General features: G+C 39.7%; 1 protein-coding gene across 1 annotated transcript; it reads right to left on the bottom strand.

The window, feature by feature from the left end:
• Positions 1 to 12191: 12191 nt before the first annotated feature.
• Positions 12192 to 48962, bottom strand: SAMSN1 (SAM domain, SH3 domain and nuclear localization signals 1). The gene is made up of 8 exons (XM_082333233.1): positions 48847 to 48962; positions 30721 to 30792; positions 29986 to 30141; positions 27808 to 27928; positions 26229 to 26380; positions 23748 to 23954; positions 22569 to 22719; positions 12192 to 13147 (listed from the first exon to the last, which is right to left on the bottom strand). The coding sequence occupies exons 1-8, from the start codon at positions 48901 to 48903 to the stop codon at positions 12942 to 12944; spliced, it is 1122 nt and encodes a 373-aa protein (XP_082189359.1). The 5' UTR covers positions 48904 to 48962; the 3' UTR covers positions 12192 to 12941.
• Positions 48963 to 72089: the final 23127 nt, after the last annotated feature.

Here is a 72089-nt window from a genome sequence, read left to right as displayed (position 1 = left end):
CATTTGCATCAGTGTCTCTGTTCACCTTATATTTCATGAGTAAGTAAATTGTGGAAGGTTAACCTTTTCTATAAAAAAATAGGACTTTATGTAGAAGTCAATATTGGCACAGTCTGTAGAAGAAATGCGTCTCAGCTGTCTGGGTGAATGTTTTTTCTGGCCTTCCTTGCAATTCTTTTGGTTACTCAGTCTTTCTTGCCTCCTTCCTTCCTTCCTCCCTTCCTTCCCTCCTTCCTTCCCTCCTTCCTTCCTTCCTTCCTTCCTTTATTTCTCTTTCTTTCTTTCTTTCTTTTCTTTCTCTTTCTTTCTTTCTTTCTTTCTTTCTTTCTTTCTTTCTTTCTTTCTTTCTTTCTTTCTTTCTTTCTTTCTTTCTTTCTTTCTTTCTTTCTTTCTTTCTTTCTTTCTTTCTTTCTCTTTTTCTTTCTTTCTTTCTTTCTTTCTCTTTTTCTTTCTTTCTTTCTTTCTTTCTTTCTTTCTTTCTTTCTTTCTTTCTTTCTTTCTTTCTTTCTTTCTTTCTTTCTTTCTTTCTTTCTTTCTTTCTTTCTTTCTTTTTCTTTCTGTTTTTCTTTCTTTCCGTCTTTCTTTCTGATTTTCTTTCTTTCTTTTTCCCTTCAGCTAAAAAAAGAAATTTGATAAACTAACAGTATCAAATTCTTTAAATTGTCAAGTCATACTCTGGCTAGCTTTTCCTCCTACATAGTGCTTCATGCCATGGGGAACGTTTATGCTTATGGCACATCCCTTCTTGAGTAATTTATAGCATTTAAAAGCTTAGATGATCTTGTGGGCTTCTTGGTTCCTTGGTGCTTAAGTGGACTCTTGGCTCTGTAGCAGTGATTCCAGATCTAGCAGGCAGCAGTGTGCCACCGCAGTGCTTGATTGCTACCATACTCATCCAAGGACATAACTAGCAGTATGAAAGATTTCTCCAAAGACTGATGCACACAATTAACTGAATTACTTCAACAGGGTACAGATAGGATAGATTTAAAGTGGAACCTGTTACTGTGCCAGTGGCTGGATGAGGATCCTGCTGTGCCAGTCGAGAGGGAAGAAAATCCTTCTCTGCCAGTTCTCAATGAAGAAGTTCTTGCTGTGACAGCAGATCTAGCTCACACGCTTGATTTAATGCCCTCAATTACCATATCTTTGTAATTATCGTCCATGTCTGATAAGTCTTGTGGAAACTATCAGGTCTTGAGTAGAGGATCTAGGAGTCTTGTAAGAATATAATGTCTTGAATTGATCTTTCTGTTTAATGTTTCATCACTCTGCTAGCAATTGATCATTCTTTGAATAAAACGATAGCATAGCTGTATGCCAACACTTGTGATTCATTTTCACTTAGCTAATCAAAATGTTGTTTCACAAGACCCTGATGATGTTCAGGATGCCTTTTAGGAGGTATTACCTTACTCCAAGCTGGCTGACTCAGATGGTCTATTTCTTATAATGATACCAGACCAAACCCCATGATTTATGAGGCACGTTTTCCTCTAGCAAATAGTTCTTACGGGGGTACAGAACGGTTTCATTGCAAAGTTTTTCAACTAGTGAGAAATCAGAGTAAATTTTTTTTCAGTTGAATGAACTGCAGCATCTTAGCATATCCTGAATCAATAACTGCACGTTTTCTCTTTTTATGTGAAACTTAGGGATTAGCAGAAGATTTCTAGCCTGGTCCATACAGATTAACCATTCATTGTTAGCTAGCCAAGCCAAGCATCTGTTTTTGCTCTATCTCATGCTGAAACTGTAATGCTAACATTCAGACACTGACTTGTTTTTAGGAGGGCTTTTTTTAGCAATGTGAACAAATTAAAAGAAAATTTTTCGCTTCTTCAGGAGTCATGAACTGTGTTCATGTTTGTAGCTGAATTTTGAACGCACATACCCATCAGCCAGGGATGTGACTCTTACTTCGTTATGAAGAATAGTTACTGTTTTTACTGATGTAATCCCAGGAAGTTAAACAGTGTAATGGAGTTTGATATTTGCTATAGCAATGAAGTGGTAAGTAAAGATCACCTTTAGGAAGGCTTAAGCACTGAAGTAGGAAGGATCAGTGGGTCAGGATACTCTAATGTAGTGAAGAGAATCTAGTTCTCAGGCTGCAATAGTAAGCAAGTGTTTCATAGGCCTTAGGGACACAGGTGAATTTACCCAGAAAACTAAACACTTTCCTACGGTTTTATGTCCGGTATAATTATGTTCTCAAGTTTTAGCATATTTTTTTATATTCCACAAGCCTCAGTAGCAGTAGCATTGGGAAAATTACACTCTAGCACTGAACACTGCCTGCCTGCAGCAAAGACGAAGTTCATAAAGGACAAAGAAAGCACAGAGCCCCTGTTAACCTTCTGTGAATGAAGTTTTGTTAGCACACTCCGAGAAAGCAATCTTTTTTCCCCCTAGGTCTTTGTACAGTCTCGTATGTTTTCTTTTTTAAAGTGAGAAGACACCACTGTAGTAATTTTATAACTATCATCAGCTTCAAAAAGACTGTAGAAGCATCTGGTAGGGCCAGAATTGTGGTTCATCATGTCAGCCACCGCCTTTCATGTTATTTTTTAAGAAGTCAGTTAAACTGCCTCTCAAACACTGACAGGTTAAGAAAAGTCTGAGAAAACCAGCCTTTCTCTAAGTCCAGTGATTCACCTGTATTCTCATGAGTGTGATTACAAATATTCTCATCTAAAGTGTCATGCATATTCCTCCTTCACAGACCAATATGTCAGACTTCTAACCACTTGCTTTTGCTTTCTGCAACATTGATGGTCCTTTGAGTTAGTGATGCTTGTGCAATTCCAGATGAGAGCTCCCAGTGCTCACATGGTACCATTTCTTCCTGATTAAGCAGAGCAAGTGAGCACCCGATTGACTTTTGCCATAAATGCTGACATTCTGCAGCCAAAGGGGAGAGGGGGGAAAAAAAAATCTTTGATGATAGTGCTTAAAGTGCACGGGCCATTTTCAGCAAGGATTCCATTTCAAGAGATTTGTTAGTGTAGTTTTGGATTAGTGTATGCATCAAAAGCTTTACTTAGGAAGATTTCTATCCTTTGAGGCACACACATACCAAAGCTCTTTGTTGTTCTGAATCTATATGATCATATGCTGAATAAGGAATATTTTTAAAAGCTTTATGCAGCCTCACTGTGACACCTCACCAATTTCAGCCAATCTCATTTTCTCTCTCTTTTTTTTTTTTTTTTTTGTCAGTTCCTAACATAAAACTTTTAGCAAAGACTTTTAGCAATTTAGAAGTTCTTCAGCGCCAGGCAACTGAATTGCTGAGATGCTGATTTAAAAAAAAAAAAAAAAAACCAGTATCTTATGCTGATTTTGTTTTAGAAATAGCTGACTAGCTACAATTGAGGTTAATTGACCTTTATAATGGATACACAGGACAGTACTAATGCTGTATACATAAACTGCAAGTTTATTTGAAAGCAAATTGTGTTAATTGACATTCATTGTGCATCTTTCTGTTGTTTATTGCTAGTTGCTCATGTGAATAGTTTGTTGATATTATAGATAGGACAAACATTTGTTTCAGATAAATAGGATTTTCAGTTGAATAGGTTTTAATTAAATGATCCCCTGTACTCAATTTTGAGACTGTGAAGTACTGTACAGTATGTAGCTAATCCTGTTATCTAGGATCTTAAATTGTTGAATTGCATCTCACACAAATTTGTTTATTTTTGGCAAATAATGTCTAAATTCTCTGCCAGTTGTGCAAGATTTAGGTCTTTCTCCAGAGTAAAACATGGAATTATGATGCTGCAGAGACTGAGTTTAAGCAAGAATTATAGGTGGTTGGTTTGCCTCACAGGACAAACCAGTGTTGTATTAAACACACATTCACTGCTATATTAAAAGCATAAGTCAGAGTATATACAGCTTCTCTCATACACGGGTCCTGTTCTCCCAGACACTCAGACATTGTCTTTCCTTTCATAAACCTCACTAAGCACCTGTAGGGCCTGGCCAATATAGCCATAGTCTTAATGCTTTTCACAACATATTGTATGGTATTTTGATCCCTTAACTGAGTTCTGCATGTCTACAAATTCAGTCCAAACCAGTCAATTTTCCCTTTTTTTTTCTCTAATGAAGGGAAGACATAGCTGACAAAGTCACTGGTCACACAACCACTTCTACTAATGATGGCTTTCCCTTCACTCTGAAAGCAAAATGAGAAAGCAACCCCTCCAAAGCCCCAGATGGAAGCCTTTTCTAGGTTACAAAGCACGTTTTGCTTAACAAAGTTAAAATGATCAAAGATTGCTAATACATTTTGTCTAAAAATAAAGCAGAACTAAGAAGACAAGTAGATGTCCTGTAGGCATGGCTATAGCATTAATTGAGTGGCGCAGAGCTATCAGTTACGCTGATAATCTTCCAGCTCCTTCTGATACTTCAGCTGTCTTTAAATAGCCATGTAGCTAGACATAGAGGCGAGGTGGTAAAATAAGTATTTACTCTATATTTTTACCACAAAGGTATTTAAAGAGAAATAACTGTTCTTCCAGTAAGTTACATTTTATTTTAATATGCCAGCACAAAGAATGATGCTAGTCATTCACCTCTTATGTTAGAGATGAGAGCAAACTTAGGAGGCAAAGTAGTTAGGTAATATACAGAGAGATTTCTTTGAAAGCATGCAAGTTCCTCAGTTTTGCTGTATTCATTTTTCTCTAAAGCATATTTTCCCCACATGAGTGGCTTTCTTTTTTCATTTCTTTTACATTTGCACTCTGTAAAGTGTAAGGTTATTGCCAATAGTATTTTAAGAAGTGCTTTTCCTGGAGGATGTTTTTTTGATAGCTAGCAAGGGACTGCTCTCCAATATGATGGTGAACATTTTAGAGAGATTTGTGATATAACGTGTGTCACAGACACAACTTAACATGTACCTTGTTTCTTTTCACTGAGAAGTGGCAAAAAGCTGGCTATGGTGATAGTGCCCCTGTACTCGGCACTGGTGAGGCCGCATGTTGAGTACTGTGTTCAGTTCTGGGCCCCTCACTACAAGAAGGACATCGAGGTGCTGGAGCGTGTCCAAAGAAGGGCAATGAAGTTACTGAAGGGTCTAGAGAACAAGTCGTACGAGGAGCGGCTGAAGGAGCTGGGGTTGTTTAGTCTGGAGAAGAGGAGGCTGAGGGGAGACCTTATTGCTCTCTACAACTACCTGAAAGGAGGTTGTAGTGAGGTGGGAGTCAGTCTCTTCTCCCTAGTAACAAGCAATAGGATGAGAGGAAACGGCCTCAAGCTGCGCCAGGGGAAGTTTAGATTGGACATTAGGAAAAACTTCTTCACTGAAAGGGTAGTCAGGCACTGGACCAGGCTGCCCAGGGAAGTGGTTGAGTCTCCATCCCTGGAGGTATTTAAAAGATGGGTAGACGTGGTGCTCGAGGACATGGTTTAGTGGTGACTTGGCAGTGCTAGGTTAACAGTTGGACTCGATGATCTTAAGGGTCTTTCCCAACCTTAATGATTCTATGATTCTATGATTTGCACTCAAGGTAGCTATGATTCACAGAGTTTGGCTCCTTCTGCAGGAAAGCTCAGGCTTGAGTATGATTCAGGTTAAAGTCCTCCCACTTCCTCCCTTGGCAATATGGACATGACTGGTAGCCAGACAGTGTCAACCAGCTTGCCCATAATCTGTCAAAACTGCCCCATGGCCCCACATGCTCTTGACCTGTCTCCATGTCCTAATGCTAGGTTGCACAACATGTCTACACCTTTGATGTTCCACCCTAAAAACCCATGTATGGCACACAACAAGAGAGCCCTTCCATATGTGGAGAACACCTCAAGAAACAATGACTGAGAAAGGGAGACAGGAATTCTGGAAAACCTGGGTTGCACAGCTTCTCTGATGGGAAAGTAATGGGATAGTAGTAAGAGTGCATCTAACCCTCACTCACTGCAGGTATGGAGGAGCCATGGAGGATCAAACTTCGAAATCTCAGATCTCTGAATGCAGATTGTTTGAGAAAGCCCAGGATTTGCCACAGCCCCACATCAGAGCACCAGTGAGTAGGAGGGCATTAATGTAGTTGGTTGGCATGGGGAATGGGTGTTAGGAGGTGAGGACATGTGGGCTCTGCCCAGGGAACACATGCATTGTGGGACACTGTCCATGGTTAAATTAAACAGCCAAGGTATGTGAACTGATAAGGAACACCACTTGCTCTCCAGCCCTCTTGTCCTTCATTTGTGCATGACTTCCTGGCACAGGCAGATTTTCTATGCTCTTGCTGTCAGCAGACAGATCTCATGCCTAGCAGAGATAACTAGGTGTGTCAGACCAAATTCTGCCTAGCCACAAAAAATGAAATTACCGTCTCAGATCCCCCTAGCCTGTCATGGACCCCCTCCCACCTATTTCCTCCTTCTAGAGAATTCGTATTACCCAAGAAATTCAGGTTCATTGCAATGACTGCTGTTTACTATGCATACATGATATGACTCTCTAGATTTAACAGCTGTGTTTCCCTGAATGTATTACTATCCCCCATCCCCTTTTGCCATGTGCTTGTAGTGGCATTTCTTGGCCTTTCTGAGACAGGAGTAAATAGGTTTGACATAAGTTTTGTTGGTCTTCCAGTGAACAGACAAGCCCTTCTTCTAGGACCAGGTAAAATAGAGAGCTTGACAGAATCACTGGCTGGTTGTCAGTCTGTGGCAAGGACACTCACTAGTGCCAGCCCTCTGGCCAGCCCTTAGGACTTCAGAGTCAGATAAGGAGCTACGGGCTGATGGGTTCATCAGGTAAGACAAATACTGGAGACATACAAACTGAATGCTCTATCCAGGCATTTTACCGCCTCTTCCACATTCTCCCCTGAGTTGTAGGGAAAAATCTGCTTGTTGCCTACCAGGAATCAAAGATCAGGGACGTAAGTGAACACCTCATGCAGGAACTGTTAGACCAAAAGAAGATGCTTATACCATCCTATGTAACATATTCCTGGAACTGACCGAAGAGTGCCATTGCACAAAGCAGTAGTACAGCATACACAACAAGCAGACATCCATGTGACGCAAATAGCCTCCTCAGTGGCTAACGTAACTGAAAACCTCAGCTTCGAGCTGTGAAAAAGAAGCACAGGGTTTGCCATGCTGTTACTAGACGTGATGGCACTACTTCCCTCTGACATGAAAGAAAGCTCAGCCATCTATGATGACATGTTACTCAGTTGCAAAACTGCCATCGAGGCTGTCTTAGGACAGACACCAAGCTGCTAATGTGACCCAAGGCACTGAAAGTCTGTGGCATATCTTCCTTTACACGTTGACTCCACGGATTTGTATGTACATGTATGTGTATATCTGTGGGCAGAAAGAACTGTATTGACCTTGGCTTGATGGAACAGCTAATTTCCAGGGAAAGCGGCAGGTTGTACTCATCCTGTGAACCGAGTGACGTCTAGAAACTGTCCTGTCTTGTTCACAGCACCCGAGGTATCCTTTTTTTCTTTCAGTATTGCCTTGTGCCCTCTGCACCAGCCGCCTTTTCTAATGGCTCCACCAGTGTGATGCAGATCTCCTGACAATGCTAGAAATTATTTTAATCGCCACTATCTGGGAGCAAGCGCTATGGTATAAAGGCCACTTTTGTATCATAGCTAGTGAGCTGTGGGCTTTCTCACATCACAGGAGAGACTGGCAACTCAGTGGTAGTATTGATGAAGTATGGGATGGATAACTCGGTGGTAAGGTGGGTGGAAAATTGGCTGGACAGCTGGGCTCAGAGGGTTGTGCAAGCACTGCAAAGTCCAGCTGGCAGCCAGTAATTAGTTGAGTCCCTTGGAGGTCAGTCTCCTCCAGAATTTCCACAGGTATGCCCATGTTCTGCCTTATGCTTCATGTGCTCATTCGCACCTCAATTAAATGAATGCAAAACCCTCCTTGTTGCTAGCCTCTACACTGATGCATTTACGCCCATTGACTGTCAGAAGTTTTGTTAGAAACCCTGGAGAGCAGGATGCTGACTCCCAGGATCTGCAGGCTAGTCTGTGTGGATCGCAGAGCTGTGGTCTGGCACTCTGCTACCTTCTTTTACAGTAGAGAAGCCCTCCTTTAATGTGATGCCAGCTGTGAACAGCAGTCAAATGAGGCTGAGCATGAGGCAATGCTGCTAAAAGCGACGTTAACTTTGACCAGAGGTGGTTCTTCCCTGGGGACGAGGGTGCACACCACCACCTGAATTTTTCTGTGGGTCACCTAAGTGTGAGTTACCAGCTTTCTGCCATGGGCAGGCGGCTGCACACGTGCCAGCAGCCAGCCCAGCACCGCAGCCCCGGGGGAAGTCTCTGCACCTGCACCATGGCCTTCTGCGGCAGGGGAAATCCCCACCAGCTAAGGGCTAGCAGGGCTAGCCCTGTTAGCTTTGCCTCTACTATTACTGACTGGTTTTGCATCTTTTTGTACACTTTGTAACTGCAGGGAACAGTGGGCTTTTGGTTATCTCCAAATAAGAGTCTTTTACAAACCTTATAGTCCTCCTTAATCATAGAGGAAAGTTAATAAAACTGAAAAGGGACATGACACCATGGAGTCACAGAAAGGAACAAAACCTCTGCTGCTTGCTTCTCTTCCCTGTCTTTGGACATTTTAAAGATTCCTCAAAAGTAGCTCAGATGTCCACCAGACTTTCTCCAACAGTTCCTAAAATTATCTTTTATTCAGATTACCCAGAACTAAAGCCAGTTGGAGAACTGTTTGTGTTATTACAAACAGTTTAATCCATGATTAGTGTGATTAACGAGACCACTGAGAGATGAAAGAAGGTTGGGTATGCTTCTTGTAGGAAACGCGCATGTTTTTTCTTTGTGGTACGAAATTTCCTCATTCTTTTTCTCAGAATAGCTCGAGACAACGGAAGTTTCTCAGTTTGAGATCTAATCTGCTCTGCCTTCACAGGAAGTTGCAAATGTCGTGAACAATCATAGAATCATAGAATGGTTTGCTTTGGAAGCGACCTTAAAGATCATCTAGTTCCAATCCCCCTGCTATGGGCAGAGACACCTTCCACTAGACCAGGTTGCTCAAAGCCCCATCCACCCTGGCCTCGAACACTTCCAGGGATGGGGCATCCACAACTTCTCTGGGCAACCTGTTCCAGTGCCTCACCACCCTCATATTAAATAATTTCTTCCTAATATCTAATCTAAATCTACCCTCTTTCAGTTTAAAGCCATTACCCTGTGTCCTATCACTACATGCCCTTGTAGAAAGTCCCTCTCCAGCTTTCTTTCTCTCTTGCTTTTAGGTACTGGAAGGCTGCAACAATGTCTCCCTGGAGCCATCTCTTCTCCAGGCTGAATAGCCCCAACTCCCTCAGCCTGTCTTCACAGGAGAGGTGCTCCAGCCCTCTGATCATCTTCGTGTCCCTCCTCTAGACTCACTCCAACAGGTCCATGTCATTCTTATGTTGGGGGCCCCAGAGCTGAACGCAGTACTCCAGGTGGAGTCTCACAAGGGCAGAGTAGAGAGGGAGAATCACCTCCTTTGACCTGCTGGTCTTGCTTCTTTTTTGATGCAGCCCAGGACACAGTTGGCTTTCTGGGCTGCGAGTGCACATTGCTGAGTCATGTTGAGTTTCTCATCAACCAATAGCCCCAAGTCCTTCTCCTCAGGGCTGTTCTCAATCCATTCTCCACCCAGCCTGTATTTGTGCTTGGAATTGCCCTGGCCCATGTGCAGGACCTTGCACTTGGTCTTGTTGAACTTCATGAGGTTTGCACGGGCCCACCTCTCCAGCCTGTCAAGGTCCCTCTGGATGGCATCCTTTCCCTCCAGCGTGTTGACCACACCACACAGCTTGGTGTCGTTGGCAAACTTGCTGAGGGTGCACTCAATCCCACTGTCCATGTCACTGACAAATATGTTAAACAGCGTCAGTTCCAATACCGACCCCTGAGGAATGCCACTCGTCACTGGTCTCCACTTGGACATTGAGCTGTTGACCGCAACTCATTGAGTGTGACCATCCAGCCAACTCCTTATCCACTGAGTGGTCCATCTGTCAAATCCATGTCTCTCCAATTTAGAGACAAGGATGTCATGCGGGGCAGTGTCAAATGCTTTGCACAGGTCCAAGTAGATGATGTCAGTTGCTCTTCTTAATCCACCAACACTGTAACCCCATCGTAGAAGGCCACCAGATTTGTCAGGCATGATTTGCCCTTAGTGAAGCCATGTTGACTGTCACCAATCACCTCCTTATTTTCAATGTGCCTTAGCATAGTTTCCAGGAGAATCTGCTCCATGATCTTGCTGGGCACAGAGGTGAGACTGATTGGCCTGTAGTTCCCCAGGTCTTCCTTTTCTCCCTTTTTAAAAATGGGGATTATGTTTCCCCTTTTCCAGTCACTGGGAACTTCACCAGACTGCCACAACTTTTCAAATATGATGGACGGTGGCTTAGCAACTTCATCCTCCAGTTCCCTCAGGACCCGTGGATGCATCTCATCAGGTCCCAGGGACTTGTGCACCTTCAGGTTTCTTAGATGATCTCGAACCTGATCTTCTATAGTGGCCAGTTCTTCATTCTCCCAGTCTCTGTCTTTGCCTTCTGCGACTTGGGCAGTGTGGCTTTCAGTTGACACAAACAAGCTTTCAGTTGACACATTTTTCTAAATGAGAAGCCCTTTGGACAAAGCCTTAGAGACAGGAGTGGTTAAATCACAGCTCATGCCCATAGTTACAAACTAGTTAACCTTACACCTTTATCCTCTTGCCATCAGTCCAAGTTACACAGGGTTTGATTCCTGTAAAATAATAGCAGCTGTTGGGTATTTTGCTCTGTTGAAAGCTTTGCCTGTCTCACTGTAACTAGTTAGGGAGCCCTATTTTCATTTACAAACCTATGCAAATAAACATTTCTCAGCGTATTTGTATCACGGTCCATCTCTGGTCTCTGTGGTTGTTAGTCCTTGACCCAGCTAACTTATCTGTTTCTTGACAGTCATAATGATATTTAAACTCACCTCAACATATTTTTACAGGTTCAGCAATTTTACAGATATCTAGACAGAAGCAACCTGACGACTAAGCACCTCCGCTGCAAAAGCCAACAGATAAGTCCCTTTTAGAGGAATTCAAGCTGACTGTAGTCCTTCTCTAGAATGAGGAGATGATAGAAGCCAACCCAAATATATTGCTTCAGAAGTTATTAAAGACATATTAAGTAAAGTTAGTACTGCGTGTCATGACACGCTACTGGTTAGAAAAGCATTAAGAAACAAATATAGCTGCTTGATATAAGCTCTCACATACTTCATCCGGGCAAGGGATTCTGCATCCCCACCATGCCTGGCAATACGGGGTCATTGCTGCTAAATGATGACGATTGTTGCCAGCATAAAAAGTAAGTTAAAACCAGAAGAAAATCTTAGCATCTCCCATTCCTGTTTATTTTTCTAAACAGTTTATTTACTCCAAATCTTTGAAATCTAGTTAATGCAATTTTCTAAAATTACCATTTTTATACTATAGCCTTCAAAGTAGATCTGTGTATTAGGAGTCTGACAGCAGTAGCCATTTGAGGGGTCATGAAAACTACAGAAAGCATTTCCATTGGGGAAAAAAAAAAAAAGGGAGAAAAGCTTTCCATTTCCTTTTAGCTTCTCCAGAGATATTCTTTTTGGGGTGGAGCTTTCCATGTTTCATCTCTTCTGAAGGTGATTTTCTTTTAAGCTGTCAGCAATATGTGGAAACTGTTTAACATAAAGGCAAAATGCCTTAAATTTCAAAAATTGTGTGATTAATTAGTGAGCAAAAAGTTTCTCTATTGATTCGATACACAGATTATTATGCATGATAAAAATACTCTGTGGAGTTGCCATTTACTGTGTGAGTCTTAGAACAAAGCAGTCTTTGAAATGTAATGACCACATTAAAAATCAAGTAGTTTTAAAAGGGCTCAAATGTGTGATTCTGTTTATTATTGAAGAAAGTACTCTAAAGGAAGACAGGCAGTTAAAATGTGTATGCCAGTGGAAAATGTACTGGGAAATGACAACAAAATCTCGTATGAAAGATAATAGTGCACAATAAGCATATTAGCTTCTGAGTTTTGTGTACAAACAAATACTTTATTAACAAACTTCACACCACACACAAAAGGAAAGAAGCTTCACAAAAAATGATCATAAAAGTATAGCATTGATGCTGGGTTTTTTTGCTCCAAACTTGCATTCTCTGTATAATGCTTGAGAAGAATGAGAACAGGTGTGAAAATAACAATAAAGAAATTTCCAGTGCATAAGCCATTCAGATAGCTATGTTTTCTAAAAGATAGTGGGCAGAGAGAGCTTGATTCAGATTCACACTACAGTTCTTTCATACCTCCAGGATAAAGTGTAGGAGGTGACAGTCTACTTTAGAGCCTGTTTTGGAGAAGAATGGTGTGAAACATCTTTAATATTAATGAGAATTACCTTGGTACTTTTCAAAGTAGGATATGAATGTATCCACCTTTTGATTATGATGATATGTCAATGAAAATACATTATATACAAATATCAGCAAAACACATCTGAAATAACTTTTTACAATATCTACAATATTCACATTTTGGACAGTTCCAGAAATGAACATGTGCAGATTATGTACCACTACTTACAACAATTCTCTATTATTACAGAAAATGCATTTGCTGTGCAAATATTTATAAATACAGATGTATAAACTTTTCCAGTGTAATGTCTGTGGATTCATTGAAAAGAAAAGTATGACATATTATCAGCTAACATTTAGCTATCAAGTGTCCACATATTAAACAGTCTAGAGCATCATACATCAGACAGAAGCAGATTTTCGGTGTTGAGAATATTTTGTGTTCTGCTTCTGTGCCATCATACCGGCAAATCTGATTGATTGTCTTTTCTGAAAATCTGCAGAAAAGCAGCAGGACTGAATCAGGTTGACTCAGTGATTGTTATTGACTGCACCATATCAGACAGGGTTTCTGGGTCTGCTTCTTCTTTACCGTTGTCTGAATTTTCTGATGAGATGTAACAGCCAGAATCTCTTGGGCAGTCATTTAACTGTGATTTGTCAAAGCCGTGGTGAGGGCTTAAGCTTGGCATCTCCTGACCACCCTCACTTTTCTGCTGTTGTTCAACTAGAAAGAACAGAAAAAGAAAGAAAAAAATTGTCAAAATAAGTATCCTGGGAAAGAGTTTGAGATAGCAACCTGACTGATCTCGAAGAACTGTAGAAACAAAGCTGGTAATATACACATGACTAGATCAATATCTTTTGTCTATCAGAAACAGAAACTTCAGCATCAAAGAACTAAAAATATGATCACATGAGTATAACGACATCTAAGTTGATGTTGAGGTTGGCTTTGATCCTGCAGTATGTTGCTCAGAGATGAATGCCAGAGACTTTGGCCTTATCCTTTAGACTAAGGTCCTTTAGGCTGTCCACAGGTACAATAGTCATTGTGCGTGGTCACCGTGCCCACAGTAGAGATGGCAGCTTTTCCTCTCCCGTATTCATGTATTCCAGAGCCTGCTCATGCAATTAATCATGTAGCCTACTGTGCCTTGTTTATAACCCATTGCATTATAGATGTTGTGTCTTTTGAATGTAACCCCCACCATTTTACCTACTCTGTGCACTGTGTAGTGAGATATAATGCACTGGTCTTCAGAAGTGCTCAGCATAAAGATGTGGTAATCAGGTTTTCTAAAGCACTGGACTTTTCAGTGGGAGTAAGTGGCTGATGGAAACTTCCTAAGCTTAGCTTGATATCCAAAAGGTTATTTTCCAAAACAGAAAGGCCTCAGAGAAAGCTAAGATGCCTAACTCCTGCTGTATGCTTTTTGAACACTGTTCCAAAACTAAGTAGAAGCAAATTATCTTGCAGATAATTTGTCCTTGTTTAGCTGCTGTATGACTAATCTGTTCAAACCCAAAAAACTGCAACTCAGCGAAAGTATCAACAGACTTCTCAAAAAAAGCTCAACAAGCTGGTGCCTTGCAGACAGGATATATCAGTATATCATGAATCTAATATATCTTGTGGTTAAAGTGTGTTCATATTCTCTGGCTGTGAAATACATATTTTTTCACAGTAAATTTCTTGAGAAAACAAGTTATGAAATATAAAATCTTTCCCTTTCTTATTTTTTTTTTTTTGTTATCGCCCTCCTGTAGCTGTATTTTTACCTCAAACTGTGGCTTGCTTTCCAAACAAAGTATAAGGAACAAATCTCACAGGAAACAGATGGGTTTACCCCAGATTTTAGCCCTTCAGCAAAATGGAACCTTTTTGCTTTTGCAAAGAAAGTTCTCTTATTTCACTTGACTTGTTACTCCATGGTTAAATAATTAGCTTTGAATCTTAGTCAGATTTAAGCTGTCTCAATTCAAGTCCAGGCAGAATGGAAGTCCTAATACATGAAGGATTTCATCCTTCGTCAAAATCTAAGTCGAGTTTAGCTCCCAGAATTATAAAATTTCTACAAGGAAAATTCATACTGACATTTGTTTCAATTGTTGGAAGTTATAAGATTTGGTAAGAAAGATGAGAAAGATTTTAAATTTGGATTTTTATTTTGTGTTGTATAACAAAGAATAAATTAGAAATGAAAACTTGAAATGTTTCACTCTGAAAATATTGGAAAGGAACAGCAGGAGAGTCAGTAACTTTCTTCATTGCGTGAGATTTCAATGAGCTTATTTCACAAAGCATTTTGATATACTGAGAAACATTTTTAGGTCTTGACGGAAGTAGATCTTGTAGATTTGTTTGGACTGATTAATTCTGTTTAATATTTTCTGACTTTCAACTGCCTAATTAAGTTAATACACTAAGCTGATTTTTGAAGAAAAGAATCCAAAGTCTCAACTTAGTAATTTTTTCATTAAGTCTGAGGTTATAGGCATAACCTGATGTATTTAAAAAAAAAAAAAAAGATTACTTTAAATACTTTCCAACAAATAGAAGTCTCACCTTGTTCCCAAATAAATTAATGGTTAATTGCACTTGTGTGAAAGAGTACACCTTTCTGTAACTGTTTGATCTGCTTCTCACTTTACAGAACACAGTTTGTCATGTCAAATGTTATCTCTCTTTGCAGGGAAAATATTTGATCACGTAGGGTCCAATTGATTTCTGATTTACGTCAGGAAGGAATTACAAAATGCATTACACCAGTGAAGGTATTACTGCTGCTATTAGTAGCAACAGAAGTAGTTTAGCACAAATAACAGCAGATGCCCCAGTAAAGCCTTGTCTAAAACTGTGTCATTAGCTCCTTGCACCCATCCTACCGGCGCCAAGAGGACCCAGGCCTTGGTCGCTGTGGGCTGACAGAGCTCAGCCGGTGGTGGGTGAAGTCCTCCTGCGCGGCTGCAGGCAGGGCTCCCCTGCCCTCCGCTGTAATCCCCTCATCAGCCTAATGCTGCTCGCTGGTACTTTTATTAGCTTCTCTAGCATCATCTGTTGCCCTGGCAAGCAGTGACCTAAAAAGTGTTAATCCTGTTTACATTTTCAAGGTCAAAGAGGAACCTCCATTCACTTTGTTTGTTTTACAATGGAAAGAAGACCAAGTAACTAGTGGATTAAAAAGAAAATGCAGTTTCGGTCAGTGTATTAGTACCCTGTAACTAGTGATATAATCTGAGTAGTTCCTATGTGAAAAACAGATTCTAAATTCTTTTGTAGTGATGTCTTTCCCTTGTGTGTTTCAGGGAAAAAGACACAGACAATCCTGGAACTGAGATTTTTTTAAAATCTGAATTTAGGTCAGTTAGGAGAATAAGAAATTTCTATTTAGAAAATATACAGAAATGTACAACTTCTGTCTCTTCCCATAACACTAGAAGAATTTTTTACATGAAAAACTGAAAACCAAAAATGTTCAGGTGTTTGAGACAGTAAAAATATTATATTTTCTATTTTTCATTCTGAGCAGAAAAAGTTGAAGAACACCCCACACCCCCATATTTAAGAAGACTGAAAGCAAACTTTGGTGCTTTTTTTTTTTTTCTCTCTTTAAAGCAGCCTTAAATATTATGCAGTAACTACTAAACCACTTGAACAGGATACTGAGTGTTATAAATATATGTAGCATACAACTTTAGATGTTGCTTTATGAGAAAAGAAACTATGCTTTTTTTCTTTTTTCTTTTTAGGTTTTGGCTCTTACATTCGGTTCTACTTAATTCCTTCCTCTAACATGTACATGTTCAAGTTCCACATTAGTAAAGGTAAGTAAGTTTGCTGTCTTAATCTTTTGGACATCAGAAGAAAGATACAATGCACAAGAAACAGGAATTGATAAAATTAAACTGCCGTTACACATTGCAGAATCATCAGAAGTAACTGTCTTATCAACAAATGGAGGTCCTATCATTTTTCTACAGTAAAGCAGTTTCATATAAGATAAATAGCTTTCAGTCACTGTTGTCTATGATATGGCCAGAAGAGTCCAAGATACGCATCATTTTGACACATATATTCTAATACTACTTTAGACGGTAGGATTATATTCAGACTTCTGAAAAAAATGTGAGGCCTTTAGCCTTGGTAATAGATGTGTAATGCATACTTATCTTCCTTGTTATTTAGATCTTTGAAATGAATATTTGTTATTCAAATACATAGATGTGCATGATATGTGCAGGGATAGATCTCTCTTTTCTTTCACCAGCTTTTTTTCCTTTTTTAATGAGTTTAAATTCCTCATTAGGAAAGCACTTTAAGCTTAGGTTTAAGGCAGTTCAGCTCAAGAATGTACAGAGGTCACACTGACTCCTGTGCGGTTATGTCAGTTCAAACCAGATGAGTAGCAGGAAGCTTGGATTTTCTCTTGGGAGAAAAGGGTCACCCAGCAGCAAGCTGTACTTCATGAATGTGTGCTCTGAGAGTTTGCCTTCGTGAGTTTTGCCCAGAAGGAGAACTGGCCTAGGAGCACGATGCTTTGGGCTGAGTCACTTATGTGCCTTCCTGGAAGGTGCAGCGGTGATGTACTGAGCAGCACCGTACAATAACTAAGTAGAACAAAGTGTGTCTTCAAGGCTGATGTTAGACCTCCTAGGGTACGTATGAAGGCCACGTGTCGACCTGTAGTGCCTGAACCAGTTAGACCACCTAAGTGTTAAAATGAAATGAAAACTCACAAAGCATCAAACTCAGAAAGGATCATTTTGAGGCAGTAAATGGAGATACTTCTTGAAAAAGAAGCAGAGAAACCTGAAGTGGTTCTGTACACACATGCAATACTTTGGGGACCCAAAGGAATAAACCTTTTGTGGATATTTACAGACACGCAACTTAAAAAATTGCACTCACTGAAGTCAGTGGCATAGCTTTTCTGGGAGGGATACTGAACTGATGTGAGAAGATAGTCTATGGTGAAAACAGAAACAAGAAGCTTTTTTTTTTTTTCTCTAAAACCTGGAAGCAAACAGATGTGCCTGAAAAAAGGTGAAAAATACTAATACTCATGCAAGGATGAGCTTCCTTGGGAAATCTGGAAATATTATGTCCAGGTCAATGAGTTGTACCACAGTACAGAAGGGGAAATTGTCTTTGAGTACTGTTTGACCTTGACATGATATTGTGTAATTCCACGTACTTAAAGGGACTGCTCAGTGTAAAATGGTACTATTGATGCTAGGTCCTCACATAAGAAATACAACTGAGAACTGAAAGTCATGTCCTCAGCTATCTACTATCTTGCTGTCCAAGTACAATAAATAAGGAACAAACCTTATCTGGTACTGGCAGTGGAATTTAGAGTATTATCTGGCACTTAAATATGAAAAGTAAGCTAAGGAAGTGGATTTGGGGAGATAAGTGTAAAATATTACCCCCAAATTGCACATATGCACCTTTTTTTTTTTCTATAAAATGAACTGTATGCACATATCCAATGAAGTCTAATTCTTCTTCAACTCAGAATAGCTTCGGACTAATGTAACCCACTGGACTTCAGGAATGAACCTCTTGACTTACATCATCTAAGTGAGAAGAGAATCAAGGCTATTTTGCACACACAAAAACGTGTGTCCTGGGAAGCGGTCAAGAAAAAAGTTCCAAACTTCTTTTATTACTTTATTCATTAACCATCCAACAACTGCTTCACTTTAAAAATAGCATCCTACAAGAGCACAGACATCCATCTCCTGTCTAGAAGCCATCTGGGAGCAGAATGGAAAGCTATTAAGAAATACTTTATGAAAAAGAGCTTTTTTTCCTCCCCAGCCATGAATTCATGGAAACCAATCATTTTGTCCCAAATATATAGGTCTGATCAACTTATACAAAATCTAAAAAGAGATCTGGGAAGTGGGGGGAAGGTTGTGAGGAGCTTACAAGACCTTGCCATTCTAGGATAGCCTTGCTACATGAAGTACTTGAAGATGGTGAATTTGTGCCTGGACTCCCAGGAAAGGTAGAAAGAAGATAGTGCAGTACCAGGAAGCAAAATCTGCTTGAAAAACACTATGCGGTAGCATTTGCTAAATAAAACTTACTTTTTAATTCCTGCTGTAAGATGGGTAAAGTTTTTCCTTTCAAATTCATTCAGGTCTAAATCAAATGTAAGATGAAAAAATTCTCACTGCCAGAAGTCCTACATTTTAGACAGCTTTAAGAAGCATATAATGTGGAAACTATTTCTGCAGGTCTTTTGGTTAGAAAACTCAATAACTGTTTATTCTGCAGCATGAATTATATAGTCACAGGTATGTAGCATTAAGAAATCACTCAGTATAACATACAGTAAATGTTAATAAAAAGCCAAGGAAAGAAAAAGAAAGTAAAAGTCCTGTAAAAAAATCTGGACATTTCACAATATCAGATATCACAATAATGAAATATTAAGTCTTGTTTTACTACATTTATAATAGAATCTAGTAAAATGAGGCTATGTTCCAGCACGCTTGGCTGTTCTGAATAATAGCAGAGTCACAAAAACTGAGAAACCCTTGCATTTCAACTCTGGACTGTACCTGAGACTCCATCCATTAATCAAACACGTGCTTCATGGAAGCATGAATGTAATGCAAAGACATGGAAGTCTTCCAAGCTCTGTGAGAAAGATGGGCTTATGTGGGGAAATAACAGAAGACTGGCAAGGAGGATTGTCAACATGCTCAAGTAACTTGCAGTTGGGGTGTCGAAAAACAAATATATCATACTAATTGTTGTTTGGCCTTGTGTGTTGGACAAGTAGAACATCTGTGTTTAGATAACGTAGGCCTGTGATAGACTTAGAGGCAGCCTGTCGAACATGCTTGAGATTCCTGCCCTGCCATGGGAATGAACACACTGGTAAATTGCTCCTGTGTGAACCCCTGAAATACAAGCGAAAACAGCAGGTTTGGTGATCCTCTAGCATGGACCGAGCTCCGTGATGTCTGTGTTGCTGCTTGCGTGCCTCTGCCTGGGTGCTGCTTCGGGGATGCCCTGATTGGCCAGGCAACAAAAATAAATTTACTCTTTGCATTTCATCTGTGGTTTTGTGGTTGTTCCTGTGTTCTGCCTGTGCCAGCTCACACAGCTTAGAACAGTAAATACGGTCTATGGCCTTAGTATATGTTTTCACAAAACTTATAAAAAGAGAGAGTTTTTACCTGGAAAAGTGCTGAACTTATATCTAGAATACTCTTGGCCAGTAAACAGATTACCTTGTAGCTGTGGGTAATTATGCTGATCACTTCTAAGCAATGCAGAAAATCAATTTTAATTAAAAAATCATTTATGCTGGACTGAGTCATGCCCATTTAGGGAAAAAAAAAAAAATATTGACCTAGGAAAGTTCAGTTTAGATGCAGAATTCAGTTTCGCAGTAGCACCCAGCCCTTTCAACCCAATTTTCCAATCAGATTGACAGAAGGACAAAGAGGTCAAATGATTCGGACGAAGTCAGACTCATGCTGAGCTTATCCCCAAGATCATCTTGACTCCCTGTCTTTCATTATAACGACTTAACAGATAGCTTCTATCAATTTTAGTCTTTAGTATTTTCCTTTTTAGAGCAGGTTGTTAAATTCTGTTCTGTCCCTACCAGTCACGTGACAAATGCTATGAACCTTTGGCAACCAGACGAAGCAAGGATTTGATTCAGTCCTGATACAAGACAGTATCCCAAACCAGGAAACTATTTATGCGTGGCTTACCTTAACATATACATGAGTCTTATGAAACTCAACTAGACTTAAATGAATGCTTATAGCTGGCATGGTATATAAACGTATGTCTTTGTGTATAAATGTATGGTATATAAATACATGTCTTGGTTCTGGTCCCTGTGAGTATTCATAAATTCTGGGAATATTATTTTATTGAATTTGAATACTAGAAAGACTGGCTATACCCATCTAAAGTGGATGTGAAGCAAGTATTAATTTCATCTGTTGATCTAAGACTACAGTATCATCACTGATTTTGAAGCATGTGCCACTTTATAAGATTTAATGTTATTATTTCCAGAACCATTACAAGAATTTAAACTATTAGATTACCATACAGATAACATCAGGGACACTGTTTTGCCTGGAGAAGTGACTTAATCCCATGTTGCCAATTAGGAAGAACCCTATTTGGATAATTAAGGTAAATTTATTAATTTTCAGTGTATGGGACATGTAAGGTCCTTGTTAGGTTTGATCCTTGCATAGGTGTATGTAGAATATTAAGTGTTAAGACACCTTCAGAAAAAGAAAAACTTGGTTTCATCTTCCAAAAAGGTTAGGTGTCTAAGGCTGCTATGCTTTTTGTTATATAAGGAATATAAATAGTAAACCATATCCTCACTATTCCAGAATAGTTTGACACTCGTATGGTCTGTTAAAAACCATTATGTTTTGGGTTTGTTTTTTGCACTGATGCAAAACTGCAAAATTACAATCTAGCATTTTTCATTATTTTTTTTTTGGGGTTAAATATTGATATAGAAAGACGTACTCAATAAGTGGTGCAGAAAGTGCAGCAAGGCTAGTTACCAAGAAGTATACACAAATATACACTGTTTAAGGGCAAACTAGGGAAACAAATGTTTTTTCAGATGATTTCCAACCAGATCCCTTCAATACAATTTTTGGAAAATGTAACCCTTTTTTTCCTGGATTCACGCTTTCAATCACTACTTCTACATAGACAGCCCTTCAAGAGTCCTTTTCTAGCCTGTCATCTCACAAACCTGTAGACCAGAAAAAACTACTGAACCTGGTGGGCAAAGAAAACCCTTTTAATGCCTTCCCAACGTGTTTGCAAGAACCTTACCTTTCCTGGAAGCTGACTAAGAACAGGAAAGACTGCATGTACAGATGGGATCCCAAAAAAGCCCAAACGTACAGTAAAAAATAACGTCAGCAAAGACACGAAGAGGGATATTAGAGAACATCTGCAGGGAAAGCTGAAGGATGAGGAAGCCAAAGAGATGCTTAGAAACCCAGAGAGATTTATGTACTGGAGCACATAGGGTATATATGTGCATGCGGGTATGTGCATACATATATACATGTGCTGGAGTAAGAATTGGAAAGCTACCTACTGAGGAGATAAAAAGTGGACACCTGACAAGAATTGATAATAAAATATCCCAGGGAGACATTGCTTTTCCAAGTCTCCTTTTCTTTCTTTCAGATGCTTCTCAATTGCGAGTGCACATTTGATGAAGTGACTGCTCGGCATAGGGGTGAGTATGCACGAATATTAATGAAGAGGAAAATATCTCCTGTTTTGTCTGAGTGTCTAATTAAGTAGATGCTTAGCTGTAGTTTCTAGGAATTTGACATAAATTATTTAAAATTAGAAATCAGGCTGGAAAAATCATTAAAATATCATGAGAACAGTATTTTCTGTTCTGTATCCTAGCTTTTCCACTCCTAGTGAAAGGAACAAGTGAAGAAAACGTAGTGGTGATCAATACACATACATATACACACACGGTATGATCAGCTTTCGGAAGCTCACCAGAAAATTGAGTCAGATTCATTCTGAGAAAAGAATGCAAACCAGCTATTAGCATATATATATATATATATATATATTTTATGAAACCTTCCTACAAAAGAAAGGATTTAAGTGTGGGATGAATTGAGGGAAAGAAATACTGTATTCTGCAGAATGCTGTTTAAAAAAAATTAAAGAAAATTCTTTACTGCAGCTATTTGAAATAAGCTCTATTTTGGTTAAGATACTAGCGCAGAGTCTGGGAGGTTTTATTTTCTGCTCTTGCACAGACCTTGTGACTTTTGGAAAGTCACTTAACCTCGCTGGGGGTTGGGTCCCCAACCATAAATAGGGTTGTTCTTAAGCAATAGTTGCTACCAATCTCTAGTGTAGGACCTATAAATAAGAAATTTTAAATCATTCATGTATTGCTAGTATAGTAATCATATACATATCTAGAATAGATGTACGGTTTGCTATCTGAACAAATCAGAAAACCATCTGAGTCCATGTTTCATATTTAAAAGAAAAATCGTTTAACAGATCAGTGTGAGAATCACTATTTCTTTAAATGTGTTTCTTCAGTTAAAACTTGCACGACTCTTAACAAAGCTTAAACACTTACTGTCATAATCCTGTAGATTTTCAATTGCTGATAAAAATCTTGCCCTGTCTTCTGGGTTTGAAATATTTAATTCGATCAGGTGGCTCTCCTGTAGATCCTTTAAGTCCTCTAGAGTTTCATAGCCATTTAGCAAGAGGGTTGAGGCATATTCCTGCATAAAGAAACAAGCAAATCCTCTCATGTAAACAAGCACTATGTTTAGTAGAGGAATAGGCACAATTTCTCTTTTACTTTTTTGTCAGGTTGAAATGGGCTCCATTCTCCAGTCTGATTGACTTGCCTTTGGCATAAAACCAGAGCTGGAGAGCAAGAGACGACAGAGGTGGAGATGCCTGGGGGTCCTCCTGGACATCCCAGCATCTGTGCCTGAGTTGTCTAACAGAGTCCAGCAGCAATTGGACCAGGACAGAGCTCTGCCAGAAATGATTTAATCTGCCGAGAGTCTGGACTTCTGTGGGTCACCCCTTGAGCGCCTCCCATGCTGGGTCCAGGAGGGCCTCTGAGGGAGGGCGTGCTCTGCCTTTGCACAGAAGGAGCCCTTCGATATCAGCGAGGGTGAGAAGCTGAGGGAGCCCTCAGCCATGCTGTGTCACACATGGTCCCCCTTGAGCTGTGTGTCGATGCAGTATGAAACTGCGCATACTCGAGGGAAAGGAGTGTTTGCATCAGCACCAAAGCGATAACCGTTATTAAAAATGTTACCTGTAAATCATGACCTAATTACGCTTCGACAGTCAGTTGAGAACTAGGGTTGCAGAGAGGGAGAGAGGCGCAACATGAGCATAGTGCAAAAAGACTATTGCTCCCTAAAGATCACAAGAAATTAGAAACCCAAATTCTAAATGTTGGCACTGGAGTAAGACTGCAGTCCTGTCCCTGAGGTGTCCACAGTCACACACCTCCTACGCTTAGGCACACAACTGCAGTCAGGTTACGGTGACTTGACAAGTAACCACTGTGCCTCTTTGCATGGAGTCTCTTAGCCTAACCAAATGATGTGGTAAAATGCAGTTCTACAAGCCACTCACATCAGATAAAAGACAGACATGAAGCAGCTTTGCTTTGCTGGTGTCAATACGGCTGAAACCTGCCTTTCTACTTCTGCCTGTAAATAACATCCAAACCTGAGCACAGAGAAATGAAATGTCTCAAATACAGATGGGAAATGTGTTGGCTGACCTGCAGGTGGACATAATCCAGGAGCTCTTGCAACGTTTTAGGCTTGGTCCTTTTGCTTCCTCTGTGCGGCTTTATCTTTTTGGGTGCAGCTTCCTCTTCCAAGATAATATCCACGTAAATGAACTTGAAGTTTCCTACTTTGTTGTTCAGCATGCCTGTCCATATGCCCATGGGGGTTTTACAGATGATATCTATAATGTCTCCTTTCTAGAACAATAAAAAAAAACATCTGGTTTGTTATATGTAGCTTTTCCTCTGCGGACCAAAACCCGCACAAACAGCACAGAATCTTAACTAGTCAGTTCAAAGGAACTTTTAAAAATTACTTAGATTTAGCTCCTTTGCTTTTATAAAATCCCAGCAAAATAATTACAGAAAATGGAGTTAGTCCTTATCTCCAAACCTCTGCAACGGAGAGGTGAGCATAAGCAGCCCCTCTCACCATTTTTGTGCTCCACTTGGTCCCTGAAAAGGGATAGGGTTGCATCAGCAATCAACTCTTGCCATGGATAGTGGGCATAGCTTTGGCAAAAAGCAAGGCAACACTGTGAGGTTATTTTCCAAATGTGTGCCAAACTATTTACACAATAATCTTATTATCCAGCAACTCAAGGGTCTTCAAAAACTGACAGCTGAGCTATGTGAAAGGTGGACTCTTACCCATTTTACAGTAAAAACCACTGGCTATATTTCTCAAAGGCAATAAAGAATGTTTAACTCCCTTAATATCTTCCTGTCTGTCCTTCCCAAAGTACTGACAAATTTTCCCACTATTATTAACACAATTGACTGAGAAAAGGCACCTTAGCAGACAGATCTACAGGCTTCACTCTCCACACTTGTGCATACACTCACAAATGTGAGTGCAAAAAAGTGACCACACAGCTACTTCAAGGTGGCTTTTTGGTAAAGGTGTTCACAGCCACGCTATGGGAACTAAGGTCTCAGCTCAGCAAAACAGTCACTGAGTCATTCTTATAGTAACAGGCTCCCTTGTAAGTCATACCCCCTACACAACTTGCTCCCATGGCCTCAGAATTGAGTCCTCTCTGCTGGGCAGGTACCACAGAACTTACAAAAATGTTGAAAGTCCTTTAAAGAGTTATCCAACAAATCCCCACGTACACACTTCATTTGGCATTCTGTTATGAAGTTAAAAATCAAACTCAGCTTGTTAAAATATCTGTTAACATCTCCAAGACTGTTGAATCTTTTCTGGTCTGGTCAAGAAACTGCAAGTAAAGCGGTCACTCTAGTTTTGGCACAAACCCAAGCGTGAAATTGACTGTGGTCCAGTGACCTTGTTTTGTTAGAATATGGAGCTCAGAGCTATGAGCATGTTTGAAATGGAAACTAAACAAACATTTGTTTAAAGCTCTATAAGCACACGTATTATTCTACACACTTATGGAGGCTCAGGAACTTCAGACATGGATGCAGATCACGATTAGACAGTGGCTCTAAGCCAAGCTGCAGAAGCACTTTGAATTTAGATTCCGGGTACTGAAATTTTGTGAGATAAATTTAGGGGATTTCAACCTTAAGTATTAGTATATAATTCTAAAATACACCGCCCCAGTGACTAAAAAAGGAACCTATGTGAGCCAGCAGACATCTGCCATTTTGTGACCAGTTAAACTGTTGTGAAAGAAATGCCCTAGATGTGGGTGGAAGTGGAGGGCAAGTGGTGAAGACTGCAAGCACTGGCAGAGCATTGGCTGTAATGTAGGCCAGAGAGGAGGAGAGGGAGGCTGCAGTGAGATACAGATGAGAATTTTGACAAAAAGAAGAGGCTGTGAAGAAGAAAAGATGCTGAAGTGTGAATATAATCTGGATATGAAGGTGTTTACAAAGAGGGAAAAGAAAGAAGTCCAGATTACAGACATGACTAGTCTGAGGGATGATGATATTGAATGTGTCTGTGCACGGAAAGAGAAGAAAAGGGCTGGGCTTTTTTAGTAACGTTCAGCTGGGCCCACGTCTGGACCCCTTGCCATGTTGTCAGGGCCAGAGAAAATTCATAGTTCAAAGACAGGCTTAAAGAAAAGCTTAATGGAAAGGCAAACTGTTTTAATTAAAGACAATGGGTGCCACTGAGCTTTTGATATATCCTAGTTGTGACTGAAAAAGCTGGGGAGGCAACTTCGCACCCCATGAGACTCGAGTTTTTCTTACTCCAGAACTAGTATGTGGGAAGCAACATGTATTTTACTCTGAGGAAAGCTGTGGCATCCAGGTAGATACCATGATGAGGTACCTACCTGGAGTCTATGCCTTAAAAAGCCTTTAGCAGCATTTGGCTTTGCAGCATTGTCTGAACTACGTCCTTATAGAAGCATTGCAAAACTAGATTGGTCTTGCTTTTGGAGTGTTACACATGCTTAACAGTTAAAAATTAATTAATAAACATATTCTTCACATGTAAGAAATGGCCCCCTGGCATTCTTACTGGAAAAGAAGAAATCCTGGTTGTTGCCTTACCTTGATTTTCAGAGAGTCGGTGTCGTAAGGACTTGGAGTGAAGTCAGTGTGAACTTTGGCTCGACCGCAGAAGGGCCCACTGTAAGGGACTTCGTCATCAAACCGGAGGCTGTCCCTGTTGCTCGTTCCATCTGAGCAGCTGGTCACCCCACCTTAAAGAGAGTCAAGTTGAGAGATCTCCTGTACCAAATGCCCAGACATGCAATTCTGCACAGCAGCCGAGAGGAAAGTGTTCAAAAGCACAGAATTAGAGAAGGAGTGTACTCTGTGTGTGTTTGACACATTCCAGGAAAAATACATTTAATAAAAAGCATACTACAGAGACTGAAGAAAATAGGTAGGAGATCTTTTATTAACATCTTCCATACAACAATGTTTTTCTGGTGATGATACTAATAGACTACACATTTTACTTACAGACTTTTTGAAATATTACCTCTGCAGATTAATAAAATGTACTCTAAAAGTGCAATTTAGGGAATTAATTCTGCTGAACTTCTCCTGTTTATTCAGAGAAATGAAAACAAGTACTGTAGAAGTTATTTTATTTCATTACAGAGCTAGCTGAAACATCAAAGGAACCTGCATTGCAGAGGGAAATTTTAATCTTATCAACATTTCTGCCTGTCATTTTATCCAAGTTGAGCAATAAAATATCGGCAGAGTAATTCAAACAATTTTGAGCAAGCTCTGCAATATCCCATCCAAATATGTTTTTAGATAAGAGCAGCAGTGTGTTGAAAGTGAACTCCCATATACAATTTTCACAAATCACATCATAGAAAATGATCATAAAAATGGTTTTGTTTGAGGTGATTGCTTAAGTGCACAGCTCCGTCTCAGGGCCAGATTAACTACTAAGTGCAAATGGTCTGGACTGCATCTCGAGTCCCCACTTAGGGCTCATGTGGTGCCTGCGGTGATGGCACAGCAACGTCATCATGGACAGCTGTGGCCTGCTGCCCAGCAAATGTCCACAGCAGAGCAACGGATAGAGAGGTGGAGGCAAACTCCACTTCTCATCAGAGATTCATCTGCCCTGAAACTGAGACTACCCCGTTGGGGGAGGGTTTTCAGTGGGTTTGCGGAGAAGCAGACTGTGTCTCTCTGCCTCATGACCTGAAGCTGACAGGTCAGGCCTCATTCACCCATCATCTCAGAGAGACCTCTCACTTTGTCTGCCTCACATCTGCAGGGCAAAGGATGGACTCACAGCCACTACACCCAGAGAGGATGCTTGTGTGGCTGCACCCAGTGATTGCAACCCTATGAGTGCCTGCACCATAGCAGTGGTAACGCCAAAAAACATTTATGACATATATACCAGCAACATCCCCTGTAATCCATGTTATTTTTTTGCTTCAGTTAATATTTCCACTCTTAGAAACACTCAGCTTATTTCTGAAGAGAGGTATATCTACCCTAGCTGTCACCCATTTAATGAAATGACACCTTTGTCTGACAGACTGAAGAGCTCTCCACTATCACATTTTTGATCACCAGCTCTGATACCTCAGACTTAAACAAGAACAATATTGATCCAGTGACTGAATAAGAAGTATGGATATCTTGGACTTACTAGATGAGCTCTGGCCACTGTTCAGACTATAGAGACTTTCCATAGAGTCACTGGCTTTTAGGGAGACCTTCTCAGTGTGTATTCCACTGCCAGGATCACTGTCATCTTTTCCCTCTTCATTCTTTAATACAAAAAGCAAATGTTAACGACCAAGAGTTGTATTTTAGACAAACATTTTTTTTTGTTCTTTTAAATCATCATTGGAGATTAACTCATCATTACACTTTATTAAGAACCACCCTGAGAGAAAGCATTTTAGAAGTTGATGCCTGGTACTAAGGATGCCCAGCACCACCCCTACCTAGCACCTTATGATCTTGGAAAAATCCCCTGCCTCCCCTCTGCCCCACTCGCTTCATTCCACTCGCGCTCAAGCAGCTAAACTGACTCTCCGTCTCAGAAGATTGCAATATACCACAGCAGTGACAAAGGCTTGTAATGGGAAATTCGCAGGTAGCCAGATAAGGTGTTTTTTCTGGTTGTCTCAGAGGAGGAAATATAAAGTTTAATTCTGGAAGCGCATGGTGGAGTGCTAGCTGATGCAGCTGTATTTTGCACTGAACTGAAAATCATGGGCACCTGGTGGCGGGCTGGCAGCCAAGCCAAGGCATTCTGGAGACAGCTTGCACACACGTATGGCATCAGTGTGTTCTAGCATCACGCTCACCACATTGCCCAACCTACACATTGGCCTCAAAATCCAGTGCATTTCAGAATTAACAGATGCATGTTTCTCTCAGAATCTAATGGTGTATGAAATTGGCCCCTTGAGTTTCTAAGAGTAAATCAAACCTCAGGAATCACAGCCTATTCAAAAAAGTAAGATCCATATTTCAATCACAGGTAAGTTAGGAATGATGTAACAACTAAATGAAATAATGCTGAGCTTTCAAAGGAAGGAATTTCTTCAGCAGATTTCATCACATCAATGTTCGTGATATTTTGATGCAACTGAAACATCCTGCAGTACTTAGGATGCTACGTTATATTTGGGGAAATATTAATTATTCATCAGTCAGCTGATGAAGTCAAGCAAAGATGACAGTGCATGTATGAAGGAGAGACCCATACAGGTATGTATAAGGTGTAACATTGAAATAAAAGATTATATTGGATTTCAACAAGGACAGTGCTTGTTACACCAGTCAGCAGCATAACCCATAGATTAATCAGTGGGCTGGTATTGATTGCCATCATCTCCTGCAGGAATGAAGATTATGCTACATGTGTGTCCAACCAGATAATTCATTGAGTTTCTGCCATGTGAATTGTTGCTGTAAATGTGCAGAAGGTAAATGCTGAAATTCTGATTTTTCTTTCTTATAACATAAAAATCATGGATTGTAACCTCTTGAATTTTAGCAAAAAATACAAACTAAACTAATGAAATACGAATCCTTGTCTTTGACCTCCAAAAGCTGTCTAAAGGTATCCTGTGAAACACTATTTTCTATTTGTGAAGCTTCTTATTTATTTTCCCTACTTATTTGATATTGACACATGTGTGAGATAGGATGCAGACTAGCTAGATTTTTTAGGATGATTAAGTATGACAAGTCCTTTTTCCTTACTTTTTTTTTTTTTTTTAAATTTGGAGCTCGCTGAAACAACATATTGAGAAAACAGGGTTTGCACTATGTGAAAAATTATATGGTTTTTATGTTTAATAAAGGTAGGTTCACTAAGATTAGATAAAGTAAAAGCAGATAAGGCATATGAGTTGTCATGCTCTAGGATGCTGGCTGACCTCTACAAAATGGACTTTGGAAATAATTCTTGTATTGAAAGATAAATTCTTCTAATGAAGCATTTTGTACAGGTCGAGTATCAGACTGCTGATGGGGTTCATCCAGTACTCCCTTGTGTCCACATCAGGAGATTTTTTTGTGATGCTTATACAAATGCTCCTTGATGAGAAAGCAAAATACAGTTATGTAAAACTCTTGTGGTTATCTTGGGCCCTTCCTGTGTGATGCTTTAATTGTATATGTGCATGTGTGCGTACATTAACATGCGCATGAAAGAAAGGATACATACTAAAAGCTGCTTTAATTCAGTATGTGTTACCATGTTTTTATGGATTGTCATGACTGATGACAGTTGAACAGGAAAAATGCATGTAACATTTTTACTTCACATATATTATCATCAAACATGAGATTCTTAAGCTGTATTTACCATCTCCTCAGAAAGTGCCTTGATGTACTTTTTACCCATCTTTTTCTTCATGGTAAGGGAAATGGCTCTCATCTTCTTACTCAAACTTCCTCCATTATTTGCTGCTTTAGTTTGTACTGCATCTCCAATGTCACTTATAGTCTCCAACTCAGATACCTGATTTGAAATAAAAAAGTAAGGAACAACTTACCATGAAAATGAAAATCAGTGTAGTGCAATAGGAATTACAGAAAAATATTAAGGACACCAATGCAATTAGGATGACAAAAGTCAGTCATAGCCATTTTCCTGGTGAATCATGTACTTAAAATGGTTTGCAGCACACCACTGTATGTGTGAATGACAGAAAGAAAATATATTTTATGCTAGAAAATGTTGTTTCCCATTGTTTATTGTCCTTAATCCAAACAAGAATTGAGGGGATTTATGCGGGTTCTTGAAAACAAAAATGACACATCTGTGGGTTGCATACATGTGCTGGTTACTTTGGGCATGCACCAACCTCAAGTGCACTTTTGTCTTTTTGAAAAATTGTTTCTAATCTTCCCATCAAAGTACCAAAGTTTAGGTGTGATTCTCTTGTTCATTTTGGCAAGGGCTCAATCACCCAAACAGATCTAGGTACACAGGCAAAGTTCTCATCGGTGTAAAATTTACACAATAGTTTCCCAATGTTTTTGCATAACTGTCATGGGAAAGTGAACTGAAGAAAGTAAAACTCTGTGTTATACAGACCTCAGCTGAATCATCTGTCTTTGATATTGAGTGATGCCTGAAACGGTCAAAGCTTCCAAAGCTGCTTGTGCGCTGTAAAAAAGAAGACAAACCTTGACTCACTGATGGTGTTTTGTTCTGTTATTAAGACTTAAATACAACTGTCAAGTCACCTGTTTGTGTTAAAAATTCCTCCCAGATCAGTGGACCATGAACTGCTACATCCAGCCAGAAACAAACTACTAGGTGACTATGGGGAAAAAAAATTGTGACTGTACCGCCAGAAGCAGAAAAACAAATAAGAAAACCAATACTGCTTCAAATACTAACTAGATCATGGATATGATTGAGTTCTTCTACATCAGTTTCACATTAATTATACACAGATATCTATGAATTACTTCTAGGCAAGATTGCTGTCCGTGAGCTTAGAAAAAAAGGTGTTTCCATAAATATTATACGAGTTATAGAATCGGTTATGGTGGTATCAAATGTGGCAATTTATACAGTTTACTTTTGCAGCTGGAGAGACTGTTTACAGTTCTTTACCAACAGGAATCAGCAAGGACCACTGAGGATTATGAATAATTTTTTTCCAAATGCATATGTTGTGGAGGGAGTAACAGAATAACCAGGCGGACCCTGTGTTTTTCTTTCCAATCCCCCAATTCGAAAATCTGATTTTTAAACGTACACGGGTACAATTTTTCCCTGTGCCGCAGCGCATAAGAAAGGCTGCATCACCTGAGCTGTGCATTGAGAGACCATGAATGGATTGCTTTTACTTCCTTCTAATTTTCACTCTTTCTGTGTGTGGGTAATTGGCATGGTAAGGAGGGAAGTGGCACAGCAGATTTTTGCAAGAGAGGTCACACAGAAATACCTGCCAGACATGCCCAGGCAGCGTTGTCTGACACTTCACTGCCCATGGCGGCAAACTGCATAAAATTGGCATTGATGACAAGTCAAAGGGCCTCTAAGTGTGGCCCTAATAATAGCCAGAGTTCGGACATTTATCAACTCTACAGTGTATTTAAGAGCTTGTTTTTATATCTTCACCAATACTCAAAGCTAAATCCAGAACAACCCTTTTTTTAAAGAAGTTCTTCACTCTTCCATACTAAGTGAAAGTCTTTTAATGCAGTATCAGATTTCTTGAAGCAGGGTTTACTGTTATATACTATGCAATATCAGCTCAGTATATTTCTGAGTATTCAAAATCCCCTCTGGAGGGAAAAAACACGTAAGCGATTTCAGACTACCTGGTTACAGGTTTTCCTGTATTTATTCATCCATTTACCTTGCCCACCTGATTTCAGCCTAACCAGTTCCTTGCTCCATTGCTTGCTTTCCCCCCAAGCCACACGAGCCATCTTTTTATCTCCCCATGGGTTTCGAAAGCACCCATCATGCCCCCTTCCACTGGCATCTCCAGCTACCTCCTTTTGCTCTCCATCCTGGAAATCTGTCGGTGATGGTAAGAGGAGCAGAACTGCCCAAACACTGAGCGCTGCAGGGAACGCTGCCCTTGCTGCACCCGTCCCCCAGTTCCCTACCCGGGCAGCAGAGTTAGTAACGTTGCGGGAGTGCCGTCCTCTGGAAAGCTGGAAAGCCAAAGACCTGTTTGAGCCAAGACCTAAGTAATTTCAGCCGCTGGCAAGTTTCTGAGTGCTGGTATGTCCCCGTACGTGTTCTTCCCACAGTTACCAAGCTGCCGTTTGCTGCTCTGTCTCCTTATGCTCTCCTTTCCTGGCAGCAGTTAGTCCTCTGTGGGACTCATCAGTAACAGCGTCAGGCTCCTGATGCAACGCAGGGTGGCAAGGTGGCATTCAGGCTTCCCAACTGTGATCTTAAGGAAGGAGTTCATCAAAATGATACCAGCTACGCGGAGCACACACATACCTCCCCTGGGTGTTTCCATCCAGGAAGAACCCCATCTTATTCTGTCCCTGCTCATAAATCACAGGGTTACTACCCATATTAGCTCCTCTCTCTCTTATACACAGTCACTTTTAAACTAAAAATAATTTGCAGAGGGAAAAAAAATATGACAAAGAAAAGCTACGGGAAACCACGTGCAAATACTTTGTCTTAAAGTCTCAATTTGAGAAGATGAAAATCAGCATCCCCTGGAACACAACTGAAAATAAAAGCTCCTTGCTGTGTCATTTCCCTGTTTTCCCACACTTATTTAATAACCAGCTCCCCCCTCCAAAAAAAAAAAAATAATAATGTGGACATAGCAGTGGGAGAGGCCTGAGCACAGCCAGATGGAAGAGGAAAGTGTGCTCACATTTTGGGTCCATGTTCTAACCACTGCAGCTTAAGAGAAAAAGAAGTAACGTCATTTTTTTTCACTACATTTCTGGGCACATCTAACCTGAAAAATATTTCCAGCCAAAGGTTATTTGAAAAAGCTGACCCAGATTTGTGAATATTTTTGGACAAGTAAAATGACATTTACTATTCACTGAGGGGAAAAAAAAAAAGAAAGAAAAAAATCACACAGCTCTCCTCTTAATTGATTGTAATCTCTCAGAAAATCTCTGTTGGCTAAACATTGTGGTTTATTTGTTTGTTTTTACCCTGTGAAATTGAAAAGGACAATTTGGATTGTACACTTTAATTTCATCTAAAATTCCCATAAAGAACTTTGCTATTAAGTAGATGAACAATATCCTGTGACAAGGGGTTAGCTCAATAGTATGATATAAAAACACAGCCCCAAGGATTATGGTTCTATTAGACAGGATTAACACCTTTCACTGGATTGTCAACCCAGCCAAATGTGCCCTGCAGCATGGAGCAGAAGGGATAGAAAGAGGGAGGCTGGAATCCACAGCAATATTGGGAAAGTATAAAATAGTCTCACACAGCGATCTCTAAACACACACTGACCTTTCTGTTGCATTCAATCACTTCAAGATGTCTAGTAGGAATAACTGTATATTAAAGTGCAGATGTGCTGTAAATACTTTAAAGGGAACAAGAGGAAAAAACATTGTTTATTGTTGGTCTTACCTATAAACAGCTTGAGCACAGGGAAATCAGTTATTCTTTTTTGACCCTTGAAACAACCTTATATCCTACATGTGCAGAAGCCTTGGGCTATTTTTTAGTGTACTTCAACGTTGCTTCTTCCCTATTAAATATTAATAAGGGTTACAGGATGAGTTCCACTATTCTAGATAATGGTCTTGTTGCACTGGAGAGCACTAAATAGGGCTGCTTCAGCAATTCTCTAAACTAACTTTTTCCATTAAGTAATCAATAGCTACCACCTTTTAAAAATGTATTCAACCCCATTATACTGATAACAAAAAGCAGATTTAGGAGCTCTGGGCTGCAAAGGGAACAGGACTATTACTTTCAGTAGTGTCAGTCACTGCATTAGTGTCAGGGAACACCTACTTTGGGAAGATATGCACAGGCCTTATTTCCAGGTGGAGGGAAGCTTTTAAAGTAAATGCAAAGCTACTAGGAGAAAATATGCTATTGACTTTTGCTACCAGGATTCAGCATCCTATAAAGTTAAGTGATTTTTCTGGCTGGATTCATGCAAGAGCTACCAATAGATATGTTAAGCAAATATGAATTTGTTCAGTAAAATCTAATGGAGGCATGGGCAGGGGAGAAACACTTTTATCTTCCCACACAAGGACCGATCAAATAATTTCTGCAAATCAATGCATTAACTTTCATCCCTTCCCCTTCAGTATACCAAATTAGCATAATAGAAAATATCAAAGATATTTTTCAGTATTTTATATCCTTCTTCCATCTTTTCCTATATCTTCAATTCCCTGAAATCCAGGAACTTTAAATAACCATTTTAGAGCGGTAAGTGCTATGTAATTGCTGTTTATTTTAATTTGGACAGTCTGCAGTTGGTGGTCTGGTTTGTCTGTAAATAGCCTAACATTTTCCCCAGAAAATGGTATGGTATACAAATAGAAAAACAACAACAAGAAGAGGTTCTGCAATCCGTGTCTTTCTGTTATAAAACATCCTTCCCTTGTACGGCATATCATAGAATTCAGTTAGTTCTTATGATAAACTAGTCAGAGCTTCTCTGTGTCTAAAGACAACCTTTGAGCCAAAACTGACAGCAGTTATGCCGCTAAATAATCATTATGGGTGATATTCATCTCATATTTTCCTTTGGACAATTCACACTACTCAGAGATCTGGTTCCCTGCTGTGAAAAATTCTGGCCCATTATGTTTTGCTTCAAGTCCTATTCAAAATAACTTTTAAGGCCAGCATGACACAATGGCTTTGTACAGACCCTATTGCACAAGTAAATCTCTTCAAATTCCTCCATGCATTTTCATTTTTAGCTTCCATTCATCCTTAGACTACCCAGACCGTGTAAGCTGTACAGGGGCAAATGCGGTCACTGAGAGTAACAAAAAGGGAGCTCAGCATGCTGCTCAATTTCCTTGCCTGCCACAGGTACTTGTATTCTTCCCTCTCTCCTTGGAAGAAGCCACAGCAGCTCCCAAGAGGACAGTCTGTGCTTGCTGCTTTGATAGATGGAGATAAGTGGAGCTCAGGATTTGATTCATTTCTTCTGTTCTCTGATGCTCCTAGTCCCTTCAGAAGGAGGAGACTACTCTGAGAATAAAATTAAGAGTTACCAAAGTAGTGATGAATATTGCCACTCTGCTAGCTTATCTTCTTGAATAGATAATCAAAGAAATTGTCTCCTACTTTCCAGAAGGCAAGATAGCAATTTTTAGCTCTTGGGATGTTCAGTAAAAAAACAACATCATCAACAAAAACCCCCTCATTTCTGTATAAAGAATGAGAATTTGCGTACAAGATTCAGTAACTCTCCGAAGAGTAATAGAGAAGCAAAAAAAGAGAAGACATCATGACCTCCCTACCTCAGGGATTTTTTCCTATTTACACATATAGAACTTCTGACCACTAACCAAGCTATTAATATAACATTATAGCCCACATGAAACATGGCCTAAACCTTGTACTTCACCAGTCAAAAGCAATTAAAAAGATACAGCTTGTTTTTCCTAACTCAGATAGGGCAATCTACTGAAATGGCATTTTTAACTGGCTTAAAAATGACTCTATAAAAGGCTGGTTGTTATTGTGGTCTGGTATTCAGTAACTGCATGGAGGTGGGAAGAGAGGGGAGCAAAGTGATCTTTGAACAAAACTGCTATCATGAAGCCTCAGAGCAAACACCCTAATTTTAATGACAGAAAATGGCTGAAGCTGTATAAAATAATGAGTTAATCGTACTTAACACTCCTCTGGGTCAACAAACTTTGCTCTCCAAAGTAAACACTGAGCGGCTGTTTTATCCGTACTGCAATCTGGTACCAGCCTCAGTCTCTCAAGCCTGAACCAATGCTGACACGAAACACATAGTTCCTGATAACCCAGCCTGCACGTCAGAGTTTCCACTAGAAACTCAGTTCTTGAGTGCTTTCAAAGGGCACCTCACGCAGGGCAGGTGCCAACACGGCTGAGAGCGAGGGGGAAACTGCCGTTCATGAAGTTAAACAAGGGCGAGATGGGTTGCAAGGTCTGTAAGTCTTCCTCAGGAAGAGGCAAGCCACGTAGGAAGTCTGAGCAAAAAGGCGATTTCATCTGACAAAAAATGTGCTGTGTTGATTAAACAAGTTTGTGAGGAACTAAATAAGGAAGCAATTTTAGAAATGTTGATCTTAACACTAAGAAAGTTTTTGCAACTGAGTGTTGCAAAATGTGCAAGGGGGAAGGGATCTGACTCCTCTCCTTTTAAATGCACATTGACCCTGAATTTTGAGCACCATGGTACCTGGCCAGTTACTGAAGAGCACTCTCAGTTCCCAGTGAGAAAAGTCACTCCAAGTGCTCTTCTGGCAGTCTGACCAATTCTGGGAGTGCGCACACAGGTATTTGCAATAATTATGTAATTAAGACTTTATTATTTATATGACATTTAATTAAAAGTGACTTTCAGTGGCACACAAAACCATGAAAAGAAAATGACTTTAAAAGAAGGTTAAGGATGTGTGACAAACTTAGAGGAGCTATGAAAATGACAGTTAAGGACTTGGCATGATGTTCCCTTCTGCCGCCCTGCTATCCTTTTTTACCCTTCATTTACACATGGGTAGAAACATCGAGGGACAAGCCTGGAAATCCACCCTCCACAGAATCCTGACTGCAGTCACGGGGCACGCTGTCTGAGCAGACTGGTTAAACACTACGTAAGCTTTGCAGGCTTTGATCTTTAATCACTTAAATACCAACATCTTTCCTCTCCTGAAACTTTCTCCTCTCTGAACCAGATGAATTCACAGACAAATTCTCATATTTTAAAAATGAATCACCTTGCTTCAATTAAAGTCCTTTCCCTGCTTACTTATACAGCACGATTTTATTAATGCTGTGTGTTATCTAGGTCCTGACTTTGCAGGGTTCAGCTGAATTTCTCGTGCAAGAGAAATTACTCACATGCATGTTTGCAGAATGTGCTTTAAGTGAAGATGAATATATATATGCCCAAAGACGAGCCAAGAAGCATGTAGCCCCCAAGGGCTCAGTTTTAAAGGGAGGCCCATGCCTGTCCAGCACACACGGAGTGGGGCAGCTGGCGCGCTCCCCCAGTGGAGGTGGGAATCTCCCGCATGTGACTACCACGAATGCTCCCACGCCAGAGCAGAAGTGGTGATAAGGAGCCTACCGCCTCATCGTGCTATACACAGACCGCATGCAGAATAGCGCGGGGAGACACAGCGTGTCCGAGGGCTTTGCTGTTCCTTTCGGCAAGCCTGAGAAGCGGCCACAGCTACCAACTCCAGTATGCTCGCCTGCCAACCCCGGAGCGGAGCAGCAGGGGATAGGCAGAAAATACTCCTGCCTGGTGTGACAGTGTTTTGGTCAGAGCCTTCGTGACTCAACCGTTGTACCACAGCCATACAAGATCCTTTACAGGGGTTATTTCAACGGCAGCGAGAGCCTCCTTGCCTATCTTATGCTTTGTTCATGCATGACGTGGGAGCTGGTCCTGCTCCCAGGGAGTCACTGAGAATGAAAGGCAGCTCCTGCATTCCTTGCTAGGGAGAGGCACGTTTTCAGTGGAAGGTGTTCCTTCAGATGACCTTCCAGAGGGAAACAAGATTAAAAAATAACCTCTGAGTCATGGTTAAATCTGACCATCCCAAAAGCTCGTTTGTTTTTTCTGAAGAGTAAGCAAACTTCAGAAAACCCTTATACAAGTTTTACTGCTGTCCTGCAGTCTTATCCTTGACAACAGGTAATGACCAACAATAAGCTAATTCTAAGAAACTTGGGGGAGGGGGGAGAAAGAGAGTTAGTTTTTATTACTTTTAAATGAGTGTTTGATACATCATGTTGGTTCCCCTGATTAATGTTCACAGCAAACTCAGCCATTGGAGTTGTAATGTTTCTGCAAGCTTCCCTACAGCAAAGCTTAGCCATTAATTCAGTGGCATATGTCAGCTCAGCAGAGCAAGGTCACTCTTCTCTTTCAAGGGGAACCTTTTTAGAAATAATAAAACTGACAGAAAGTTCTTTTTTGCATGCTTTATGTCACCTGAGGTTGAGTGCTGCAGTTAATATCACAGAGCTTATAAACATTCCCATCTTCAGCAGTCTCCAACGCCACTGGGCTCTTGGAACCTCAACTTTTTTGCGTGTGTGTATTAAAGTAATATAGTGACAGCTTTATGTGGGGCAGATATACAGTATGTAATCCTAAATGAGTAAAAAATGAGTAAAAAATGAACAAATATTTCTTAGGCTCTTTAGAGGCGAGATTTTGGAAGGCACTAAGAGACTGCTGATAATGCAGTATGCATTTAGGATGGTAGTGCTTAGAGAAAAAGATGTAGGATTAAGGACTTTGTCTCTGTGGATGCTTGCACTTTTAGCAAAAAAGGAAAAAATCTTAAAATCCTACTGGTCCACCTTGTTTCCATTTCACTGTTAACTGATACTGCAGGCTGGAAATCTGTATAGGCATGCGATGTAAAGAGAACACAAAGTTAATTGATCTATTTATGGAATAATTTTGAACTTGTAAGTAGATAAAGATGTGTTAGTCATCTGTTATGATAACTAATTGCGACTGGAACTTATTTATCGGGGTACAAATATTATGGAGCATGATAAACAAACTAATTAGCTGAAGAATAAGATCCAAACAATAGGCCAATTTTTCCCCCTCATTATCTCCCTTCAGACATCCTGACTACACTTGATTAATGAATCCATAGTGAGATTAGCTGAAATTGCCTTAATGGAGATGCACTACAGCAGAGAAGCAAAATTCAGTGCAGTATCTATCATCAGTCACTGTGAATTTTAGTGTTTCATCAAATCTATATGTCCATTTATTTACATTATTTTTATCTTAGAAAACAAACAAACAAACAAGACTATACTCATTACGGTGGGTTAACTTTTGACTCCTTTAAAATGATGACCAGGGGCACCATTTTTTTCTCCTTCATGTATCCTCCCTTGTCAGAAGGCTGAGTTCCAGTGTTGGCTTATTGCCATCAACGGGCCAAAGTTATCCCTATTGTCCCAATTGAAGAAAGCACACATGGCATTTCATTGCAGCATCGCAGGCCTCGAAAACTGGACATGCTTGCACAACATATGCCTGGGAATCTAAAATATGCTCCTTGGAAATACTGAACTCATAAAATACATTCAATAAGCTTTTGGGTTTGGACCAGTATGGAAGCTGAAAGAAGGTTTCCAGCTCAGTGTTTCCTAGTGATTTAGCACTGCGTAAGAATACTTCTTAGTGCAGAAGTTATGATACGTTAAATTCTGGGGGGGTTTTGTAGCATAAGTTCTATAACTGTAATCCCAGAAAAAAAATCTAGTCATCTGAAGACAACATAGCATCCTGATTCTGTTCAGGTCACTTTTATACCAGAAATAAACGAGTGCAATCAACAGCTCACTGCGAGTACCAGGTACAGCAAATTATACTAGTCTACTACGGTGTTGTGGTTCAATCGCAGTCGGCAACCAAGCACCACACAGCCACCTGCTCACCCTTCCCCCCCCAGTGGGATGCAGAAGAGAATCGGGGAAAAAAAAAAGTAAAACCAATGGGTTGAGATAAAGACAGTTTAACAGGACAGCAGAGGAACAGGAAATTATTATTATTAATAATAATAATAATAATAATAATAATAATGGAATATACAAAACAAGTGATGCACAATGCAATTGCTCACCACCCGCTGACCGATGCCCATCCCATCCCCAAGCAGTGATCGCTGCCCCCCAGCCAGCTCCCCCCAGTTTATATACCGGGCATACGTCATACAGTATGGAATAGCCCTTGGGCCAGTCTGGGTCAGCTGTCTTGGCTGTGCTCTCTCCCAGCTTCTTGTGCACCTGGCAGAGCATGGGACGCTGAAAAGTCCTTGGCTAGTGTAAACACTACTCAGCAACAGCTAAAACATCAGTGTGTTATCAACATTATTCTCATACTACATCCAAAACACAGCACTATACCAGCGACTAGGAAGAAAATTAACTCTGTTCCAGCCGACACCAGGACATATGGGCACATCAATTCCCCTCTCTCCATTCGATTATCTCTGTGGCATGGGGTTATTGAGAGCACAGCTCAGTGGAAAACTACAGTTTCATCTCATGAAAAACAAACGTGCTAGATGTTTGAAATGTGTTTTCATTCTGACACACAACAAAATTGAGACTAAGCTTTTCACCCCAACCCTGCTCCACGAAAACCACACGTAGTTGAGAGACACTCGCCAATGAGATGATGCTACCAAGGCACAGAGAGCAGTGAGGGCTTTGAGGTGTTATGTGAAGCCCAAATTGTGCCAGCTACAAGGTGTTTAAGCTTTCATGAATGGGTAGGAACATGTCTGCTCTTCCCATTCCCTCAGATATTAACCAAAATCCCAAACACATAGTTTTCAAATATTTTACCCATGTAGACACAATTACCAAAGAGACATTAATCAAGCAAATATAAGCTCCATTAAAGACAGAAAGAAAATAATGGAAACACCCCAACAGACAATATCAGAAGAGGCTTGCCAAGTACTTGTGACTAGACCTGACTGCCTACTCTACCATCATCAGTCATTTCACACACCCTCTACACAGGCTCTGAGCTGCTCATCCATCAATGAACCATGTCCCCTTTCTAGCTCTGTGAAGCGGTTTTTGGACTTAACATCTGACCTTAAAAAGGAGGCAGACAGACAGAAGTATAGGAGAAAAACAGTGCAGCTGTGGCAAGTGAGAGCAATTCATGAGTGGTAAAGCTCAGCATCCACTTTGCACAGGTGAAGGCAGCAGAGAGTCAAGCTGCATGAACTAATTCAGCTGTTTCGGCCACTTTGTCATCTCATCTTCACACATATGGTTTTGGCTGTGCTGTTGCTAAGTGAAGCCGATTTCTTTGTCTCATGGCTGCAGGCTGTCAGTGACAAAGCTCCGTCTCTATCTCAATCATAGTGGTAAAAGGAAGACATGAAACTGCACCATAGTCTTTCCATGCTTTCTGGTTGAACAGCACTCCTCTACTGCTTCTCTTCTCCCTGAAGAAGCCATGAGAACCCCTGCAGAAAAACCTAAAACTGAGTACTCAAGTATTCCAGTAGCTCCATATCTCACTTACCTTTCAACACACCTGAAAGAACAGCAAACCTACCACACCTTCTGAGTGAGGTCAGCATGACCAAGTAGGGGAACTTACAACTTCCTATGGTTCTCAAGGAAGTAACCTTTCAGCATCCCATGGAAATCAAGGACAGGAGCGTGAGGTTGCTTGGTTGTTCTTGTGAAGATTATAAAAGAGATGAAGACATAAAAGGGTGGGAAAGGGACTAAAACTCCATTCAGAAGACATAAAGGTGCAAAACATTAGGTGGATGACTAGATCTTTTTCCCAGAAAAAGCTTCTTGTCATCCTCAATGCTGGGTGGTGTTAGAGATGACAGACACTTTGCTGTAGACGTTCAGCTTACCAGAAAGATGCCAGTAGATGTTACAACTGACAACTAAGCAGTCTGAAGACTGCATACAGGTGAAGTCGTTATCCAGCTTTCTGTATATCCATGGAATAAACCAAAGAGGTATGGGGAAAAAAGTGGCAGTATGATGGTGTATAATATGTATAGTCAAAGAAGCAGCTTCCCTGAAGCAGTTCAAAATCTCCAGACTTTTCCCTAGGCTGGAATTTCTGTCTCAAGTTTGGGAAGAACAAAAAAAGGAAGAACGTGCGCTTGTGCACACTGTAAGTGCAATAAGATGTAAAAAGCTAGAAAGGTAAGAGCAAGCAAGTATACAGGAGAGATTTCACTTGGGGAAAAAGGTAGGTGGTCATTCATCTTCCTGTGGATTATCAACACACATGCACACGGATGCCTTCATCTGGTGTATGAAACAAAGTTTTCCATTAGGATGGTTTAAAGGACATATGACCTGCTAAATATTCGGAGCATATATAATCTGTAGCCTGGTGCCAAGCAGCAAAATGTCTAGAGGAAAGCCACTGACATTGCTAATTTGTGGAAGAGAGTATAACTGTTTCTAAGAACTGAAATAACTCTGCTGTCTCTGTTCCAAGCTTTCAGAAGATAAAGGGCTATTGTGATTACAGAGGCCTAGAAGACTTTTTATTTTCCTTCTCTGCAGTAGGTATTGCCGGGGGGTTTCTGCCCACACATTGAGGGGTTGAGTCTTCTGGATAAAGTGTTTGTAGCCACCCACAAATTGCTTATACCAGCTGGCTAGTGATGGCTTTATAATGACTTCAGTCTGGATTTATGCCCTGACACAGATTACTAGAAGAGTGTTGAAACCTACAGAAAACTGTAGGCCACATCCTCTGCCTGTCCTGCCCGCATAGAGTTACTGCTTTTTTCCAGCAATGACAGGTATCCTAGCCAATGTTTAATTTGGGGTATTTTGAGTTTCCTAGAAACGCAATGTTGAAGTAAGTCAACTGCTCTATAAAGCTAATTAAAGAATTAGAAGGCAACTAATGCTGATTTATGTCACCTTGGTAGTTGTGCTACAGTATTTATCAGACAGTAGTTATAAATGATGTGGTTGATAGTCTGGTTTCTAAAAATGGCCAGAGAAGGTGGTTCATCTTGAAATGCTCTTGCTTGCTTAGGAAATCAACAGAGAACCACACTGGGTTTGTTACTCTAAGCAAAATTAATATTAATGTGAAAATATTCCCTTCAGGAAATTTGCTCTGACTTGTTTTAAAATATTCTGCTATTAGGGACTTAAGCCTGGCTAGTGAAGGAAAACTAAGACAGGGAAGAAATAAGAAATGACCTGAATTTTGCTCAAAGTTGGTCAAAATTTAAAAGGTGCTGTAATCAACGGAACACACAAAAGAAGCCAGGACCGGACCAGGCCACAGATGTCATTTTTCCTTTGGCACACAAGCTATTCTAGAGTTGTGTAAGCCCTCAACAAGCCTGTGTGCTGATCTGAGCATCAAAATGTGAAGTCTGGACATCCTAATTGGCCTCCTGGCAAGGGGCAGGAGAGAGACAGCTGTTCTTTCCCCACAAAGACCCTGGACCCTTACTTTCTGGTGAGAAAACAAAATTCCTCAAATTTCAAGACCTTACTAGAAGAGATAGGCTAACATATATGTTAAGACACAAACAACTTTCTGAAACTGCTGTTGAAAAAAAAAAAATTGGCTGATGATCAAGAAGCAAGATGATAATATAAATGAAGAAAAAATACCAGAAGTAAGAGGAGCAGTAATATGATTGTAGAGCCTTCCACTCACACAAGAAAAATAACCCAAGGTTAACTCTAACCTTGTTCTAGTTTTTTATGAAGCCTGAGGGAGACAGGAAACACCTTCTGAAGTGTCACCTGCAATCCCTTTTTTCCCCATCTACACATACATGGTTATTACAAGTATCATTTTTTCTTTCTCTGAACTGTCCCTGATAAAGGCCCATAGGTATTTCCACTATAAACCAGGTTCTTAAAACTACTTCCCAGATGTTGTCATCCGTTTCTGCTTATTTAACAGAGTTCAAATGGATTTTGACAAACAGTCTTTCTGCAAGAGGCAATGCAGTAAAGACCTTTAATGACAGAACTATGTGTCATCTTTGCCTATAAGCATAAATTTGCACAGCGGGCAGTACGGTGAAAACAGCTTATCATCAACTCATCACCTCTCATCATTGTTAGAATGAAATGCAAATGGAAACGAACATCACTTCAGTCATGGTTGTGAAAACTAGCATCTGTGACATTAGCAGTGGCTCATTTATTATGCACTCAAAATTTCAGGGGGAAAGAAAAGGATATAAAACTTGCTGTTTTCAGAACTCTACCGGTCTTTACCTTTGAAATAAAATTAAAACCCTCAGCTTTCCCCACTCAAGGATAAATCCTAGTTAATATTCATTAACACTGAGCAATCTCTTCACTGCAGATCTTGTCCTCCAGAAGATCTAGTTATGTCTTGAATTATTTTTGGTGTTTAGGTTTGCTGTGCTTATTTTCTGTTTTCTTTTCTTTAATAAGTATTCGCCATTGGAGAGTCACGAGCCACTGTCTAAGAAAAAAGCAGCACAAAAAACTTGCTTATAGCATCTGTCTGCACTACAGGCTCCAAACACTTAGGCAAGCAATAAACTTTTTACTCAGATGACAAATCCTATTGAAATCAATGGGATCACAGCTAATTTATTCATTTAAGTGTTATCAAAATCAGGATCAGGCCTTCTGTGAAGAATATATAAAAAGGGGAAATCCTGGCCTCAAGTCTATTGCAAAAATGTGCATTGATTTCCGTCAAGGCAGGGTTTTTCATTTAAAGCTTATAAAAAGGAAAATTATTGGTATGAAATAGTACTAGGGAGCAAAGTTGCACATTAAAATATTTCCTCCCATTGGATTTGACAATATTTTCTCATAACCCTGAAAATAAATAATAGTTTGTCACCTAACTAAGCGAATATTGATTTAATTAGAAGCTTGGACATATTTTTGCCTAAACAAAATGCCCAGGCATTGACCCTGAATTGTCTTACACACCAGAAGTAAGCTGAGTTTCAAGCACCAAGTGCATTTGGAAGCAGAATAAGGAAACAAAAACGTCTCAAACCTTTAGCATAAACATAGATCAACTGTCATATAGAATAATGACACAAGACTTTCTTCAGTCAAGCAGTGGCACAAAGTAGTCTTTGCTTCAGCTTGAAGTAAAGCCAAGAATCATCAGGCAGTTCTCAAGTTTGCTATGTCCATAGGAATTTGAGAGAGAAAGAAATAGGCTCTACCCAGCACATTAGGTCCCGTGACTGGGGAAGACAATGCGGGGGTGTTTTACAGATTATTTGCAACTTCCGTTGTCATTTGCACCTGATCAAATGTGTAAAACAGTGCAAAGTGGAATGCAGAGTAGCTGCGAAATGCTGAAATGGTGTTTCATTTGTATGGTGCCAGGATATGGTGCTGCCTGAAGCATATGAAAAAGAGAAGACTAGATCCTGTGTAATTTCTTAGAATGTTTTTTCTTACCATCTTTCTAAATCTGCTTCATGCCACTCCCCAGATGCACTGACATCTATAACATCACAAGGGCCAAAGAGGCTAAAATCCAAGTGATTTTAGGGGTCTGTTTCATCCTCTAAGTCAACTGCTCTCCTCCCCAGCTCTCCAAGGGGTGGTGGGACAGACTGCACAAACTCATAGCTGAAACACATCTGGTAAACGCATCCTTCCCTCACTTGCTACAATACTTTCCTGCTCTGCAGCTAAAACTCCAGCAGTGCAGGAGATACATGCTCTCCCTGCAGTGAGCTGATGGAGCTGGGCTGACTCCAGCCATCAGCATGACCACAAACCTCAGGGCTAGGTGCAAGACCTTGTTTGTCTGACCTCACCTGCCCACAAATAATACTGCAGCTCAGAACAGCTATGCCGTGTAAACCAAGGCACGTCTAGTCTGACAGAAAAGAAAGGGGGGCAGGTGAGAACTGGAAGGAAGCGCTGAGAGAGAGAGCTGCCTCTTGGTGGATGCCCTGACGGGAGGTGCACAGCCTCTGTTATGATAGAAAGTCATTTAAGGTCCTGGATAAACAGATAGGTTAGATTAGACAGCCTTGAAATAGAGAGCTTAGCCCTTCAATTGGTTGAATTTCTTCAATATTAAGCAGGATATTTTTAAGCCTTAGGACTTTTCCTTTATAGTTCAACTACCTGGGTCCTCAGCTGATGTACAAGGTATAAATGTACAGTTCCGTGGCAGTACGTGCAGCTACAATGATAAACATTGGCAAAAGATCAGAATCCTTCCAGTATGTCTTTTGAAAATATTTCTCTCACATTTTTCTCCCTATTTTCTCTAGGATGACACCAGGTGTAGATTTTTTTTTGCCTAGCAATGAATGTTTGTTTATTTAGTTTACATACAAAACATACAGTAGTTATATGCATATCCATGCATATACAAAAGCTGCCAGATATGCAAAGAAGTTATTAGCATGACTGCAGCACTACAGAAATCCTTCTGTATAACGAAACAAACTGCAACACTACTATTTCATGGCAATGGAAAAGTATCAACTCTTTCATAGCAGACACTGAAAGTTGTAAGATGCTACTTTTTGTCTATGCAGCACCTAGTGCATCTGCAGAAGTCCCTTAAGCACCACTGTAATCAATAAAGTAAAGTAAATTCATTGCACACACAGAACTGGCAGTTAGATACTGAAAATCGGTGTTAGTTCTGCATTGGTTGTTGTTGACTTGCCCACCACTACTAGAGGCTTTATACAGGGACAGTGAATTGCCTCGAGAAGGGTTTTAACACCAGCCTTGCATGATATTCCTTCATCTTTATCAAAAGGCACAACTGGATGCTGATATTCTTCACATTAGAAAGTAATAAAAGCAAAAGGATTAAAAAGAAAATCCTGGTGAAACACTTGAATTAATGCACAGAAGTTCATCCAATTGTGATAAAGACAGCTGGTCACTGTGGGTAAGATTCAGTTACCTAAAAAGATCTTTCTGGTGTCCTCTTTGAGGGCCTAAGGTAACAAACCTGGTTTTCACTTAATAGTCCAGACTTTATGGCTCTCCCATAGGTCTTGTGTCAGCCCCATATGGATGTGTTGGAGACACTGGGACATCTAAGGTGCCTAAAGACAAGTAGCCCAAGTAGCCCAAGACCTCCACCGTGACAATGGCATCCTGCTCTGGGAGTATGAGGAGGTACCAAATGTTGCTGTGCAGAGCAGGGGCAGCCAGGAAGTGATCGAGGGAAGTCACTTGTGAAATCCTGTAACTTCTGTCGGGAGGTAAGGACCTGTGCCCCATGTTACCTAATTCAGTATTAAGCAACTTTAGTATTTGCGTTACTTTCACGGGGCATATTTCAAAACATGCTACAACAAGCTAAGATTTCCATTCCGTGTGACGTGGGGCTGTCTCCTCTCACGCCCTTTTTGTGAATAGCACATTCAGCAAAAGCATTCTCATTGTGGAAAGTTTACACAATTCTGTGCAAAAGTGGGACTACAGTAGGTGGAGTGTTTCAAAGCACACTGCTGAGGCAGAAAGACATCCTGAGCCACTTCACCAAGACCTTTCCATTTTTGTAAACATTTACAATAAGACAAAATCAGCACAGCAAATTCAGCAGGTTTGGCACTCAGTCAAGTGGTTAGACTCTTTTTAGCCCTGCTTTACACATATGGGGAATCAAATCCATGACCATGATATATATATATATTTTTGAGAAGCCACAATCCAGCATTTTAATAGCATGGAGTGCATTCATGAATGAATAACTAAGTGTGTAGAAAAAAAATTTTAAAAAAAATAACATCAGACTTTTGTTAAGGAATGTATTATTCTGGAAGAAGGAGTGACCAAAACTTGCTTTTGAAATTATTTAACAGACAGGAAAGCAAAGCCCATCCACAGAGCCTCTCATGGTCATTTCTTGCTTAACCTATAGTGTAATTAGATATTAGTTATGCTTCTGCCCTGTCTTTAAAAAACAGTATGATGATTGAACAGAAGAAAATACATATCATACCAACCAGTTAAAATGCTTAAAAACCCATTTAAATCCATGGGAAAATGGATTTAGAATTGTTTCAAATCCATGGAAAAAACATTCATTTTAATTGTTAATGAGTCATAGTCTAAAACTGCAAGTGCAATACACAAAAGCCAATGATGAGTAAAACCAGAAGACATTCCTGCTGAAATAGTGTCTGCAATAATATTTAGGACCCAGAAATCAAAAAGTGAGGTGTATTCCCAAACAATGAGAAGATGTGTCTGTAAGCCAGAAGACAGTGAGTTACTGAGAGCAGAGATATACTAAAAGGCTTTTCTAATCTCTTATTTAAATTTTCAGCACTGGCAAATTGAAATAGAAATGGATACTGATGTGCTCAGGTCTAGCAGTAGCCATTTCTCTTCAGGCTTACAATACACTTGCAAAGGTCATTCTGCACCCAGTCCAGGGACTGAAAATAAATTTCTAGCACAGGACTCATCCTTATGCATCTTGCAAAACTCTCACTTTCTTGCTTGCAATTCCAGATTGTGGAAAGTGTCCAGTGTAGCATATTAGGAATTTATTCAGAGTATTTATTTCAGGCTGAAAGTCTAATAATTCCCAGAAAAATAAAGATGACAAACACTGATTGCCAAGCACCCTCTCCTCCTTTAGTTACGATGATGCAGAAGCAAACTTATTAAAATAAGGAACAAATTTAATAGCTTTTCTAATTTCTCACTGATTCTCACACTCTTTTGTGGGGCATCATCAGTTTATCATAGGTGAAAGGGAGGGAGGGGATTTTTGTGAGCCCCTCTGTTCAAAGACCTATGCAGAGCATCTAACAATAGACAAAGTCCAGTACCAGGACTCTTTAGCACAGCTCTAGCAGCTTCACAATGATGGTTCCTTGAATTGGATCATTACTTCTATAAAGTGAGTATATACAAATAGATTCCTGAGATTATACCACTGAGGCACTTGCTAGCATATCAGGAAATCCTGAAGCTAGGATTTAAAAGGAAATCGTCCTTTTAAAAATTGTTAAGAATTCCTGTAATTATTCATTGAGAATGAAAATGAAACATTCTTACCTTTGGCTTTTGACTTTTCTCCTTATCAGACACGTTAGATGGTTTTCTCTTCAACATTTTTAATTCAGATTTATCTAGCTGATGTGCTACTGCTACCAGCTTGTAACCAAACTAAGTACAATGAAGCGTACTGAACAAGCGTACATCGGTTACGCAGTTCCTTTTTCTATCAGGATGTGACTTCACACCACTGCTTTGTGGCACGGGTGAGCGAGCTGAAATCTTTCTTTGGGGAGTGAGTGAGGAAGGAGGGGAGGAAGTGATGGGGAAAAGAAAGAGAGAGGTGCGCTAAGGAGATGAGTTGAAAATGAGGAAAGGGTTCAGAGTGAGAAATGCTTTAAGATTTATCTCCTTCTGTGTCACCATCAGGCCTCAGTAAGACTTTGGACAACCTCAAGAAAATCATCCTCTTCCTCTCTCATTTTCTGTCACTCAGCCTTGTGGCACTAACTGCACCCTTCATTTCAAGTTCTGCTGGGACTCGAATGTGAAGAAGGTATGCTGCTGTTCGGAAGACCTAGGGATATTATCCCTCAGCAGATTTGCACTGCGCTGTGGTACATGGTCTAGCTGGTCCCTAATGCTTCCCTTTCTCTCTTGGCTCTACAGTAATGCAATAAAAGCAATGAGATTGAAGGTCACTGTTGGCAGAGAAGGCAAGTTTTATAAAGCCATCTTTTTCTTTTGCATAGTGGAATACTTTTTTGCCATTCATCACAGAATTTGGACTCCCTGAAATAGGGAAGTCCAAGGACTTTTCAGTCCTCCGTTGTCCTTGATTTGGTGACAAAGTCACAGGGAGAAAAAGCAAGTGTAACAGAAGGCTTACAACAAAGACACAGAGGAGAATTGCAAAAGTCCTTTATACCCTCTTGAAAAACAGCCCAGAGGCTAAATGAAAGTGAAGGTATTAAGATAGCTTTGAATTTCTGCTTCATTTTGCTTGATATTATTTGCCAAAGTCAAACAAACAAAAGTCTTGAGTATCCTAAGTAAAACTTATTTGTTGTCAATCACAGGCCACAAAACCTGTAGCCATGAAAATTCCCAGCTTTTTGCTGAAAGCAAATTTCAAACCCCAAACTTTTGGGCCACCCACAGAACTTCAATTAAATCTTAATTTAACATTAATACAAGTGAAAAAGAAATCTATTGCTAAGTAAATTGTGAGAAAAAGGTTCAAGAGTGTCAAGAAAAAACTTCGGTAAATTTTTTTTTTTTCAAAATTTTGATAACATGTTTTCAAAAAATTTTTTTTCAAGAAAATCTATTCTAAGCAACTTTTCCTCATAAGTTTTGCATAGATAAAAGCTCTTTTAAAAAAGCAAGTCACTGTGGAGGGCTCTTGCACCAAATAAAAATTCAGAAGTCCTTGACAATCCAAATACTCAGTGCCACAGACCTTTCTTTCTCTGTCATTCTTGTAATAGACTGAACTCAAATTTCAAGGAAAGCTAACACAAGAAACCATTGAAACTGAAAACCAAAAGAACCGATGGTTGAAAGCTGGTAAGAAATGCACAGGTCTTGTTTCTTAGAATTGTCTTTCACAGTCCCATAAACTCTTCTAACTTTTTGAAGCATCTATGAGGAGACAATGCTAGGTAGGCAAGTAATGTCTTGGCTGAATTGCTCTCTTCTTCCTCTGTTATATGAATACTCCAAGGAGGCATAAGACACTGCTCATCAGATGAATGCCCATTCAGTTTGCTATTTGGACTTCTATTTAAATGTTTAAGAAAAGTTTTGGAGGCCACCTTGGATTCTAATAGATGGGCAACTGAATGGACTGAGACTGACTGATGAAAGAATAATTATTGCATGCTAATGGTATAGTGAGGTTTTCCTTTCCAGACCTTCTAAGAACCAGGCTGGTAAGAAGAGGAGGAGGAACTGGGGTTAAGGTGCTGAAATTCTGCCAAATATAATGCAAGATTGTTCTCTAGGTTGTTGGATTGCAGTGGAGTACATGTTGAACCTCAACCCATTAACCAAGATGTTTCACTTCACATTTTAAGTAGAACTACACTCATCTAGAACAGAGTTGAATTTATTATTGTTATTATTAATAACGACACATCAATCAGAGCTCATAATCATGGTTATTTTTAATAATCAATAATTAATTAATAATAATTATAAACTTTGAGAGATATGTTTCTTTCATATATCTGATAACAACACCTGAAAAGTCCATTTAAGTTTCTAACCATAAGGAGGTTTTACCATGGATATTTAATTAGCCTTAGTAATTCAGTAGGGCCATATGTTGTTATAAAAGCTGTATGTATGTTTAATAGTAACTAAACCTGATTTTTTATCTACATAGATGTACATTGCAGTATATTGTTTTTCTTTTTAGTCTGATCCAAACGTGAGGATTAAGTCAGACTCTGCTGATCATTAGACTGTGATTTCCTGTCTCAGGCCCCTGTTAAAATCTTCATGATTAATAAAATGGGAACTCATCTGAAGAGTAATATATGAGCTTCCTTTCTGTGGAATATTTATTGTTAAACAGGAAGAAAGAGGCCATTTCAAGAGATATAGTACCCACCCATATCTATTTCCTTTCCTCATCCACATATCAGAAAAATTATAGCAGCTTGAAAGCTGACCTGATTATGTTCTTGCCCTTGGAAAGTTGACCCACACTAGTTTTAAAAAGTAACAAAGTGAAGAAAAATCAAACATATATAACATTAAGTTCATTTAATTTAGTTAACCAATACATTTCAAAAGAAGCTCTTTTGAATTAAAAATTAATAAGAAGCTTGGTGCTTATATCCTCTGTATTTGAAGCTAATTTTTCAAAGGGGAATGAATATCTGTGTAAAACTAAAAGAAAAATTCTCATGCTTAGTTTTCTGTTGGACATGACTGCAGGTAACTTATTCCATTTCCTTGCTGGTCTTTGAACCTGATCCAAACCCTGGTGAAATCAATAGAAGTTTTTCAGGTGAATTTTATGGGGCTTGGATTGACTCCTTCATCCTGAAATACCCAGGCAATGTCACTCTTCTCTCTGCAAAGTCCTATGGGGAAAAAGGCTATCCACTTAAAAATAATTAAGATGACCCCATGAGAATGATTCCCACTGTCATTATATTTATAAAAGGCAACATACCTTATAGCTTATTATTATCATTATTCAGTTTTAATGAATGGACTGTGATGAATGGTCCTGGATATTCAAGTGCTTTATGTGCCTCCCTCCCACACAATATCAAGTGCCGCAACAGTGCCATATCCCCTCAGTGGCTCCATCCAGTTACCTTGCCCTGAAAGGGGAGATCACTTCCAGTCTGAACTGCAAGTGTAAACTTATCCTTTCAATACTTGATTATTCTGATAAAACTAAAAAGTAGATTGCAAAGTAGATTGAAGGGCTTATCATACTGGCCACCTGTCAAAAAGCAAATGAAATGAGACTTTTTTCATATTAGCAACTCGTTTTTCATTGTCCATCAGACAAATCTGGTCCAAGTTTAACTGGAGACTCAGAGAGACCTTGGGGCTGTACATTGCTTTCCCTAATGCTAAGCAATCCCAGAGTGTGTTAGTCTGTTTATCTTAATTAAAATAAGACTGGTATTTTGTACAAGAAAGGAATCATGCCTTCAGCCTCTGCTTTTATGGCCATGCCTCTCCCTGTATGATCTAGCTCCCTTAGATATTGCAGAAATCTCAGAATAGCAGGTGGAGCGGAGTGAATAATTTGCAGTGAATAATTTACTTAACAAATTTAAGCTTTATTTCCTCAAGGAATGTTCATGAGCAGAACACAATTTCCTCATATGTATTAATTATGGGCTAGAACATAGTTAGATACTTCCCTCTCCTGGTCTAATCTGAGCCACGGCCAGCCACAGTTACAGTCACTGCTACTCCTCAGCAGAGCTCTCTCCATAAACTTACCACAGCAAAGACTCTACAGAAACTAAAAGGAACAAGCACGAAAAAGTGAAGTTAAGCCCTCCCTCCCCTGCCAACAACCCATGAAAGGAGCCAGATGTTGCAGGCTGGGCTGTCTTTATAACTATTTAAACTAAACACTTTTAATTTTAACTCCAAAGATTGAGGCTGTGATTTTCCATTGGGTTGCTAGGAAATGGAGCTAGATGCTTAAGGTCCCATCTTTGAAACTCCCACACTCACTGCAAACTCATCACTGCAAGCATCCAGAACTTAGTACTGAAAATTGGTCCAAAATGCTTAGGGGCTTCATGCAACAGGGTGTGTAATTTCCTATTGAATAGGTTCCTATGTGCTTTTTATCAGGAATAAAAAAATCAAGAAGCTGCAGAAACTCGGAGTCTTCGAGAGACAAGGTGGGATTAAAGAATATTTTAAGCTTACACCCTTGTTTTGGCAGAGGGTTGACACTATATCAAGAAGACTCCTATCCTGTACAAAGTATAATTCTTATGAAGCCTGCACAAACTGGCTATTCAGCAAAGCGAATAATTAACATCTGAAGTTAGCCTCAAAAACTTGATCTTTGCTAAGTAATTTATGTTGGTGTGATTTTTAATGCCATACATCCACTGAAACGGTATGAAGGAACAACAGAGCAGAGTCTAAGCTTGTTTAAGCAACCATCAGGGTGCAGAGCAGCAGGAATACCCTCATCATGCAAAGTCCCAGAAATTATGAATTCGGCCTCTCTCAGACTATTGGGCTTCCTTCGCTTCCTGAAAAAATATTTTCGTGATTCTTCCTTCTCTTATGCTAATCCTTTGCCACTAAGGTCAATGGAGTCACAAAGAAATATGGCAGGGACAGGCTATAGAGCATCACTACCAGAGCTCCTACTGAATTTAAAGATGTGTCTGGTACAAAAAGCAGTTGCTACTCTGTGAGTAAGAAAAAGTGTCTCATTGCCAGGCCCTCAGACTGTGTCCTTGGCATGCTCCCAACACTGCCTGGCCTAAAGGGAAAATGAAGTACCAAGAACTTATCTCAAACTTTGATCCCAACACATTCTCTTGCATTAGCAGTAGATGAACAGATCAGTCATGCCTACACTATGTCAGGTTAGCACTAATGCTAATAAAAATCTATACTATTGTGACAGAAGGATTCTCAAGGAGATTGGCTTTCACCTATTGAAAAAATCCCTTTCTTATTACCTTGAAGAGTAAGAGCCAAAGTTGTATCTATATCTTCTAGGTATTCCTGTTGGGAAAACTCAAAGTCAGCAAGGTTGGTGTCTTGTAAAACACAGCCACAGGCTTATCCAGCATCCGTGTAATAATTTCCAACAGAAATATGTGCGTCACTGGTGGTTTTCCTGTACAATTTATTGTAAGCAGAATACACTTTACTGTCTGTGATGAATAACAGAAAGTAACTGGCAGGAGGATGCTGCTGTGGGTTCAGGCATGTAAGTGAACAGCACGCTGTTTCTCGGAGTGAATGTTAAAATGTAGCTCAAAGCTACATTGCAATGTTCATACTAGAACATCTCAATGGATTCTGTTAGTGAACACTGCAATTACTAATCAGCTACAAGGGCATTTTATCCCACATAATTTGTAGGTTTATTTGACTGTTGTTTTAGTTATCCAGCTGAAGATCAACCTGCCAGAAATGCATTTACAGATAAAGAGTGACAGTTGCCTTGCACATCTATTCAGAAAACCCAAATATGAGATTTTCGATAAAGGGAACTGATATAAAAATAAATTTAGGCCCTCTGTTTTAATCTCATACACAAAACATGACATGCTTCATTCGGCATTTAGAAGACCAGCTTAATACACAAGCACTGGCAGTGCAGCAAGGGATTTTTTCAAGGTATGTACATGATGTCTGCCTGCCTATCCCTTATTAGAATCAAGATCAACAAAAGTAAATTCTGATTAACTCTAATGCGCAGCCTGCTGTCAGGAAACCCTTTGTAGTTTGAGCCATCTTTTACCAGTAAACATCTCCTGCTGAATTTCTTCACTGATGTCAGAGTGTCAAGTCGCTGTGCCATCACAGCGCTAGGACTCCTGTGCAAATGCTAACATGAAAAGGAATAAAGTGTGGAGCACTGCGTATTCACTTGCAGGGCTTTGATTTCATTTTGCTTCTAGAGGAAAATGCTATTCTTCCTTTCTCCTTGAACATGGTTTCAAGTGGGTGAAAATCAAAATTTGGAAGGGACAGAGAGGGACAAGATGGCTTTATTTGTAACTGGTTTTAAAACTTTCTTTCTACTCATCTAACTGATCTGATATCTGATCGATAGCCAGCAGAAACACAAAAATGCTTCATCATTGACAACAGGTGATTAGTTTCAATCTTATGCTTGATTTTCTTTTCTTAAAACACTCTGTACCAGAACTGTGGGCTTATCTGTTGCAACAGTGGATTCAGGTGCTAACATTAATGGCAATACTTTCAAAATCAAGCAGGATGTGGGTCAGGCTAGCTCCATCAGCAGACCTGCCAAATCACACATACTGGGAGTGAGACTTGAGTCGTTGATTTGCTCTCACGCTCCCTTCCAGCCTGAACCTTGCTGCTGGGAAGTCTGGCTCCTGCTCTGTATGTGTGTCTGCCAGGTGTAGGTGGTTACACCAATCGGTCAGCCACTTGTTCCAGTGCAGGGGTGACGGAGGGTGGGCAAGCTGCAACCACGCTGAGCTCCCCCATAAAGAAGAGAAGGTACTTTTCTTGCTGGATTTTGGCACCAACTCCCTCACTGGGGATGACTGGCCAGGTGATTGCTGTACCCTGTGCCAATCATGGTTAGTGGCCTGCTTGCCTCACTTGGGGCTCTATGGGATGTTTTGGGCCGGGGCTAAATGGTCACGATTGAGTAAGTTGCCCCAGGTCAGCTGATCTTCACTGACGGGGTGGTAACATGCTCTTAGCCCATCACCAAGATGAAGCGAAGCACAGTCACATGAATTAATTTCATTAAGGTTTTAAGATAACATGCTTTATCTCAGGCTGTGGGCTAAAAGCACTCACAGGGATAGTCACGGTACTCAGTAGGTATAAGGTAATTACTTATGTGTCAGTAACTTGTCTTTGGGAGAGAAGGGAATGGCAAGGGGTGGCTGTCTCTGAAACTGTGCTCTGTGGAAAGAGAGATGGATGCTTTGCCTCTTCACAAACACCCCACTTTTCTTCAGAATTTTCTCCACCAATCTTGACCTTTTTTCATTGTATTATCAAAATCCTTCCCCTCTCACTTCCCCACAAAGTATACGAGCGTTTGACTCACTCGTTGCATACCACTTCTCTAGAGAATCTTTTTTTACCTCTTACTCTCACCTATCTGATCCTTTTTACTTCCTTCACATGTATTATTTTGTGTGTTTTATGTCTCCTTTGCCTTGCTGCTGCCATGGAAAACAGAGGTTGATGAAAAGGCAACAAAACTTTTCCCTCCAACAGCTCCATGATCTGCTAAAACTTCTACTGAGCTACAGAGAGCAAACTGGAGAGGAGTCTCACTCCAGGAGCAGCAAAACTCTGAAAGCTAGATATAGGCCTCTTAGTTTACAGCAAGTAATTTTTTTAATATATGTACAAACTGGTGAAGAGAAATGTTGATATTATGCTCCTCTAGTTTGGGAGGTGAAAGTTCACAAAAATCTTTGAAACATCTTTCGGTTCAAACACCCCTATAAGCCTAAATAATAATACCTAAAACTCTAAAAAATAGCACCGTCACATACCATACACACACAAACTCATTAGATTAAGAAAACAAATTTTAAAGCCAAGGGAAGGCAGAATTAATGCTATCTGTGATACCTAAATCTCACCCCTATGCATGTATGTTTTATGATGCAGTTTTAATGATGCAGCTTCAATATTTGCCACATTTTCTCTACTGAATGTCTGTCTCGTTCAGTGCAAAGGATGAATCTGAATGGAGGTGTCAGAGCCTGCAAATAAACTGTTTGAACTCCTGCCCTTCTGGTGCACAAGTTGGTATGTGTATTCTTGCTCATGCAACAACCAACTGATGTGTAAAATAACATACTATCCCCATTTTGCAAATGAAGCCTGAGGCAGACAAGATAAGTGATTTGTCTAATATCACACAAGAGGTCTTCAGAAGGGCAGGGAATTGAATCTGCATTATCTACATCCCTAATCACTGAATCATGATTCAGAGAGTTAAGGAAGCTATGCTGCTATGAAGAACTGGAATAAGGATTTATTTTGTCATTACAGTTCAGTGAAACGCAAAGAAATTTTGTTAAAAATTATTTACTTTTGCAGTTGATCATTAACTGCATGTAACCCTCAGTTTTTGACCCTGTCGTTAGATGAGCAGAAAATTTGAGCGAATATAGCTGCAAGTGAAGTTTTGGGAGTTTGACTTCAAGGCTTTCAGACTAAAAAATCTGAATAATATCTTGCCTATCTTAAAATGGCCACCAGAATTAACTGATTTTGCCCTTTTACACCTGTACACATCTTGCTGTAGGATGTAAGCTGTCATCTGTATTTATCTGAGAACAAGTACTGTCTTGTGAGCTAGCATGGCAGCTAACACACTTGTCCCCTGTTGTAACTGAGGCCACGTGTATTGCTGTATTGCCATGCTGATTAATTTTTAGGGGAGTTATGTGGAAGCAAGGATGATCTGTGAGGAAGGAAATCTAGGTATTAAAACACCTACACAATCCAGAACTAAATATAGAAACCCTCAAAATAGCTGCAAAAGTTTCTCTCTCATGATCTTAATCTATCTGAACTCTTGATTTTCCCATTTCCCACGCACTGTCGTCATTTCTTGTGGTATGCTATCAAACGTAAGTTGTAAGTAGAAGTGAACGAGCAGTTTCATGTCATTTAACCTAATTAATTTGGTCCTTTCATGAAAAATATTCAGCCAGATTTCTTCAAATGGATTGGAGTGTAAGCGCTTCCAGCAAGAATTATGTTATGTTCAAGTTTCCAATTTGCTTTCCTTATGTATTAGGGAAGGTGAACTTCTTCAATCAATTAAATGTCTACAGAAAGTCAATCCAGAAATTTCATTACCATAGGTGAATTCCTTTCAAAATAAAGGAGAATACTCAGATACAAATCCTTGTCCAGTTCTTTCTGAAAAGCCCTGGTCTTTGTCTTCTAATGATCTGTTCATACACCTGAAAGTATTTAAATAACAGAATTAGAGTGTGTCCACTGTGTGTCCATTGTTTCACTTCCAATCTTATTTTTCAGGCCCTATTCTTGTTCATTTTACCCACAGTTATTTTTTCAAATCTCTCTGAAAAGCCAGTATTCAAATTCAATTTTCAGTTTCTAAAAACAAGTTTGAAATTATGCAAGACATACCCTGCTTTTGGAGAATGTCACAACAGAAGTACTTCTTTTACTGGACTTTGAAACACATTCATTATAATAATGCTGCAGCCCTGGAAATCTTAATGCCGCAGCCCTGTGAATCTTAATGCCTTTCTGGCACTGAAAATCCTCACTCTTCCATTTATGCCATTGCTGAGCACTGATATCAAGTGACTTTCCCTACGTTTCTATGTGAGGGAGATGAAAACAGAACTAATTTCTTCTGATTTATGAAAGGCTTATTTCATAAACAGGCTTTACAGGAACACTTTAAAGCATACAAAAATGACTTACCAAAGAGAATAAGTAGCTCAATATACACTCACAAAACAAGCAAGCAAACATAATCAGCTCCTGAGCCAGCTCAGAACTCCCAGAAGATTAATGTTCCCCAAAAGAAAAGTCATTTGAATTAACTAGGGTAGAAGACAAGGAGTATCAGGCATTGTTGTATGCACTGCCACCTACCACCTACCTATTCTTGTAACTTAAAGTTGGTAAGGATCCTTGAGTCATCTTAGGTTATGTCTTCCTTACCGAATCCTTAGCCTCAAAATCCTTACCGAATTAGTCATGTGAGTAGCACTTTAATTTCAACTTCATCAGGGACACTGAAGAAATCTGAAGCTAAGCTTGCTTTTTCTCCTGAATAAAGATGAGCACACATGAAAGGTATACTGAGCTAATGCAAGCACAGTGAAGATTAAACATTTTGACTACAAATGGGAAGCTTGTCACCGACTCAACAAGCACAAGATCAGGCCAACGTTTAGGTTTTGAAAGCGAATCTATGCAGAAGTAAAACTGCATTACTTTGTGTAAGGAGATAAATTGTACTTAAAAAGTTGCAGTCTTGCATAGGCAGATCCCAAGGCATCTGATGGCTTCATTGGTCAAAATGGTCCTGCCAGCACCAGCAGCTAATGCATTAGCACAACACAGGATCAAAACACAGCCTGTATTAGCTGATTCATTCGGCAGGAGCACTGCTCAAGCAGAGTAATGTATACTTTTTTTTGCTTTGTATGGTGTATGGGAAGAAATGATAGCTTTTATATATTTTTTTTAGATATAAAAAACCAAGAAGAAAAATGTCAATTATAAAATACTGGACTGACAGCAGATCCACAGGAGGAGAATATTATCACAGTGTACGTATATAAAGCAGCAGACAGACAATACAATCTATTTCTTTTGGTATGCAAAAGTGCATAATTTTGGCAATTCTGAAGGATGCTAACAAGAAGTCATCCTTTCATCACACAGTTTGTTATCAACAACTGCACTTAGTTTAATTATATTTTGACTCTTAATCATGCTTCATGAAGTAGCATTCCTTTTTTCTATTAAGAATTCATATGTCATTTACAAAGAATAAGTATATGAAATGCACAATTTTCCCAGCACTTTCAACAATTATATTCCCTGTCATACTACATTCATGACAGTAATCCAAAATAACCTTTCATTTCTCTCTCTAGCTGTAGCTCTGCAGTACCTAACAGCTATGTCAGAAGCAAACCCATGAAATCTGCTGAGGTGAATTGAAATGTTCTTCTGCAGTTATCTGTAACCATATTAAAGATGTTGTGGTATTTTAAAATATCTTTTGCTGCAAATAAATTCACTTAATTATCATTCTGCCTTATATATACTAGCAATTATTAGCAATCCAACTTTACAGAACAGTCCAGCAATGTTTGGAGGGAAAAGTTTGGAATTGTTAAGCTTTTAGTAGAGTTAGGTATATGTTCCTCTACGATTAATGGAAAATGTGACATAATTCCCTATATAGCTATGCAAATTCCATTCCAAAGGTATTAAAAATATAAAATAGGAGAAGAGTTACCGTAGTGAAGAGCAGTGGCATCAGATTTTTCATATTTTTTAAAACCTGCTTTGAGACTCCATGGTCAAAGTCACCCCAGATGAAGACAATAAATTTCTAAATTTTTCATATTACTGTGCAGGAAGGAGTAAAAATCACCACAGAATGGCAGTGGCAGATATTTGCTATCAGCACAGTGCAATGGTGCAGCTGTAGCGAGGCTGGACGCCCTCTCAGGCTCCTCTCTTCCAAGCACAAAGCCTGGGAGATGAAGCCTCGTGCTTTAAGGGGTGATTTTCTCTCACTTTTTTTATTTAACTGAAGCAAGCCATACAATATTTACTAACTTCCTGACGTAATAGTTTCTTAAATAAAGCTCCCTGTGACAGGAGACAAAGTAAGAGTCTACAGACACTGAAGAATCAGGAAAATGAGTGCTCTTAAGTTCACTAGTGTTTGTATCTTTTTGGTGGAGTCAATATTTTGCTTGGTATTTCCAGGAAAAGTAAACACTGAAAATTCGGTCATGGATCTTGACTTTTCTCCAGTTTTAAAATCAAAGCTGTTCAAATTTCACCCGCATTTGACTACAACAGACATGTATAAACATCTCTCAATCCTCACCCCCTCACAAGGCTTAAAATTCAAAATAAGCTTTCGCAAGGTTCTGGGACAGGGTTTGAACCAGGAAAAAGTGAGTGCCTTTGAATTTAACCATGTGCTAGATTTAGTTGTAGCACTGTTCCTTTTTGCCTATCAGTTCGTGTATCTTTGAAGACTGGGGAGCATGGGGGGAGTTTCTAGCTATCTCTACCTTGCAAGAGAGGTGCTGTGTACACAGGGTGAAGGCCTGAGCTGGTGGGCTGGTGGGGAGAGCAGGGTAACAGGTGAAATTAGCTAGAATTAGTTATAAAAAGCAACAGGAAACCTGTCAGGAGGCTTGTAAATGAAGATATGATAAGATGAAAAAGAAGCAGCTGGAGACAGTTTCATATCTTAGAAAACAAATCCTGTTTTCATGTCTCAGCCACAGCTTATCACCTGAACACCCATCGTTATGGTCTTGACTGCTTTGTTTACTGCCACCCTTTCAGCTGCTCTTCATTTCTTCCCTGGGCAAAGACTTTGAGCCTAAGCTTGGGTACAGCTGAGCAGGGCTTCCTAACACCAGTAGAAAATAGATTTATACTTGGCAAGGATGTGGCTTCTTACCTTGTCACTGAAATAGGAACAAGATCTACAGGTTTTAAAAGGACCACTTACTACTGACACTGAAACAGCTAGAGTGACCAGAGCAGTTGAAAATTGGTGTCTCAGAAAAGCAATTTGGGGATTTCCAGGCATTCTTTTTAGTGTTATATTTGTGCCAAATGAGGATTCAAAATGTAATTGAGAAAGCTCTTCTAAGGCATGTTTAGGTGTCTCCCAACAGAAAGACATTAGCTGAATAAAGAAAAAAATGCAGAAAAGAGTCAAATTGCCTAAGAAAACTGAGCAGCCAGAAAGTCCATTAAAGCCCACAGCATTCTAGTGCACAGGAGAAACTGCTGGCTGAAATGAAGTGGAAATCTTCCCGCAGCCATTCTCTGGGCTGTGCAAATGGTCAAAGGCAGCTTTCAGCTTTGAAGCACATTTTGCTAGAGAAGAGCACTCTCTATCCTCTTTGTTCATTACTAGCTGTCCATACTCTTCCTCCGCACTCTGCTAACCTAGAAAACAATGATCAGTCACTGGTATCGCAAGAGATCCAATAACCTGTGTAAACCTCAAGGCAATATACAGCACCTCTTTGAGAATCAAGATGATCAGGAGCAGCAAAGGCAGTACAAAGTGCAGGGTCAGAGCAATCATAGCAAGCAAGCAAGGCTGTTATGGGGCAACCAGGAACTAGAACCTATTAAGCAGAATATGTCAGGAAAAGTTAGGACAAGAAAATGTCCAAAAATAGAGCTGAAGAGTGTTTCTTCAACAAACAAATGACTGTCAACTAGACATGTCTACTAAGGGTCAAAGGGAGATGCTGAGAAATGGCTTGTCTGGCAAGAAAGCAAGTCAGAACAGGAGGAAAGCAAAAAGCCACAAGATTACTGAAATGGCAGAGAACCATGGCCATAATAGCAGGACTACTGTAACCACAATAAGACCATAAGACATTCCTGAGAGGAATATGGAGACAATGAACACAAGCATTGGCATAAAGTCACTTGCAGTTTTCCCAAAATTATTGTTCATTCCACCACAATGTAATGCATTTATATTGGATAGAAACCAAACTTTTGAAGCGTTCTACTCTCCTCTTAACCTGAAAATGGGAGAGAAAAGATATCTTGCTCTGCAGCACCTTTAGATTTTTTCTTTCTCCTCACCAAAATCCGGGGTCTTCTCTAGTCTTGGGAAATGACCCTCGTCTTTTCATTCTCACTGAATACCAAACACAGGTTGCAACATATAAATATTCTTATGGTATCAATAACTAAATCCTTCTTCTGTTAAACCTAACCATGTTTCTAAGATACTGCAAGAACAGAAACCCACTTCCAGTAGCTCTCTGCTGATTTGTCTCCAACAGGAGATGTGGTCTCCTCTCCCTTTCCTGTAAAAGGTGCCTGTGTTATCCTACAAACACAGCTTCCATATTGCACAGTTATCTGGGAGAGTGGATGGGTCAGCCAGTGAAGTAGCATGTTAAAGTATTGCGGGAGAGGAGAAAGGGACTCATCAGCTTTTCTCTCTCTGTCTCAGGCTGTCCAAGACAGCCTGGGAACCCTTTTGTGAAGAGGACCCCTCAATTGTGACCCCACTATGTGCTCCATTCTGTGCCCGTTTCAGGGCCCATCAAGCTCCTGTACTTTCCAAGCTTCTGACTCTAGACTTTCCATGCCTTACACGAGGCTGCAAAAGTCTTATGCAATTGCACAGATTGAGTAAAAGCAACAGAAGGCTGAAATGGCTTGTATCAAAGTCACATGGACATGGCACTTCTAAGTATGCTACTTTGTTAGAGTAGCGACGATGTTAGCATACGAGTAGCAGAAGGGCAGCTTCTAGTAACCACAATTTTAAAAAAAATGAGGAAAAAAGTGTGGGACAGACAGCTGAACTGTTGCTGCAGGGCTAAGCTTGAGGAATAAAAAGAAGTATTAAAAACCAATAACCTTTCACATTAAGGTCAAGTGGTTGTTAAAGTGGTGTCTGGACAATCTTTTCTTCCATCCTCTGCCTGATTTTCAGCTGATTTATAACATTACAAACACCGGCCTGGATCACTCATTTCTCTCCCCAATATACTTTGTGGTAATATGAAAATATGCAGCATAGTAGTTTCTTTATCCAGGCATATTTTTTTCTTTTTGCTGAAGTATTCAGTATTTTCTTAAATATATTCTTCTACTTTCTAAGGAAGAACTATTTACAAATTACATCTCCTTAGGAAGAATATCAGTAACAATAATTTCACATGGCAATCTTGACACACCAAAAAAAGCAATGCTCTATGTTGCCCCTAGCAAAATTTTGACCAACCACTAATTACATTGTAAACAGCTGAACAATGCAGAAAAAAGTGACCTATGTCTAAGTTAACTTTGCACAAAGTTGCTAACGGTGGCACTGTGGCTATAAAATGGTAACGCAGCATACTCAATTCTGTATTTAATTAAAGGACAGAAATGCAGGCTTCTAAAATGTTTTCATAATACATGAAGGTGGGCAAGATGGGTGAGGTTTGAGTTATCTCCAATGTCCCCGTGCCAGAGGCAGTCAGCTAACACAAGCATTTATTGTGCACTTAACTGGGGGAGGCTGAAGGAAGAATAGCTGGAGGAGTTTGGTGAGCCTGCTGTAGCTGAAGATGGATGTGACTTTTGCAGTCTGTTCTCACAGTTCTTGTTTAGGTAACCAGCTTGGATGATCTCTGTCAGCCTTTTTATTGTTTTAGGTGAAACAAACAATGGCAATATGAAGCACCATAAGGGAGGCTGTGTAAAGTGCTGAGGAGGAAGAAAGGAAGAGGAAGAAAGGCGTCAAAAGAAGAAATTGGAGGAAGTGAATTAGGATCACTCATATTTTGCCTCTCTAAACAGCAATCTGTCATGAAGAGATACAGGTCTTTTTCCTTGTGATTTCAGGAGAGCACTACTTAATTTATTATCTGCAATCAAGCTTTAATTAAGGCTAGGCTCAATCAGCTTTGTGTATGTTGCTGACAGAAGTCTGGATATGTGTCCAACCTACATATTTTTCTGTCCCCCAAACCAGATCAGCCACAGATTGCTGATGGAATAGCAGAGTCTTGGATCTTAGTCTTGCATCTACCAGTTTTGTCTGCCTCAATTCAGGACATGCTAACTAGCATTTCAGTAGCATATCTCAGGCTATCTCCTCCACATCATGCTGCAGCAAAGACAACAGAGTAGTAGCCAAGCCAAGATCAGCTAAGAAAATAAATTGATATTTTACTCATCAAAAAGAGTATTATAGAATATATTGGTTTTACTCTAATAAGTAAATCAACATCAGAAAGAACATCTGCATCATCCCCAATGTCTGATCCCCTCATACCAAAACCACGAGTGTTGGCTTGTTTGATTCTTAAAAAGCAGAACTGAAAATTCAGTCTTTGTAATCTTCAATTGAGCCAGCTGGTAGAATGCAAATGCAAAGAATGAGATGTCTTGCCATTGCCTGTAATTTAAATCTAAAGACACTAAGCCCACAGAGATACATTAAAGTGAGGGAGCCCGTCAGGAAAGCAGATGGCAAAATAAACAATAATGCAGAAAAAAAAGCACTAAACCTCTTGCTGGCACTTAATAGTAACACGGGTAGGACAAATCTCACCAGGGTAGAGAATGTTAACAGCCTGTTGTGACAAAATGAAATAAAATTATTTGAATTGACACTTATGTGCTCATAAATCTGACCGACACATCTATTATTACTATTTTGCCCTGGGACTTCAGCCTTAGCTTGGGATGCTGAAAGTTGCTTTCATTAGGAGCAGGCATATGATGGAGCCCAGCATCCCTGACACAATTTGGTTTCTACCGAGTCCTATTTACTGGCAGACAGGACGACCCACCCGACAGAGCACAGTCTTTGTTCACAGCTCCCAGCCTATTTCTGCCAACACTCTGCCCTGAAGGTCTGTCTCCAGGGGCTCTCCCTGGGAGTTTGCAGCGCTGAGGCTGTCCAGGCTTTCACTGCTGCACCTTTCTCAGCTTTTTTAAGGGTAGCTTGCTTTCTCTCTCTTCTAATTACAGTTCCATCAATCAAAGCTTTAGCCTTTCTGTTTTCTATGTCAAATCCCAGGAAAATCTTCTGGGATACATTCAGCTAGATAAATCCCAAGTTTCAGGTAGTGCCTGTTGTTATGCCAGCTACTGAATTGAAAAGAAACTGAATGACTACTTCCATGTATGCAGAAATGTGGTTGCTGTATTGGCCCACACATCTATGCGTGTGTACCTTTCCTGATGATATATGAACACGTTAGAGAAAATTCTGTTTTCAGCAGGAGACTCTCTGATATAAGGTTATGGTTGCTCAGGTCTCCATTTGAACACTCAGCTTGCAGGTTTCAGCAGGTATCTTGCCTCCTGTGGTTTAGGTGCATGTTCTTGGGTGCTGGCCTTATAGCACAGTGAGAACCAGCTCTGTCTCTGGAGCATGCTAGAGGGAATGGGCATAATGGGAAAAGAGGCTACTCTTTACTTCTTCCCTGATATATTTGAGTCAACCACTCACCCTCCATGTACTTATCACTCTGTGGAGTGCCAGAAGACCTGCTCTGCCCAGTGAGGAGAGGGAGAAAAGCCTCATTGCAGTGTCCATATTTTGCATATCTATCTCGTCAATTAAAGTTTTTCTTGTTTTTGTTTTTCTAGTTTTAAATAGCCCTCTAAAAAAAGCCAGCAGTTAAAATAGAAAAGCCTCCTCCAGATAGCTATGCAGAAAGATAATTTCAGGCCAAGATTAAACTCTGCTCCTTTGTATCTGGCCCTAAAAACTTCTTGCTGCCACAAAGGTAATTGCAAAAATAGGCTCCACCAGCTGAGTTGAACCAAGAAGGCAGAAACACCAATGCTTCTTCAACCTCCGATATTTGTCTAAATAACTCGTGTACTTTACTAGTATTGCAGTGACCTCTAGGGGCCTGATCCAAGCCCACTGGCTTCATTGGCCCTTAATGATTTACTTACCCCAGATTTCCAGAAGGTTTTCTAAGCCTGGAAGGATGAGTATTTAATGTACACATGAAAAAACCAGCGTGTCTGATGAGAAACAGAATAGCCTAAAGCATTCTGTCTCAATGTTGCTGATGTCTGCATGGTTAAAAATGAACTACCTAGGGCTATATGAACCCCTGGTGTTAGCCTGAACAATGCATTCACATCCATTTACCTGAAATCTAAATTTGGTTTATTGCATTTCATAACCACATGGAAGATGACAGCATCTCTTTAATGCTGAATCAGAGCAAAAAGTTTCCACTTTTTATGCATATCAGCACAAAAGAAACCACTTCCACTTACCCGGGAGTACTGTAGATCCATATCAGTCAGGGAATATGTAAGATGTGGCTGATGAGAAGGGCAAGTACAGTTTTCCCATTCTTCTATTTTTGAAATCAAGAAGTCACAAGGACAGAGCTGGTTATCAGGAAATGGCTTCCAGTCACTCCACAGGTGAAATTCGGTTTCCGAATGAATTGAGATAGTTCCTAGGTTATTAAGTCTGGAAGTATATGAGCGACCCAGAGATGCAGAAATAAAATCTGCCCTAGTCTCAGTCTCTTCTTTTCTCCTCATGTTGTCTTTCCAGGTCTTCTTTTCCTGAGGTTTTGTCAGTTTCATGCAAGAAGTTAGTGCTTCTTCGTCCTCTTCAGAGAGATAAGCATCGTCTAATGTATCTTCAAAAATGCAAATACTTCTGTTATAATATGTTGCAATTCATAGAGAAAATAGCACACTTCTTAAATGCTGTCTGTTGCATTCTATATAATGAAAAAGCTGGAGACTCCATAAAAAACAAATAATAATGATAATTAAGGAGATGGAAAGGATTTTGTACTGGGTCAGATGTCTGAGCCAAAAGCAAGATTTATTCTCCATTTGGTGAATTTGTCTTGTTTCCTCAAAAGCCTGGAAAACTGCACTGGTTCTGCACTGAACATGAAAATTTGCTAATTAAATGTCATATTGCTGCATAGTTGCAGAGAGCATGAGTTTAGCTTAAATACTGGAAAAGTTTGGAAAGCTTTTCTGGATAATTCCTCTCCCACCCCTTCCCAGTATGTATGTTGTAGTTATAAAGTAGTTGCTGAAATCTAAATTTCCTCATGTGTTTCAGCCCAAGCAATGATTCAGCTAGAGCATTAGTTCATTAGATAGACAGTTTAAACTCATTTTGCTAGTATTGGTTTAAAAATAATCATATACACAAATGCATTGTACAACAAATGCACGCACTGTTAAATTAATGTTGACAAAACAAGTTCTGATGAAGAACTGCTGCACAGTCAGATCAGTGATCTGTAGGAGACTTGAGAAAATAACCTGAGCTCAGCATGAGTTTAGTATTCCTGTGTCTTATGGCCCTAGGCAATCAGGTATGATGAGAGGCTGACTTGCTTATCATACTGCAAACCTTCTTGCGCTCCCAGCTGCTACTGACTCATGGATTAACACTGAAAGTTATCTCTGCATTTGTGAGTTTTGCCTTTCTAATCTGAAACATGATACAAAACTAGGAACTACTCTAAAAACAAATTGTCCCTGGCACGGAGGCCCGACTGTTATACAATTCTATTTAGCTAAAATCCCCACTTGCAAGATATAGTGTTACAAAACTCAAGCTAGTGTGACAGGAAACAGGTTTTCACACTATGAGGAAGTCAGCACTAAAGTGGTATCACAGTAACATCTCAGTTGGGGTTTGAAAATCGTGGGTGGTGAATGACAGACCAGGACAGGATTGTTTACAGTTACGTTCAATACAGTGTCATTTGCCAAATGTTGGAAAGAACACTGATATGATGCTTTACTTACTGAGGGGGAGCAAAACATGTTTGACATCTTCCAAGCTTTGTGTGCTCGTTTTTTTGGTTCGGACCAATTTCTGCAATCGTTTTAATGTTCCCATGGATTCTGCTTTATCATCTAGTTCTGTACCCTGGCAAAAAAACAAACATTTAAAGCATCCAAACCCTACAAATAAAAACTAAGGGTAACACGGTGCTTATTTTGAGAATTGCAAAGTCCCAGATTCAAAGAATTAATCATCTACACAATGCTTTAAAAGTTAAGCACTTCCTTGCTTGGGACCAATAGATACAAAAAAGGAAAAAAGGCAAGTCACAAGAGGCATCAAAATTAGATCAGTGTTCATATTGCTGTTTACATATTATTTTTCTTTAATACCCCAGTATTACTTAATACTTAATTCCAGATTAGTTCCAGAAAACATTTTAATATATGCATCCACTACATTATCCAGAAGCATTTTAGGTATGCACAGGAATCCCAGCTGTGGTGAGCATTTAAATGTGTATGGGAGTGTGTTCTGAAATACTGATGTCTTCCTTTATTCAAGGCCTTATTTCCTTTCCTAAATTAAATGACAATAATGTAAATGACAATTCAAATCTGTTATTGTGCATTCCAACAATGCCCTACTGGAGAAATTCAGGGTTTGGGTACTACAGGCTCCTAGAGCAGGAACTTTGTGAACGTGCAGCTATCTCACATGCGTTCATTTATGTTAAACCAGCTGCTATCATGTAAATCAGTCCGGAAACACTTGAGCTCACTTCCAGTTTGACTCTGACTCTGAACTTCTCTGTGAGTTTCAGAGAGAAATTTCATACTTTGACAGCAAATAACCTCTCTTCCATAGACACATGCTGTGTTTCACATAGGATATCTTCTTTTCATTAGAAACAAAAAAAGTAAATACATTAGAAATCAGTAAAACCGCAATTCACCGATGGCTACTTTTTGGAACAATGCTGTCTGGCTTCTGTGGATGTTCACCTGTTTACACCGATAACAAATTTGGCCTGTTGTGGCAATGCATCTGTGGCAATATTACAAGTGGATTAAGTGCTAGTGCTGATGTTATCAGAAGGCAGAAATGCAGAGACCTTTATTGCACTCTCCCCAACAATTAGGTCACACATCATAGATCCTTTCTGCTTCCTCATATGCATAATCCTCTGAGACAAAGTCATCAGGGAGCTTGCTAGCACAGTCTAATATATAGTGGGCAGGTTGCTTAGGGATGGGTCTCAAGAGATTCTGGACTCCTCAGCTTTCATTTGGGTTGAAGGCTCTTTGCAAAGTTTTAGCATGAAGCACATCTGAAGCCCCAGCATTCACGTATTACAAGTTACAACCATCCCCTGCAGCAATGATAAGGGAGAGGGTGTATGTTAATTTCAGATTTAAAAAAAGACCACTGTTTACTTGACAGATAACTGCTTATAAAGATGGCTGTCCTTCAAGTACCAAAGGTCCAGAAATTTTTCTATGAAGACATGAGGTTCTGTAAGCAGAAATAGAAGTCCGAGACTTCTATGCCCAAGCAAAGGACATTTTTGTGTGTATTTAGTTAGCTTTGTGTCACTAGACAATTGTGTTAAAATAAGTCGAAGCAGAGAGTTAGTGAAAGCTTAGTGATAATAGGTGAGATGTTCCCCTGTATATTCAGATGTTTGATTTCAAACCTTGAAAGGGTTTGTACCAAATGATTTACACCACCAGTTCATCTTGGTCTAGCTATAAATTGTCATGGGGATTTAATAGCCTACAGAATCTGGTATATCCTCCTCATGTAAGACCAATGGACTAACAAAATATTAGAAATTGTCTTGAACCAAGCATGACCTAGTGAAATACACATATACCCGCATGTGTAAAATGACACACAAAAAAATCTGAAACTATCATCTTATTCTTTCAGGCACTGTTCTGATGAAATGTGTCAGCTATGCTGACTTCTTTCCTTAAGGATAGGACCTTTGGAGTCCTCCTTTTGCTAAACACAGTGAGTAATGTAGAAGTTCCCGTGGTGGACAACACTTGGGTTTAGACTCCCTTCTTCTCAGCAGCATGTTACATTCCTTCAAGACTGCAGACTATCCTGAGAACTGGGACTCAACCACAGGAACACAGCAGAAAGCCAGAGCATTGAATGTAAACACATTTTCATGTCTCCAGTGTCTTTTGTAAGTTATGGCCACGTTAGTATTTTAGTTTCCATCAGGGGCATATATTTGAAGTGAATTTCAAAGCTATCCTTGTAAGCTGAGTTTTGGTCTCAAAGCGCCACAAACTGAACTCATAGCAGATGAAATTAAGATGAAAGAAAGATGCTTTCCAGAAGTTCAACTGATGAACTCCAGCTACTATTGGATCTCCAACAGAGAGGATCTGAACACAGGTAGATCCCCCATAATGCATATAGTGTGGACATCAGCTCATATGCACCAACTGTTCTGCTGTACCGATACTCACATATTACTCTATGCTAGTTACTAATATAGACAAAACCTAGGTGCTTTCAGTCTGCCATTTGAAGAATTAATTATTTTATTTTGCAGACTAATAAAACCTACTGGTTTTGAGTTTAAAACCCTTTAGGTCTTCTTGAGGATCTTCACTGTAGATCAAGGTCTCAGCAGATCCACCTTAAAAGTCATCAGCTTAGGGTTCTTTTACAGCTTGTATCTAAGTATTCATCATTCACTGTGGGCCAAATCCAAGCATCCTTAGATTAGTCACATTCTGATTTGTATTTCAAGCCCCCTCTCCCCTCTTCCAAATTTGAGACAGTAGAACTGCAGTATTAGCTTAGCTAACGAGAGAAATCGAGGTGTAATTTTTCATTGTGAGATGTCTTTGCAAAATAAATCACAGTGGATTTAAAATGCTAATATTGCTCTAATATAAGATCTCTTGTAATAATAATAATTTGTTCACTTATAAGTAATGATACAAAAACAACATGATGACTTTGAGTTACGATCTGGGATTTCCACCATGGAGACATCAAGATAAATGGAAGATAATCTATTCAGATAATTTTATTAATGGCAAACTCTAATCCTCTTTACCTTAAAAGCACTCATTTGGTGGAGTCTATTGTTAGTGAAATGTCATAAGGGCTTAAATAATAAATACAGTAACCCCCTTTTATGGAGAAAAAAGTTCATGCAGTATCAGTTAGTGATGGGACATCTTTTAAATTTACAGTATTTTATTTTGGTTTACCTAAGTGTTCAAATCCAGAAGTTTGGCTGCCTATCCAAACAGAGGTAAAACACTCTTTGATGTGGAAACCAGACAGACTAGAAGGTGAACTGACCATCCTGGTCTCACAGTTTTAGTGTATTGTTCTGGCAACCCTCACCCACAGCTTAGTGAAAGCATGCATAAAAGTGAGAAAAAAAGGTTAAATGTTATGCTCTGGTTTCAGGCAATTTTGTGCTTACTGGTTGTGTTATCTGGACTCTGGTATCTCTAGCTGATGCTGTCCAGGATATGAGAGAAGGAAGTGCAGTGACAGAATGTGCCATGCTGCTGGTTGGACCAGTGACATACACTAATTTGGAGTATCCTTCTTTCCAGTACCTTCCTTCTCTGTGGAAGGGGATTTTCCAAAAGGAACTATGGGGGAATATTGAAGACCAGTGCACAGAGCAGTAAGTCTCCACTCATAAAAAGGTGTTCATTTAAAAAACATTTAAAAACTTTTAAATTTCCCCCCTTCTATGTTCTAGGGTCAGAGCATTTGCTCACTTGAATGTGGTAGCTGTACTCGTGTTTTGCCCAATCTATACGCAAAGCTATCTATAAGGAAAGAATTCCCTCATGAACAAGAATATTCTTTATTTCCCTGCTTAACAGGTTTTAGTAATGCAAACTCATGTCACACCACAAATAAAAATGAATTGTGTAAAAAAATAAATCACAAGCTGCCCTTTAGTTGCAAATAATTTACATGAAGTGTGCACGAATACTTTTGGACAAAAAAAATATGCATTTTAAAATGCACTTATAAAAATGTATTACAGAAAAAAAAGACCCAAATTGTGTCTGATAAACTGTTT

Source organism: Platalea leucorodia, assembly GCF_965183815.1.
Source record: "Platalea leucorodia genome assembly, chromosome: 2".
Lineage (NCBI taxonomy): Eukaryota > Metazoa > Chordata > Aves > Pelecaniformes > Threskiornithidae > Platalea > Platalea leucorodia.
This window is presented reverse-complemented; position numbering and strand designations above follow the sequence as displayed.

Excerpts from the sequence above, each read along its gene's own strand:
- SAMSN1 (XM_082333233.1), bottom strand. The coding sequence starts at position 48,903 with ATGTTGAAGAGAAAACCATCTAACGTGTCTGATAAGGAGAAAAGTCAA. Across the intron at positions 27,929-29,985 it reads AGGCACTTTCTGAGGAGATG|AATGAAGAGGGAAAAGATGA; the intron begins GTAAATACAGCT and ends TTTGTATTAAAG. Across the intron at positions 13,148-22,568 it reads AAATCTACAGGATTATGACA|TTGAACAACAGCAGAAAAGT; the intron begins GTAAGTGTTTAA and ends TGTTCTTTCTAG.